The sequence below is a fragment of the Miscanthus floridulus genome, chromosome 4 (genome assembly GCF_019320115.1).
Source record: "Miscanthus floridulus cultivar M001 chromosome 4, ASM1932011v1, whole genome shotgun sequence".
Taxonomy (NCBI): Eukaryota; Viridiplantae; Streptophyta; class Magnoliopsida; order Poales; family Poaceae; genus Miscanthus; species Miscanthus floridulus.
The window spans coordinates 92,268,194-92,337,807 of NC_089583.1; the positions used below are offsets into that span (position 1 = coordinate 92,268,194).

Here is a 69,614-nt window from a genome sequence, read left to right on the forward strand (position 1 = left end):
GGCCCGCACCACCCGACTGCACATGGGGAGTCCCCGCTCGTGCCCCCTCCACTTTTCATGTGCATACACGTGGCCAGCAGCTGCAGCAAGTGACTACAACAAGTGGCTACGCCAGCATCTAGAAGAAGGGGAGGAGGCGGCGGATGCCCAGCCGATGCCGAGAGGAGGAGGGACACCGAGGTGAAGGTGAGGCAGCAGAAAAATGAAAATAGAGATGCAACACCCGATCTACTTTTAAAAACATCAGAAGCAACACTTGCAACAAACGTTTGAAAAGCAGATGAAACACATGAAACATGCATCTAAAACACTAGCTGCAACACTAGATCTATCTACTTTTGAAATATCTAGATAAAACACTTGCAACATACGTACGAAACAGCTGAAACACTCAAAACATGTGTATGAAACACTTGCAAAAACACCTAAAATACTTCATATGTGTGAAAACATATGCAACATCTAGACGAAACACTTGCAAACATACGTCTCGAAAATGAGATGAAACATGTAGAACATATACTTAAAACATATGTGTATAGCCACTGCAACATGTGCAACATTCCGATCTACTTTTGCAACATCAAGATGAATCACTTGCAACATCTAGATGAAACATGTGAAACATTTGAAACATACTCTTGCAACATGGGCTTTACTTGGACGAATGGAGGCACGCCAACGCGGAGGTCGACAGCGGCGCATGGACCTCGTTGTGCGGCAGCAGCCTGGGCAACTCGCTGGCGGGCACAACGTCACACGAATCTCGTCCTCCTCGCCTGCTTGCTAGAGCATCCGTCGTGGAGGCTCAGCGACTAGGTGGAGGCGGGCGCAGCTTGCCAGCTCGGTGGAGGCGGTCGGGACGAGCAGGCCAGCCGAGGCGAGGAGGCAGCGCGGTGGAGGCGGGCGAGGCAGACGACACAGCGGGGCACGACGGCGCGTGAGGCAGAGTGGGGTTGGCGGATGGGCACGACGACGCAGGAAGGAAACGACGCAACGAGCATAGGGGCACGCGGTCGGGACAAGCAGGTAGGGTCGTTTGGCGAGCAGCGCGTGCGAAAATAAGCGGTGGAGGCCCCTTTCGGTCCGGACGATCATTATTGTTGATGATTTGGTATCAGCCAACAAAAGATTGTCCGTAACGAGGTGGCTCACCATGAGAGCCCAAACTTCAGCACGGAACCACAGATGTTTAATTAGTTTGTTCACTGTGACTTTTTGGCAGCCTAAAATAGCAGTGGTACAGTGCTAGCAGAGAAACTACAGCCGGTGATGCTGCAAATAAGCCGCAATACTGGTAGCCGAACAAGCTGATTCATAGAAAATATATTGCACCTACTCCCTTCGTCCCCAAAAGACTCAAGTCGAGTACAGGATTAAATAAATACACTAACAAAATACATTCCATAGTATATCTAATAAATCTTGTTTCGCGTTATAGATATTTATATATTTTTTCTATAAATTTGGTTAAAGCTAAAGAAAAATGACTTAGTAGTTTGGTACCCACGCATGAGCATAAAACACAGGCGATGCCAACTCACGAATTGTAAACAGCGACAAGAAAAGATTCCCACTTAATAAAAAAGTGAAACTTGAACAAGAATATGAAAGTGTCAGTCAAACATTTGGGTAAATCACACAGGACATGTTAGCTTAAAAGAACTAAAATTTTTACAGATAGGAGCACCATTGTGAGTTGGCGACACATCCTTCATGTGCCTTCTCTAGGCTACATACGCCTTCAAAGAGGCTGGCAAAATTCCAACTACTATGTCTATTAGCCACTCGACTTTGACAGAAGCAATTGCCACCAAACTGTCAATTTCTTCCTCGCATTGTTCATAGACAATGAAGACAATGAACATGGATGCCAGTACTGCATACAGGAGAGAAGCAGCAGATGATCAATTTAGTTTACAACACTAAATGATCAGTTGATCATAATTTTAAGTGGCAAAAGAAAGTCCCTTACCAAGACCCATCAAAATTCTGAACTGAAAGCTCAGCATTAGTTTGATGCTGTACAAAAATGCAAATACCTGTAAAATAGTGAAAAAACTATGGATCAATCATTTGTAACTTGATTCTTATATGGTCATGACTTCATTTTAGCTACATTTTCTCTGTCATGTCAATATTTATTATTGATTTGCAGTGAATTTCAACTTAAAGCCTATCTTTTGGTTGAGGAAACTTGAGTAGTCATTTTTGCATCATTTTAAACACTGTTAATCGAGCAGCATTATCTTAACATGGTAAGTTAGTTCACCGACTGAGATGGAATGATTGATCCCTTATGACAATCACCAAACCGAGAGTAACCTACAAACATCAACGCAACATGACAAAAAAATTGATGTATTGATGTATTTAAGATACAGAAGGACAGTAACCTCATATAAATTATTTCTACTTCATGATCAACTAAAGCCAAAAGGCCCAAAAGTACACCAAGCTAACCAAAGACTTCAATCATTTAACATGAGTGCAGAAACATTTTGAATAGTAAAAGTGTGTGTACATTAAATTTTATGAAAACAACTATACCTAATACTATAACTTCAGGGGGAAAAAATGGTTCATGAATATGCTAGAGATAGACCAATCACTGAAGTAGATTAAATCCAAACGGTATATGTGGGCTTAAGGAGCCCAAATTAAGAAGGCAGCACCTAATGGAAAACGACCTCATATTGGGTATTTTTAATGAACAAAGCCTCCAGGAGACACAAAGCTGAACACCAACCTTCAAAAGTAAACTCCAGTCTTCACCTTCTGCTAGAACCCTTAGTTTATGAATGCTCCCATTCCATGCAGAAGCCAGACACATAAGCGAATTCCTCAATGCTAAGTGTGATACTTCAAAATGCTCAGATGTAACCTTCTCAACTGTAAAACCAAACCTGCAATAGGGGTTCAACTTCAGTATTCAAACATAGTATAATACAAAATTATTTTGCAAGAACTGGGGAATATTAATTTCAGATTATTGTACTCAAAAGATAGCTGAACAACCAAAACACGTACACTTCTGAAGGCAGCAAACCATGGATAAAGAGACCAAGGGAGAGCACTAGAAGAAATTTGGCAGCCGATGAAACAAAAGTTCTGTCTGAAAGCAGGAACCAGTAGAAAACCAGAAACAATACTGTGACAAATGAAAAGGTTCTCTTTTCATCCCTCCAAAGAAGAATATCAGCAGCTGCAGTGGAAATGGAAGATGTCAACAGTGAAAAACAAATATTTATCATAACTGAGTGATAGTAAGTAAACAACAATGAAAAGTGTTCTACACAACTATATCAGAAAAGTTCGGTATCCAAGGCTCTAGTTCATTCAATTTGGTGGAAAGCAGAAAACACAAGAGAGAGATTTTCTTAAAAAAGGACTATATCACCTGTTCCACTTCTTAGCAGCTTATCTGCCTTTGATGATCCGCAGGAGTCTTGTTTTCTTGACAACCCCAAATTATCTGATAGTTCTGTAAATGACCCAACAGTTCTCATAATTCCATCCTGATACACGTTAAACATTAAAATTTAATAGTTATCAACATCTGCATTGCAAGATTAAGAAAGCCCTTGAAGGGGACTCATGTGCCTTTACAAGGAACATATCAAAACATGGGCAGTACCAAACAAATGATCCAAGGGAACATATGTGATTGCAATATAGCATGGTAACAAAACAAGCTCACCTCCAATGATACAATCGGGTGGTATCCAAGTAATCTTCTGGCTCTTGAAGTGTTAAAGGTTCTAGTGCATGACAAGAAGTATATTGTATCTGGATGGAGAAGAGGGGTGGAAAGCATTTGAAAACCAAGCCTGTGATGAATCATTTTGGAAAGCAAGGCTGCAGACAGTAACATCTTGGCAGGAAGATTAATCCTGGGCCTAAATGGATGAGAAACCACAGCACATGTTAACTTCACAAGTTGCCTTCAAAGAGTAGGGAGGGGCAAAGAGGGAGGGAGAAATACCTCTGACAACCCATGGCTTCCATCATGCAATTCATAAACTCCCATGTTTCCATAGGTTCATCATTGGTAACAAAAAATGTCTGTAAAAGTTCAGTGTGCAGAATTAACCATAAAAGTAATATGGCTAAACATAGCCCTTTTATCTCTAAAAATGTACCTTCCCAGCTACAGAAGCTGCACTCGAAGACAAGGCTTGGTCAGCACAAATATTGGCATGGGCCACATTTTCCACATAGGCAAAGTCAGACATGTTACTGACATTGCCTATTACAAACTGAAAAGAACTACATAAGAAAACTAGTATTTCATAGTTTGAAGAAGCATGGGGAAAATTTCCAGGTCATGTTTTATAATAGCAAAATCACAGGGACAAAGTGAATTTCATATTGGAATACCTTGCCCAAGGGAGACCTTGCATATCCAGCAACAAACCTCACCAAGCTGGAATCGCCCGGACCGAAGAGATTGCTCGGCCGCAGCACGCACGTCCTCATCCCGTCGACCCCGTCCGCACCCAGTACCATCATCTCCACCTGCGCCCTCAGCTCGCTCAACGCATTCCCGAACTGCGCCGACAGCCAAAACCCAAGAGGCCCGTCAGCCCAATGGCACCTCCAAGCCCAGGGATCCCAAAGCCGAGCAGATCACGGAGTAACCAAACCTTGTCAGGGTAGGGCGCGGAGTCCTCGTCGGCATTGATCACATCGCGGGCAACGGCAGAGACCACGTCGGCCGAGCCGGTGTACACCACCCTCTCCACGCCGGCGGTGCGACAGGCCGTGAGGAGTCGCCTCGTGCCCTCGACGGCGAGGCGGTGCAGGGAGAGGAAGGACCCGTCGCTCCCGGAGGTGGTCGCTGTGGTGGCGTCCACATGGAAGACAGCCGCGGCGCCGGCGAGCGCGGAGACGAGGCGCTCGGGGTCCGCCGAGAGGTCGACGTCGTGGTGGTAGACGAAGTGGGAGGCGGGCGGGCCGGGCGGCGGGGACGGCGAGGTGGGGGAGGAGGGGTCGAGGATGGCGACGGCGGACCAGCGGCCGGAGGCAGCGAGCGCCGCGGCCAGGTAGCGGCCGAGGAGGGTGGAGCGGCCGAACGTGACGGCGCAGGCGGGCTTGGGCTTGGGCGGGCCGGGCACGGCGGTCGCCATCGGTGGTGGGGTGGGAGTGCGGAGGTGGGGGACAAGAAGAAATGGGGAGAGCACGAGGGGTTTTCGTTTCACAATCTTTTGTTTTACTTTTTTTTTTCCAAAAAAATCAAGACCAGGTAAGCACTGCATGCATATGTGCTGGAACATTGAGCTCCCCGTCGACATTTGTGTACATAGTTCGATCTTACTTTTGCGTGTAAATAGTTTCGATCTTTGGCTCTAAGAGATTGGAGCTTGATGATAATATGAATTTTTTGAAGCAAGATAATACGAATCTTCACGAGCTTAGGATGCAGGTTTAGGATCGAATCTCTGTTCCATGAGCTTTGAAATGGTTCCCTATGTATACATCAGTTTAAATTATGACTAGAATAAACTATGGCATGCATTGATGCATATGCATTCGAGCTTAATCGTGTCGAACTCGAACAACTCATGGAATCCCAAGCTGACCAGCTTTCAACACTGTTTGATACAGGGACTAAAGTCTAAGAGGTGTCACATCGGGTGTTATATGTATGCCATATCGAGTGTTTGATACTAATTATAAAACTAATTACAGAAGCCATAACTAATTCACGAGACGAATCTATTAGGCCTAACTAATCCATTATTAGCACAGGTTTACTGTAGCACCACATTGTCAAATCATTGACCAATTAGATTTCATAGATTCGTTTCACAAATTAGTCTTAATCTGTATAATTAATTTTGTAATTAGTCTATTTTTAACACTCTACATTATATTAATGTCTAAATATTTGATGTGACAGACTAAACTTTAGGAGACAACCAAACACCTCCGACTTTGACAACCCAAAGAACAGCTGGCCTGACCGCTTGTTATTAGCGAAAATAAAAAGACAAGCTGAAAAGTACCGTTCGCTGATTAACAATATGTTCGCTTGGTCGTATTTGGCTTATAAGCCATGGCTTATCAGCCAACGAACAATATTTTTCTCACATCAAACCAACCAACAACACTTTCAGCCATGGCTTATAAGCTAAACCAGCCAAAACGAACATAACGTTATTTACTGATTTATTGTAAGAGAAAAACACTGTTCTTTAGTCGAAAAAATACGACTACAAAGATAAGCTAACAGGGCCTGATTAAACTTTCCACCTGTTCGGGGTATAACATGTCAAGCTCGCTGATTTAACTTTCGGCCTGTTCTGGGGGATCAACATGTCAATTGCACAATTTGGTTAGCGGTAAACTTCCGTAGTACCACGAGCTCAGAGTACAGCGTGACGGAATCATGGCACACCATGCTAATGCCTCTTTCGGTCGGTGACGCATCACATCGACCATGATTGATGATTGAACGGCAATCTTCCAAAATGTGACGTAGCCCTTGTTTAGTTCGCGAAAACTTTTCCCAAAAAATGCTACAGTATCCATCACATCGAATTTTACGATACGTGCATGGAGCATTAAATGTAGACAAAAACAAAAACTAATTGCACAGTTTGGTTAAAAATTACGAGACGAACGTTTTGAGCCTAATTAGTCCATGATTGAACACTAATTGTCAAATAAAAACAAAAGTGCTACAGTAGCCCAAATTCTCAAATTTCGCGAACTAAACAAGGGCGTAAAATCCAAGCCTCGCATTCATGCCATCAAGCGAAGGACCCCAATAAGCACCTTTCATATCAGTACCCTACAAGTACATTTCCAAGCATTGCACTGTTGATACCATATTCATACGGCTAAGAAACATGGATCCATGCAAATTGCAATGCAATGCATTCAAGTATTGAATAAGAACTGACGATTGACTATGAAACGGCTAAGTGGCGGGTTTTTTACAGAGAGTAGATGATAGCAGAACACATTTACTTGTAGTAGTCAAAAGAATCACTGATTGCTATAGACAAGCACTGCCCAAGCTACATACACTCGACATAATTTTGCCGAAGCATTTCAAAATCTAGCTCAAACATATATACCTTCCTTTCCTCCTATGTTTCTTGTGACTTAGAGGTTCTCTGTCTGAACTTTAACAAGATATAGGTCATATGTCACGAGAATTTCCTTTTGTTAGTCAGAAGTTATCTTTTGCTTGACGGACAACTTCGAGCACCCGATCTTCATCGAAATGATCTGGAATGGACAGTGTTCTCTTAATTTCTGGGTTGGAGGTCCGCAAAAAAGGATTGCATTCCTTCTCCCTTCCAATTGTTGTTGGCACCTGCAAACATGAAATTTGGATTAAGGATTTAAGGTCAGCGTAGAAGGTGGAAACGTTCTCGACTTAAGTATTGCAGAGAGATCATGAAATAAATTATGATTTTTATGAAATGTTCAAAAGAAAGAATGGAATCAAGGACTTTTAAAGTAAACAAAGCTAGAAATGCATAATTTCATGCTTAAGAAGCACTAGCTCGTCACAAAGACTGAGATAATATTACCGTGGGTATATCCTTATTACGCAACTCAGCTGCATTTGCAGCATATTCCTGCAATGTTTTATTTCCTGGTTCTACACTCAAGGCAAACTTTGAATTACTCTGCACAGAGGAACATCAGGCATTAAATAACAGATCGATGCAGGAAACTGGAAACGAAATGAAAAATTACTCACCAAGGTATATTCATGCCCACAGTATACTTTTGTATCATCTGGTAGAGCTGTAATTTTCTGGAGTGAGGAATACATCTGCAATGAGGCAGGCTGAAATGGTCATGTAATCTCAAAGATACATGGAACAATATTTTCCATACTTTCTACGAAAAAGGAGAAGTCACTGAGCCATAGATGATAAATAGAACTACTAAGAGTTAACAACCTTCTAGATTTCTATTAAATGATTAAAGTCCATCATATGAATAATTAGATTTAATCACAATTATCCCCATGTTCAAACAAATGAAAGTACAAATACTGACATAATGTAGAACAAACTCAGTCATTCAAGTTCATAGATCATTTTTAACCTTTTATATACCTATCTTGCTTACTCATGCTTACACGTTCTAATAGTTGCAGTGGAGAAATAATTTAAGTTCAATTAACAAATTCAGAAACTCCAACAAAAATGTTTGTTGTTCAAAATTAAGAGACTTCTTTGGTGAAATAAAAGCACTACAAAGGAGTAGCTTGTCACGGGAGTCCAGTAGCACCTTCACACAACATACATGTATATGAACATATTTGCAAGCAAGTAAAAAAACCTGCTGTGGAGTCCCTTCAAAAAGCTTTCCGCATGATAGATTGAACAAGGTGTCACCTGTAAATATAGCTCCAGAACCAGCAAAATAATAGCACACATGACCTGATAGAAATAAATGTAAAGTCAACGAAAAGCCTTTGTGTGCACTGAAGGAGTTAATCATTCAACTTTGAGTGCAAGAACGGATATAAGACGAGCCATAAGAAAGTTTCAATCAAACACCTGATGTATGCCCAGGAGTCTCCAGTACAAGAACTTGATGGCCAGCAAACATCCATGTGTCACCCTCCTTAAGAGTGATGTCAATACCAGGTATTCTGTCCTTATCCTTCTCAGAACCAATTACCTAAAATGTATATGATCATCAGAAGACTAAATCAGACACACCAATCTTCATCTATATACAATTATCATTAAGTGTTTCAGGTGGCAGGAGCAATCCAGTGTATAAACAATGAAAACTAAAGGAAAAAGATTTGCATCAAACAGTTCCTTCATATCACCTAGAAAATCATCAAAACTTAGATTTGATACTGTAGGCAGAAGTCATGCCCAAACTTGAGGCATAGCCTAGTATATGCTCTGTTTTGAACTTCAGTTATATAATTCAATCTCGAAAACTATAAATATTGTTGAATTTAACAGATACTTTATTGATAAGAATAATATATGCTATAAAAAAACACTCATAATAAGTCCATCCTTGGGTATAGCCCTATTGGTTTCACTTTAGCTCATAACAATACACATTTTGATTGTGTCACTGTCACATACTGTATCAGAGTCACTGAACGATACAGGAAAAGAAACAACAAAGAGAAAAGCCCAAAGCTATACCTTTGCACCATATTTTGCTTTCAATTCCAAGTTTCCACCAGTATGATCATAGTGATGATGGGTGTTCAGTATATAAGTCAAGTTCTGGTTTCTCTTTTCCAATGCATTTATAATAGGCATAGCCTCAGAAGGATCCACAACTCCAACTGTTCCAGTATCAACATCATGCAGGATATATGCATAGTTATCTCGAAGGCATGGTACCTACAAATAAACCAGGACGGTTGCTGATGAATATTAAGGGCACTCAGTAATGTGATTGAATGATAAGAAATATCTACAGACAGGAGGATAGTTATGTAAAGAGCAACAAGTTTGTGGTAACAGCTGATTATGAGAAGTCATTCAAAAGATGTCCTATTTATTGTTTTGGCTATTCATAACAGTGTCTGCTATTTCTTTATGATATCCACTATGACGATCCAGGCCAGGAGCCATGCTGTTCCATCAAAAGAAGTGTAGTCATTTGTGTGGAGGAAACTGTGAAAAATTAATGTGCAAATTCTGTGGGCCGCCGGCCGCTAATGTATGCCTGAGCTTGACAGTGTCAGTCTTAGAGATAGAGTCTAAGGGGTCTGGTCCACAACATCATAGTTAGGTATACAACAGAGGAACAACATAATGCCAAGTATGAGTAAAGCAGTAAGTGAGAGTGGATCAAGAATGAGACTTTTCATGGGCACCAGCTCTTTCCTACTAAAAATGGCCTTATGAGTTATGACCTTGTATTTTCTTTCTACAAAGCAATGGCATCACAACTGATTTAAATTAAAATAAAATCCGCAGAACTAACTGTCTTTACTGATGGCTTCTCTCCTAAAGAGCACCACCATGTCAATACAGAAACAGGGTGCTTACATCGATAAGCATTAAGCAAATATCAATAAGCATCGAGTTGGCTAGCTAGAAGTCACACAGGCACTATTTCAGACCACTTACAAGCTCAATTTGCAGCGACGAAGAGACGCTGGTCATGTTGCAGAGGAACCGCCCTGCGCCAAAAACCCGACCCACTCCATACAGTGTCCTGAGTGGCATGACCAACAGGGTGCCGATTCCATACAGCAGCGGCTTCCCGGGCCATTGCTTCCGCACGCTTGGCAGCAAGGACGGCTGCCCCCTCATCTGCAAAACAACAGAAGCAGACCAAAATTTGTTACGACCAAGAATTCACAGAGAACTACTCACGCAACGGTGACAACCACCAAACCCATCTCCATGCCGCGCAAATCAATACAAAAACTAACTAACTAGCTCGAGTAGATGGAACAACTACAGAGCCGATAAACAGCCGGGCATCTCCGCAATAGCGCGGGAAGCCAGGGGCTGTCGTGCGAAACGACCCGTTCCGTTGGAACCGAGGCAGTTGCAGGCCACGGCGATGCGCCGTGATGGAAATCCCCAACCCCAGATCCAAACCCCCCGCCGAGACCCGAGAACCACGAAAAGGGAAGAGTTGATGTGCAGGGGAGAGAGAGAGGGGGCGACCGTGGGGGCGGCGGCGGAGGAGCAGCGCGGGACGGAGGACGCCACGATCGAGCACGCCTTCGACAGCATCCTCATCCCCGCTCCCTCCCTTTCGCTGCTCGCAGCGCTGCCGCCTTCCGAGGAGACGAGACGATGCGCTGCGTGGCGTGGGGAGCGAGGAGAGAGAAGAGGGGGAGGGGACGGCACGGCGAGTAGAGTAGTGGGAAAGGAAGGAGGCAGAGGAGGTTGGCGCGGACCCACACGGACACACGGGGCCCTCGAGGGCGTCTCCCAGATCGGGGGCAGTCCGTCGGGCGATCGACGGCGCAGATCGCCGCCAAGCGTGGTGCGTGGCGTGGGACCGACGTCATGCGCTCGTGATCGTTCCAAGTGGCCGGAGCCGCGTGTTCCCATTTCTCGATGGTGTGCGGTGCGGCACGGCCGGCCCGGCGCGTACAACGCTTTAACGCCGCCTGGCACTTGCAACCAAACCCAGCATTTCCACGCGAATTTGTGACGATTCTCTTGAATTTCAATCTGATACCGCGCACACAAATCTGTTGGCGCTTGTTCGTAAAAGAAATAGCTCTCTCACGGTCTCACCGTGACACCCCATCAAGATACGCCGCTCATATCACTTACAAAGAATAGAAACATTAAATTATAATGAGTTTAGAACAATACGAAAACCAGTGTCAAATCTAGAACAAAAGCTAGATAGTTTCTATATGTTCATTAGTTAGGTGACAACTAAGCAAAACAATAATGCGACATTGGAATTACAGCCGGTGATGCTGCAAATAAGCCGCAATACTGGTAGCCGAACAAGCTGATTCATAGAAAATATAGAAAATATATTGCACCTACTCCCTTCGTCCCCAAAAGATTCAAGTCGAGTACTGGATTAAATAAATACACTAACAAAATACATTCCATAGTATATCTAATAAATCTTGTTTCGCGTTATAGATATTTATATATTTTTTCTATAAATTTGGTTAAAGCTAATGAAAAATGACTTAGTAGTTTGGTACCCACGCATGAGCATAAAACACAGGCTATGCCAACTCACGAATTGTAAACAGCGACAAGAAAAGATTCCCACTTAATAAAAAAGTGAAACTTGAACAAGAATATGAAAGTGTCAGTCAAACATTTGGGTAAATCACACAGGACATATTAGCTTAAAAGAACTAAAATTTTTACAGATAGGAGCACCATTGTGAGTTGGCGACACATCCTTCAGGTGCCTTCTCTAGGCTATATATGCCTTCAAAGAGGCTGGCAAAATTCCAACTACTCTGTCTATTAGCCACTCGACTTTGACAGAAGCAATTGCCACCAAACTGTCAATTTCTTCCTCGCATTGTTCATAGACAATGAAGACAATGAACATGGATGCCAGTACTGCATACAGGAGAGAAGCAGCAGATGATCAATTTAGTTTACAACACTAAATGATCAGTTGATCATAATTTTAAGTGGCAAAAGAAAGTCCCTTACCAAGACCCATCAGAATTCTGAACTGAAAGCTCAGCATTAGTTTGATGCTGTACAGAAATGCAAATACCTGTAAAATAGTGAAAAAACTATGGATCAATCATTTGTAACTTGATTCTTATATGGTCATGACTTCATTTCAGCTACATTTTCCCTGTCATGTCAATATTTATTATTGATTTGCAGTGAATTTCAACTTAAAGCCTATCTTTTGGTTGAGGAAACTTGAGTAGTCATTTTTGCATCATTTTAAACACTGTTAATCGAGCAGCATTATCTTAACATGGTAAGTTAGTTTCACCGACTGAGATGGAATGATTGATCCCTTATGACAATCACCAAACCGAGAGTAACCTACAAACATCAACGCAACATGACAAAAAAATTGATGTATTGATGTATTTAAGATACAGAAGGACAGTAACCTCATATAAATTATTTCTACTTCATGATCAACTAAAGCCAAAAGGCCCAAAAGTATACCAAGCTAACCAAAGACTTCAATCATTAACATGAGTGCAGAAAACATTTTGAATAGTAAAAGTGTGTGTACAGTAAATTTTATGAAAACAACTATACCTAATACTATAACTTCAGGGGGAAAAAATGGTTCATGAATATGCTAGAGATAGACCAATCACTGAAGTAGATTAAATCCAAACGGTATATGTGGGCTTAAGGAGCCCAAATTAAGAAGGCAGCACCTAATGGAAAACGACCTCATATTGGGTATTTTTAATGAACAAAGCCTCCAGGAGACACAAAGCTGAACACCAACCTTCAAAAGTAAACTCCAGTCTTCACCTTCTGCTAGAACCCTTAGTTTATGAATGCTCCCATTCCATGCAGAAGCCAGACACATAAGCGAATTCCTCAATGCTAAGTGTGATACTTCAAAATGCTCAGATGTAACCTTCTCAACTGTAAAACCAAACCTGCAATAGGGGTTCAACTTCAGTATTCAAACATAGTATAATACAAAATTATTTTGCAAGAACTGGGGAATATTAATTTCAGATTATTGTACTCAAAAGATAGCTGAACACCAAAACACGTACACTTCTGAAGGCAGCAAACCATGGATAAAGAGACCAAGGGAGAGCACTAGAAGAAATTTGGCAGCCGATGAAACAAAAGTTCTGTCTGAAAGCAGGAACCAGTAGAAAACCAGAAACAATACTGTGACAAATGAAAAGGTTCTCTTTTCATCCCTCCAAAGAAGAATATCAGCAGCTGCAGTGGAAATGGAAGATGTCAACAGTGAAAAACAAATATTTATCATAACTGAGTGATAGTAAGTAAACAACAATGAAAAGTGTTCTACACAACTATATCAGAAAAGTTCGGTATCCAAGGCTCTAGTTCATTCAATTTGGTGGAAAGCAGAAAACACAGAGAGAGATTTTCTTAAAAAAGGACTATATCACCTGTTCCACTTCCTAGCAGCTTATCTGCCTTTGATGATCCGCAGGAGTCCTTGTTTTCTTGACAACCCCAAATTATCTGATAGTTCTGTAAATGACCCAACAGTTCTCATAATTCCATCCTGATACACGTTAAACATTAAAATTTATTAGTTATCAACATCTGCATTGCAAGATTAAGAAAGCCCTTGAAGGGGCCTCATGTGCCTTTACAAGGAACATATCAAAACATGGGCAGTACCAAACAAATGATCCAAGGGAACATATGTGATTGCAATATAGCATGGTAACAAAACAAGCTCACCTCCAATGATACAATCGGGTGGTATCCAAGTAATCTTCTGGCTCTTGAAGTGTTAAAGGTTCTAGTGCATGACAAGAAGTATATTGTATCTGGATGGAGAAGAGGGGTGGAAAGCATTTGAAAACCAAGCCTGTGATGAATCATTTTGGAAAGCAAGGCTGCAGACAGTAACATCTTGGCAGGAAGATTAATCCTGGGCCTAAATGGATGAGAAACCACAGCACATGTTAACTTCACAAGTTGCCTTCAAAGAGTAGGGAGGGGCAAAGAGGGAGGGAGAAATACCTCTGACAACCCATGGCTTCCATCATGCAATTCATAAACTCCCATGTTTCCATAGGTTCATCATTGGTAACAAAAAATGTCTGTAAAAGTTCAGTGTGCAGAATTAACCATAAAAGTAATATGGCTAAACATAGCCCTTTTATCTCTAAAAATGTACCTTCCCAGCTACAGAAGCTGCACTTCGAAGACAAGGCTTGGTCAGCACAAATATTGGCATGGGCCACATTTTCCACATAGGCAAAGTCAGACATGTTACTGACATTGCCTATTACAAACTGAAAAGAACTACATAAGAAAACTAGTATTTCATAGTTTGAAGAAGCATGGGGAAAATTTCCAGGTCATGTTTTATAATAGCAAAATCACAGGGACAAAGTGAATTTCATATTGGAATACCTTGCCCAAGGGAGACCTTGCATATCCAGCAACAAACCTCACCAAGCTGGAATCGCCCGGACCGAAGAGATTGCTCGGCCGCAGCACGCACGTCCTCATCCCGTCGACCCCGTCCGCACCCAGTACCATCATCTCCACCTGCGCCCTCAGCTCGCTCAACGCATTCCCGAACTGCGCCGACAGCCAAAACCCAAGAGGCCCGTCAGCCCAATGGCACCTCCAAGCCCAGGGATCCCAAAGCCGAGCAGATCACGGAGTAACCAAACCTTGTCAGGGTAGGGCGCGGAGTCCTCGTCGGCATTGATCACATCGCGGGCAACGGCAGAGACCACGTCGGCCGAGCCGGTGTACACCACCCTCTCCACGCCGGCGGTGCGACAGGCCGTGAGGAGTCGCCTCGTGCCCTCGACGGCGAGGCGGTGCAGGGAGAGGAAGGACCCGTCGCTCCCGGAGGTGGTCGCTGTGGTGGCGTCCACATGGAAGACAGCCGCGGCGCCGGCGAGCGCGGAGACGAGGCGCTCGGGGTCCGCCGAGAGGTCGACGTCGTGGTGGTAGACGAAGTGGGAGGCGGGCGGGCCGGGCGGCGGGGACGGCGAGGTGGGGGAGGAGGGGTCGAGGATGGCGACGGCGGACCAGCGGCCGGAGGCAGCGAGCGCCGCGGCCAGGTAGCGGCCGAGGAGGGTGGAGCGGCCGAACGTGACGGCGCAGGCGGGCTTGGGCTTGGGCGGGCCGGGCACGGCGGTCGCCATCGGTGGTGGGGTGGGAGTGCGGAGGTGGGGGACAAGAAGAAATGGGGAGAGCACGAGGGGTTTTCGTTTCACAATCTTTTGTTTTACTTTTTTTTCCAAAAAAATCAAGACCAGGTAAGCACTGCATGCATATGTGCTGGAACATTGAGCTCCCCGTCGACATTTGTGTACATAGTTCGATCTTACTTTTGCGTGTAAATAGTTTCGATCTTTGGCTCTAAGAGATTGGAGCTTGATGATAATATGAATTTTTTGAAGCAAGATAATACGAATCTTCACGAGCTTAGGATGCAGGTTTAGGATCGAATCTCTGTTCCATGAGCTTTGAAATGGATTCCCTATGTATACATCAGTTTAAATTATGACTAGAATAAACTATGGCATGCATTGATGCATATGCATTCGAGCTTAATCGTGTCGAACTCGAACAACTCATGGAATCCCAAGCTGACCAGCTTTCAACACTGTTTGATACAGGGACTAAAGTCTAAGAGGTGTCACATCGGGTGTTATATGTATGCCATATCGAGTGTTTGATACTAATTATAAAACTAATTACAGAAGCCATAACTAATTCACGAGACGAATCTATTAGGCCTAACTAATCCATTATTAGCACAGGTTTACTGTAGCACCACATTGTCAAATCATTGACCAATTAGATTTCATAGATTCGTTTCACAAATTAGTCTTAATCTGTATAATTAATTTTGTAATTAGTCTATTTTTAACACTCTACATTATATTAATGTCTAAATATTTGATGTGACAGACTAAACTTTAGGAGACAACCAAACACCTCCGACTTTGACAACCCAAAGAACAGCTGGCCTGACCGCTTGTTATTAGCGAAAATAAAAAGACAAGCTGAAAAGTACCGTTCGCTGATTAACAATATGTTCGCTTGGTCGTATTTGGCTTATAAGCCATGGCTTATCAGCCAACGAACAATATTTTTCTCACATCAAACCAACCAACAACACTTTCAGCCATGGCTTATAAGCTAAACCAGCCAAAACGAACATAACGTTATTTACTGATTTATTGTAAGAGAAAAACACTGTTCTTTAGTCGAAAAAATACGACTACAAAGATAAGCTAACAGGGCCTGATTAAACTTTCCACCTGTTCGGGGTATAACATGTCAAGCTCGCTGATTTAACTTTCGGCCTGTTCTGGGGGATCAACATGTCAATTGCACAATTTGGTTAGCGGTAAACTTCCGTAGTACCACGAGCTCAGAGTACAGCGTGACGGAATCATGGCACACCATGCTAATGCCTCTTTCGGTCGGTGACGCATCACATCGACCATGATTGATGATTGAACGGCAATCTTCCAAAATGTGACGTAGCCCTTGTTTAGTTCGCGAAAACTTTTCCCAAAAAATGCTACAGTATCCATCACATCGAATTTTACGATACGTGCATGGAGCATTAAATGTAGACAAAAACAAAAACTAATTGCACAGTTTGGTTAAAAATTACGAGACGAACGTTTTGAGCCTAATTAGTCCATGATTGAACACTAATTGTCAAATAAAAACAAAAGTGCTACAGTAGCCCAAATTCTCAAATTTCGCGAACTAAACAAGGGCGTAAAATCCAAGCCTCGCATTCATGCCATCAAGCGAAGGACCCCAATAAGCACCTTTCATATCAGTACCCTACAAGTACATTTCCAAGCATTGCACTGTTGATACCATATTCATACGGCTAAGAAACATGGATCCATGCAAATTGCAATGCAATGCATTCAAGTATTGAATAAGAACTGACGATTGACTATGAAACGGCTAAGTGGCGGGTTTTTTACAGAGAGTAGATGATAGCAGAACACATTTACTTGTAGTAGTCAAAAGAATCACTGATTGCTATAGACAAGCACTGCCCAAGCTACATACACTCGACATAATTTTGCCGAAGCATTTCAAAATCTAGCTCAAACATATATACCTTCCTTTCCTCCTATGTTTCTTGTGACTTAGAGGTTCTCTGTCTGAACTTTAACAAGATATAGGTCATATGTCACGAGAATTTCCTTTTGTTAGTCAGAAGTTATCTTTTGCTTGACGGACAACTTCGAGCACCCGATCTTCATCGAAATGATCTGGAATGGACAGTGTTCTCTTAATTTCTGGGTTGGAGGTCCGCAAAAAAGGATTGCATTCCTTCTCCCTTCCAATTGTTGTTGGCACCTGCAAACATGAAATTTGGATTAAGGATTTAAGGTCAGCGTAGAAGGTGGAAACGTTCTCGACTTAAGTATTGCAGAGAGATCATGAAATAAATTATGATTTTTATGAAATGTTCAAAAGAAAGAATGGAATCAAGGACTTTTAAAGTAAACAAAGCTAGAAATGCATAATTTCATGCTTAAGAAGCACTAGCTCGTCACAAAGACTGAGATAATATTACCGTGGGTATATCCTTATTACGCAACTCAGCTGCATTTGCAGCATATTCCTGCAATGTTTTATTTCCTGGTTCTACACTCAAGGCAAACTTTGAATTACTCTGCACAGAGGAACATCAGGCATTAAATAACAGATCGATGCAGGAAACTGGAAACGAAATGAAAAATTACTCACCAAGGTATATTCATGCCCACAGTATACTTTTGTATCATCTGGTAGAGCTGTAATTTTCTGGAGTGAGGAATACATCTGCAATGAGGCAGGCTGAAATGGTCATGTAATCTCAAAGATACATGGAACAATATTTTCCATACTTTCTACGAAAAAGGAGAAGTCACTGAGCCATAGATGATAAATAGAACTACTAAGAGTTAACAACCTTCTAGATTTCTATTAAATGATTAAAGTCCATCATATGAATAATTAGATTTAATCACAATTATCCCCATGTTCAAACAAATGAAAGTACAAATACTGACATAATGTAGAACAAACTCAGTCATTCAAGTTCATAGATCATTTTTAACCTTTTATATACCTATCTTGCTTACTCATGCTTACACGTTCTAATAGTTGCAGTGGAGAAATAATTTAAGTTCAATTAACAAATTCAGAAACTCCAACAAAAATGTTTGTTGTTCAAAATTAAGAGACTTCTTTGGTGAAATAAAAGCACTACAAAGGAGTAGCTTGTCACGGGAGTCCAGTAGCACCTTCACACAACATACATGTATATGAACATATTTGCAAGCAAGTAAAAAAACCTGCTGTGGAGTCCCTTCAAAAAGCTTTCCGCATGATAGATTGAACAAGGTGTCACCTGTAAATATAGCTCCAGAACCAGCAAAATAATAGCACACATGACCTGATAGAAATAAATGTAAAGTCAACGAAAAGCCTTTGTGTGCACTGAAGGAGTTAATCATTCAACTTTGAGTGCAAGAACGGATATAAGACGAGCCATAAGAAAGTTTCAATCAAACACCTGATGTATGCCCAGGAGTCTCCAGTACAAGAACTTGATGGCCAGCAAACATCCATGTGTCACCCTCCTTAAGAGTGATGTCAATACCAGGTATTCTGTCCTTATCCTTCTCAGAACCAATTACCTAAAATGTATATGATCATCAGAAGACTAAATCAGACACACCAATCTTCATCTATATACAATTATCATTAAGTGTTTCAGGTGGCAGGAGCAATCCAGTGTATAAACAATGAAAACTAAAGGAAAAAGATTTGCATCAAACAGTTCCTTCATATCACCTAGAAAATCATCAAAACTTAGATTTGATACTGTAGGCAGAAGTCATGCCCAAACTTGAGGCATAGCCTAGTATATGCTCTGTTTTGAACTTCAGTTATATAATTCAATCTCGAAAACTATAAATATTGTTGAATTTAACAGATACTTTATTGATAAGAATAATATATGCTATAAAAAAACACTCATAATAAGTCCATCCTTGGGTATAGCCCTATTGGTTTCACTTTAGCTCATAACAATACACATTTTGATTGTGTCACTGTCACATACTGTATCAGAGTCACTGAACGATACAGGAAAAGAAACAACAAAGAGAAAAGCCCAAAGCTATACCTTTGCACCATATTTTGCTTTCAATTCCAAGTTTCCACCAGTATGATCATAGTGATGATGGGTGTTCAGTATATAAGTCAAGTTCTGGTTTCTCTTTTCCAATGCATTTATAATAGGCATAGCCTCAGAAGGATCCACAACTCCAACTGTTCCAGTATCAACATCATGCAGGATATATGCATAGTTATCTCGAAGGCATGGTACCTACAAATAAACCAGGACGGTTGCTGATGAATATTAAGGGCACTCAGTAATGTGATTGAATGATAAGAAATATCTACAGACAGGAGGATAGTTATGTAAAGAGCAACAAGTTTGTGGTAACAGCTGATTATGAGAAGTCATTCAAAAGATGTCCTATTTATTGTTTTGGCTATTCATAACAGTGTCTGCTATTTCTTTATGATATCCACTATGACGATCCAGGCCAGGAGCCATGCTGTTCCATCAAAAGAAGTGTAGTCATTTGTGTGGAGGAAACTGTGAAAAATTAATGTGCAAATTCTGTGGGCCGCCGGCCGCTAATGTATGCCTGAGCTTGACAGTGTCAGTCTTAGAGATAGAGTCTAAGGGGTCTGGTCCACAACATCATAGTTAGGTATACAACAGAGGAACAACATAATGCCAAGTATGAGTAAAGCAGTAAGTGAGAGTGGATCAAGAATGAGACTTTTCATGGGCACCAGCTCTTTCCTACTAAAAATGGCCTTATGAGTTATGACCTTGTATTTTCTTTCTACAAAGCAATGGCATCACAACTGATTTAAATTAAAATAAAATCCGCAGAACTAACTGTCTTTACTGATGGCTTCTCTCCTAAAGAGCACCACCATGTCAATACAGAAACAGGGTGCTTACATCGATAAGCATTAAGCAAATATCAATAAGCATCGAGTTGGCTAGCTAGAAGTCACACAGGCACTATTTCAGACCACTTACAAGCTCAATTTGCAGCGACGAAGAGACGCTGGTCATGTTGCAGAGGAACCGCCCTGCGCCAAAAACCCGACCCACTCCATACAGTGTCCTGAGTGGCATGACCAACAGGGTGCCGATTCCATACAGCAGCGGCTTCCCGGGCCATTGCTTCCGCACGCTTGGCAGCAAGGACGGCTGCCCCCTCATCTGCAAAACAACAGAAGCAGACCAAAATTTGTTACGACCAAGAATTCACAGAGAACTACTCACGCAACGGTGACAACCACCAAACCCATCTCCATGCCGCGCAAATCAATACAAAAACTAACTAACTAGCTCGAGTAGATGGAACAACTACAGAGCCGATAAACAGCCGGGCATCTCCGCAATAGCGCGGGAAGCCAGGGGCTGTCGTGCGAAACGACCCGTTCCGTTGGAACCGAGGCAGTTGCAGGCCACGGCGATGCGCCGTGATGGAAATCCCCAACCCCAGATCCAAACCCCCCGCCGAGACCCGAGAACCACGAAAAGGGAAGAGTTGATGTGCAGGGGAGAGAGAGAGGGGGCGACCGTGGGGGCGGCGGCGGAGGAGCAGCGCGGGACGGAGGACGCCACGATCGAGCACGCCTTCGACAGCATCCTCATCCCCGCTCCCTCCCTTTCGCTGCTCGCAGCGCTGCCGCCTTCCGAGGAGACGAGACGATGCGCTGCGTGGCGTGGGGAGCGAGGAGAGAGAAGAGGGGGAGGGGACGGCACGGCGAGTAGAGTAGTGGGAAAGGAAGGAGGCAGAGGAGGTTGGCGCGGACCCACACGGACACACGGGGCCCTCGAGGGCGTCTCCCAGATCGGGGGCAGTCCGTCGGGCGATCGACGGCGCAGATCGCCGCCAAGCGTGGTGCGTGGCGTGGGACCGACGTCATGCGCTCGTGATCGTTCCAAGTGGCCGGAGCCGCGTGTTCCCATTTCTCGATGGTGTGCGGTGCGGCACGGCCGGCCCGGCGCGTACAACGCTTTAACGCCGCCTGGCACTTGCAACCAAACCCAGCATTTCCACGCGAATTTGTGACGATTCTCTTGAATTTCAATCTGATACCGCGCACACAAATCTGTTGGCGCTTGTTCGTAAAAGAAATAGCTCTCTCACGGTCTCACCGTGACACCCCATCAAGATACGCCGCTCATATCACTTACAAAGAATAGAAACATTAAATTATAATGAGTTTAGAACAATACGAAAACCAGTGTCAAATCTAGAACAAAAGCTAGATAGTTTCTATATGTTCATTAGTTAGGTGACAACTAAGCAAAACAATAATGCGACATTGGAATTAAAGAAGAGCAGTTGTTTTTAGGCCAGTTTTAGGGAAAGTTTCATCTGCATTTAATAGGTTATCATGAAAGCATTTTTTATCACATGAGAATGTTTTCAAGAAAAGAAAGAAGAAGTGAGTTTAATGGGGGATGAAATTCTCATTGGCTCGGTTTTCAACTATAGATGAGTTATGAATTTAAATATCTATGAAACAAAAAAATAATAAAACTATGCATCGAGAGTGATTGTTTCATCTATGTTTCATTGCATTCTATGTTTTTTTAAAACAATGCTATGTAACTCTCTATGAGATAAGAGCATCTCCAAGAGTTTCCAATAAAGCCTCCTAATCTAGGACTCTTGGCAAAAATAGGAAAAGCTATCTCCAACAGTTTCCAATACCACCTCCCAATCTTTCCGTGCTTCAAAAAATAGACCGATCGCCGCGATCTATCCGCGGGTCTCCTAGGCGCGTATGTGTCGGCCAATCTAAAGATGAAAGGACGTGGAAAAGAATAAAAAGTAGGAAAGAGTTCCAAATGCAAATGTAAAGAGAGAAAGAATATATAAAGTGGTTAGGAAAATATAGACATATTATAGCATTTCTGATGTAAAATTATCTTCTATATTTTAAAACTGTTAGAGATGGTCTAATTTATTCCTCCTAATATTTTTTGGCAAGCCGGAAAACTCCATGGTTTGAGAAAAAAATTTATTGTGAACTCTTGGAAATGCTCTAAGAAATCATGCCTACGCAGAAACCAAAATATAGATAGAAAGATGTCAGAGATGATGAAGAGAGAAGACATGTAATTAGATAAAAAAATTATTTAAAAAACTATCTATTAGAAATATAGTTTCTTCCTACAGTGTCTACGTGGCTCGGTAAATATAAAAGCCAACTCATAGTTTATGCGATGGGACTGGCCTCGTTGAATATTTCTTGTCCTCAATTATTAACGGGACGCAAAGTTTATTAAAAGCATATTCCGTGCAAGTGGTTGACACTTTGACTAATGACTACACAGAACAGGCACGTGATAGCACAAACAGATTTTCCTCGGTTACTCCGAAGTCAAAGAGGTATATTACGTTTCTGAAAATCTGTTTGAACAGCACGTGATAGCACAAACAGTCCATATTCTTTGTTCAAAGAATCACTTTCCAATCTCGAAAAGTCAGAAAACCATCCAATGGAGCAATGCTCCATAATTCAGAGTCACCCAGTCGACGTCAGTGATAAATACAAGTCAATTTTTCACCACCTTTCTTTTTTTTTTCTGTGACCACGATAAGAAACTAAGAGAAGCTGAAAGGCTCAAAGCCCAACAAAGAAACATCAGAAACGAAGCCTACATTAGCTAACCCAGCCCATTTTTGGCCCAATCAAATTCCACACTGTTAACGGCCCAATTAGAACCTCCCATCCACTCGTCACCCCTTTTTCCCGTTCGTCGTGCGCGGCCGCCCCGCCGACCCCGCCACCTCCGAGCATAGCGGCGGCAGAGTCGACATTGGTGAGTAGATACTCGTAGATCTTCTTTCTTAGCCGCTCTATCGTCTCCTCAGGTACGCCGCAGCCGCCGTTCGCGGGGACAGGGGCGGTGCTCGCGGCGGTCGCCTCACCGTCCGCGTCTGCCGGCGGCAGCGACGGAGTCTCGCTTCGCTTCCCGATCTCGCCGAGCCAGTCGTTGACGCGCTTTAGCTGCGGGAGCATCCTGGCCGCGCGCTCGCGGTCCCACGGCGCCGACGCCGCCACGTCGGCGTCCAGGAACCGCTCCACGAAGCCGAGGAACCAGCCCCTTGACTCCTCTCCGAGCCGCTTCGCCAGCTCGCCCCTCTCCTCGGCGCCTCCTCCCCTCTCCCACTCCGGCGGCGCGGGCGTCGTCGTCAGCGCCGCTGCGGCCGCCGCAGTGCCCGTCCTCGCCTTCCCCTTCACGGGGGACAGCCGACACTTGGGGGACGGCGATGATTTCGTTGCCGTGGCCGCGGCCGCCGCCGGCTTCGCGGACTCGTCGACGACCACCACGGCCAGCGGCGAGGAGACGGTGGCGGGGGCCGGTTTGAGGTTGTAGATGCCGAAGGCGGACAGGTCCGTAGCGAGAGCGGCGCTCATCCAGGACGTAGCTCGTCGTCGGCGTTCGGCTGTGATGGCAGCCGCCTCCTCGTCGGTAGCGGATCCCACCGTTCCAGCGTTGCTGGCTGCCGAGCAATCTGGCGAGGCTGCAGATGTGGCAGACTTGGTGAGGGTGTCGGTGATCACCGTGGCGCGCGAAAGCGCGGCGTGGAGGGTGAGGAACTGCTCTACGGCTGGCTGCGGGTTCGGCTCCTCCGCCGTGGTGCTCACCTCCGCGTACGAGCTGCTCAGGCAGATACGGTCAGTAAATAAGAATCAACGCTGGTAACAAAAAAAAAAACTAAAAATGCATCGTGCTGCAGCTCTTGCCGTGAACTCTCCAACACACCAAAAAAATGTCGTAACACACTAACCAACTTTTCACACTTTGAACTACTTCAGCACTAATTTTCAGCGAACTGGTGCTTTCCTCTCGCACCAAATCAGCATAAGCTAAATTTCAGCAAAACAAACAGGACCTTGAAATCTGGACAGTGAATTCGACACTAGCAATCATTGGATTAACTGAAGAGCTAGCGATGTAAAACAGGTACTTTCAGTAGAAGACAACAGCATGCAGCTACAAGTACAACAGGAGAAACTTCCTGTATGTCTAGCACAGCACTATACAGTACAATAGCATGGTTCGTTGACAGTTCAGAAACATGTTGATCCATGTGCTGGACCATCTGGATGCTAACAGGCAAAACAAACACACAGTACAAGCCAAGGCATCAACTGTATGCAAACCAGTATATTCACAATTCACAATACAAGATTTCTTTTCCCTGTTCTCTGGGTTGTACCTTCTGCAAGCTTGTACTTTCTAGCATGTCCAAATGGGCAATTCACAGATGTTTACAGATAGTTTTGAACTTCAGATCTTTGGTAAAGTCTAGGTTAACCCATGCGAGTTAATCTTGATGTGTAAAAACATTTTTTATTTGAAAAAAAAAACATGTGTAAAAACATTCATAGCTAACGTTCTGCCCTCAGATCAGAAAAAGGAAGATGGATAGCAGGGACCACTCCAGCATGGGTCTCGAGCTCCAAAAGGGAGGAACCGAGCTGGTTGATAACATTATTGCAACATGCTAGACAGCTCGAACTGAGACTACAGTTGGACCATGAGATGAGACCTACGGGTTATTCATGATCTTGCCCCAGTGAGGTGCAATCAGAAACCAACCACGTGACAATGAACAGCAGGCTTTGCTAAAAGCACAGCTGATACCACCTGTCCTGGTTCCCGATCACCATGTCCTGTATCTAGCATGTTCGTCGGCACGGGAACAGGCAATCAAGGCTGTCTACGGCCAGATGCATATGATCTTTGAAGGCTTCATAAGGCTTGTCCTTGGAGCATAGTTGATTCATTTCTACTAAAGGATTTCAAGAATATTGGAACAGCAGAAGAGCAATGCTGGAGCACAGAAGTGTAAAATGTGAAAATTTGGCAGAAGATTGATTCATGATGATTTTTGCTAATTTGAATTAACTGGAAGCAGAGTATGCTGATACCAGTAGGTGCCACATCTTCTGCATAACTGGATAGAAGCTAGCAAAATATGGCAGGTTTCCAAATCAAACCACAAGATTCTCTTGTACCATATTTTAATAGACAGACCATCAAGCATGTGATGCCATCTAAGTGTCAAACATACGTTTATAGTTATCTATAAGCTAGGGATGCTTTGCCCGATTTAAGTACAGAATAAAGTTGCAGTTTGAAAAGAATATAAGCATCAGGAGATACAAGATAGGGATAAAAGAATGGATTGAATAGCAAAACAACTCGGTCAGAGTCATAGGGAATATATCAAACGGACAAATGGTATGTCTTATGTCATAGTCTAGTGCCTAGAATTAGTTAGAAAACATACAGAACTTGTCATAATCATAGGGCTTGTATCCAGAAGAATAAGTACCTCAAACATCTGAGCAAGCTCTCTGCAGCGGAAGCTTCTTGCATGGCTTCAACAGCAGCTATTTGTGCTGATTCCCTGTACTTCAGAAGCTCCTGTCACATTCACGACAGGGTATGCCAATTTAAAGTTTGCAATACTCAGAAATGTTTGATCTTTCAAACTATTGTGGAAGCAAAAGTTTAAAATCATATCAATTGTGTCAATGAATTTTAGCATACCTTTCCTAGTTTGGCAAGTGATGGAGGGAGTGATGTCCATGAAGTGCTAATATCTGTTAGTGTTTTGCTGTTGGGAGGAATCTTCACTAGATTTGTAACATTTGAGTTTCCTAAAACCCCAGAAGTTCTCTTTACAGTAGGAATATGCTTCTTAACTGCTTTGTCAGCGTCATCTGAGGGAGCACTTGCGGTGCTCTTCCTAGCAGCTTTCTGACTATCATCTTTATGTGGCACCTTCTCATCCACCAGTGATTTTCGTCTAGGAGTCTGCATATTAAGAGTGTACTTAACTTTGAGTAAAAATAAATGGTCGGTGCAAATGGGAAGAACGCCATCACATTTCCTTGCCAGTTGCCACACATGATGTCATTGACGAGAAAGTAATAAACAGATATTATGAGATACAGTCTCTAGTATCCATTATCACTGGGAATTCTAAAAGTTGAACAAGCCTGAAGAAAGTGGCTGAACCCAGTGGTCACTAGTCACATAAACTAAATGCATTTTCTATACACTGATAGAGAGAGTCAGCATATTACATACCATTGGGATCTTGTTATCAGACTTCCTGTCAGGTTTGGATGTCTTTGATTCTGAATTGCCTTTTCCTTTAATATCCGTGTTTCCTTCCCAGCTTCTTCTCAAGGCCTTTGGCCCTGATCCAATACTCAACACAGAGCTACTGATTGAATTGCCAGCAGAGGACTTTCTCCCAGCACTAGTAGCCTTCAAAACAGAAGCAGCCTTTTCTAACAAGGAAAGCCTAGAAGATGAAGCTTTCTCTGCTCCTTTTACTTTGTTCCTCTGTTTCAGATCATTAGAGAATCTGTGGAATGATGCAGGTAGAGAATAGACACTGGTTGGTGATGAAGGTGTCGACCTAGTAATAGCTGGCTTCACCTTTGATTTAACTGCTTCCTTCTTATCACCAATCCCATTCAAAGCTTGTCTTGACAGTGAAGAGTTTGATTTGGTGAGCATCGGCTTCTTATTTTCCGCCCCAGTAGGCTTGTGCGAAGCATTTATTTTCTCCAATTTGCTCGTTTCCTTTTCTAGTGACAAGATGCTGGCATCCTTCATTCCATTTGGTGGCGGCACCTTCTTGCTGCCATGGAAATTGGAGGAGCTGGTCACCACAAGATCCTCAGGGGTGCCAACACAAGCATGGCGACCAGGAACTGGACGGACTCCTCTAAGGATGGGAACAGGAGTGGCTGCCTCTAGACGGTCCACATGGATGAACTGGCCCAGCTGAATCTTGTCGCTCAAGATGAGATCATGCTGTTCCTCTGGAAGGGAAACATAGGTCGCATGGGATGAATCCGACACCTTGAGGTAGAACCCTTGGTTGGTGAAAAGATCGCTCCCGGCGAGCGCTGGGACAATGCTGACAACCTGAAGGAGCGAGGACCGATGCTCGCCGGCGACTTTTACATCCGTGTTCATATGCTGAAGGAGCTTCACGAGGACACCGGGCACCAATGAAGCCATTGTCGTGAATCCTTAAGCACATTACTCTGCATTGTCCAACCAAAACAATGCGATTATCATCATCATCCTCATGTAAAAGCACGGGACAAATTGGAACCAAAAAGTAGAAATCCGGCAGGCAACCTGGCAGTTCCTAACGAAAGTGAGACCAACACCCCTGAATGCAATTAAGGTTGCAACTTTTTCGTGAATGTAATGTGCAGAAGAAACCTGGCTCACAAGGCACTGCGGCTCGCATTTACTCATACGATACCAAGAATCGCCGCACGGTGATTCAAGTACGGAAGGGAACCTTAAGAATCGCACGGAGACAAGCGATAATTCCAGAAAGGACACAAATGAAGAAAATCAAGCAAACCTATTGAAGAGTTGTATCACTAAATTGACAGAAACCACAGAACCCTCCTGAATGGCACAAGTGATTATGCAAGAAGTGCCGCTCCAAAAACAAGTAATGGAGGGAGTACGCCTGGGGAATATATGTCTTCGCTTATAAGGAAATGAATTGAACTCGGTCCAAACCGAAACATGCTCAACAGACACCACAAGAGGTAGTGCTCCACATACTAGTAGCAGAAGTCATCAAGGGCATCAATGTGGGCGGCGGTGGTCCTGTCGTCCCCGAACCCAACTTTTTCCCTCGACAAAGAAAATCTTGAAAAGAGAGGAAGAACACCACCAAGGCACCAACCAGATCTTGCGCACAAAAAGTAGTACCACCGGTTGCCCTATCAATTCGTGCAACCTTAAACAACCGCTGAATTCGACGCGAAGCAATTAGCGGAGGATATAACAGCGAGGAGCAGACACCTCGCAATCAACCGTCCGCCTCAGCCTCGGCGCACCGACCCCAGGGCTGTCCTGAACAAGTGTTCCTTCTCCCTGGTCGGAGGAAGCGGCAAGCAATGGCATGTATTTGGGGGGAAAGAGTCGCTTGGGTGCAAACGCGACGGCAAAACCGCAAAAGCAAAGCGCTCGAAGAGGAAGGGGAAGGCGAAAAATCTTGAACAGGGGAGTAGGAGGAGGATGAGGAGGAATCGGGGGAACGCGAACCTCTCGGCGGAAATCCGGGCGCCTCGTGGTGGTTTCTTCTCCTCCGGCTTTGCTGTGGGCGCACGGAGGGAGGAAAGGCTGGCTTGGATTGGAGCAAAGCTGGCTTCCACCGGCTCACCGCTCGTGGGGTACGCAGCTCCGCCCTGCTGCGTCGCGGGGTACGCAGGTCCGGTCAGAGGAGTGGGGTGGGGGAGGAGCGCGGCCGCGCGCGTCAGTCGTCACATCCAGGAAAAACAAGTCAAGGATCCCTCTCCCGCTCCCGCGCGGCTCCGGTCTCCACTCGTTGCCTTTGGCTTGGCGGTGGCTGCCTCCAGCCCTGGACCGCTGCGTTGGCCGCGCTTGCTCCAGCCGAGAGGAGCAGAGAGAGAGAGAGCGAGCTACTAGAGACGAATCTCTCTACACCAGTACACCTCTTTCTCTGCCGCTGCTGCTTGGCTGTGGGATGTGGGAGTGGAGAGGCCGGGCGGGCAGCGGCGAGGGGTGGGGGTGCCCAGCCCAGGCGGCAGTAGTAACCGTAGCGAGCAGCTGACACAGGCAAGCCAGGCACAGCCAGCGGACGCGTCCACTGTGCTGCCTGCGTGCAGCAGCACAGGCCTCAGGCACAGCAAGGCAGTCACCCGTCGTGGCCGGCCTTGCGTGGGTGGTGCCGTGGGGTAACTGTTGCGGTGAGCCGTTGCTTTCCTCGGGCCAAGGCCAAGGGGGGCAGACAAGCTTGGCCGTTTGGGCATTGGGAGAGCAGGTTCCTCTATTTTTTTCTCACAATAATTCAGCTAGAACAATATTTTCAATCAGTTTCAGTCTAAATTAAGCCAGACGAACAAGCCTTTGTTTCGAAAAAGAGACGAGCAGAAAAGAGAGCAGCCCCCATCCCTTCCTCTGATTTTGCACAAATCTCCCGCGATTGAATTCGACACCAAGCTTGATTTGGCAACGAGTTCTCCACGCCTCGGATCCGAATTCCCGTGTTATTACTTACGTACGTAATTAATAGTCGCAACATGGTAGGGATCCGTAATGTACAGTGTACCGTTCATCTTGTGCTTGTGCACGAGGGGATCCGAATCCGAACAGTGGCCGGGGCAGTAGCAATGCCCGGTCCTGCTGCCGCCACCGATTGAATTGAATTGATTAGCGACGACGACGACGGCGACGAAGCCGGCGAGTGATTGGCACCCCGTAACCACCCCGCGTAATGCCGCGCCGGCCGGTCGATTAGCCTCTTCGGTTGGCTGATCATATCGTTGCTGGTTTATGAAGAAGTACTGCTGGCTGGTTTATGTGAGAGAAAAATATTATTTCGGTTAGAAATTTACGATCATTTACGACGCTACTGCTAATCGACGCGGAACAGTCGTACCGTCGTGGCCTACTCCACCTGCCCTGTTTTTTCTTCTTCAACCAACCGCCGCCTTGCTGCAACCATGGTGGAGTCATGTGGTCGAGGGACGATAAGATGCCCACGGGTAGCCAGGTGGAAGCAGTACATTGTAGGTGTACGTCCATCTGCTTAGGGCATGTTTGGATAAGTTTTGGATTCTTAAAATTTAGTTTTTGCCTTTAGATTCTAAAATCTGGATTGTGAGCAAAAATTGGTAGGGTGTTTTGATCCCCTAGTTTTTAATAATATTGTTCATTTATTGCTCTATAAATCGTAAACACTGGATATCAATAGCTTCATAGTTTTTAAGGATCTGATAAAAACTAGGAGTGTTTAGCCACCCAGTTTCTAAAATCCAAATTCTTTAAACTGGGGAGATAAAAAAAGGACCTTAGTGACGCAATTCATTTGAATATACTACTCCTACGTGTGTGTTTTTTCTGACAGTGCCGGCCGGCACATTCACTTCCTGATTCATAATTCCGTATCATTTTCTAGATGGTTATTACATTTGCTCTCTAGTACTAGTTGCCATCTTTGGAACACATGTGGTGGACCAAGCGAAAGGGTCGGTCAGCGACTAGAGCGAGTGAAGCTGCTTTGCTGTAGTTGTTGGTAAGGACACGCACGCCTTTCTCGGGTCGGTGGTGGTGGCCGCCGCCCGCCGACCGTGCTCGGCTGATGCTGATTTGTTCCCTGGCGGAAATAACACACGAATAAGTTGAAAGACGAGAGGCAGCATGCGGACGGACGGAGGGCCGGCGTGCCGGGTCTCGTCGGGGGAAGACGGGGGCGGCCGTGCATTGCAATGCACCTGGTGGACCTGGGGGCACGGCACGGGCACCGGCGCACACCACACACAGCAGCTGCGCCTGCGTCCACGCTCCACGGTCCACATACATGCGCGCGGGCGTGATCCATGGACCGCGTGGGGCTCGTGCGCTAGCGCCGGCGAAAGCGCCACGCCATCTGACCGGCCCCGCCGCCCCGGGCCCGGAAACACGCGCGCCGCGGCAGAGCCTGAGGTGGGAGTGGGACCGAGACGAGGTGGTTGCGTGACGTGTGCGTCCAACTGTGATGAAGCGCCGCGCGAGCAAGTCTGAACCCGTCAGTGTCAGCAGCTAGTAGAGAATCATGTGACGTTGGATGACCTTGTGGCCAAATGCCAAGGAGATGATGCTACTGCTACGCACGCCTGATGGTACAAAGAACAAGACAAGATTCGAGCCCCCCGTTACGGTTATCGAGCGAGTTCGTTTGGCGTGCATCTCTGGCGCCGGCAAATCTCTGATCGCGAGTCTGAATCTGAAGTCTGAAGTCTGAACGAACAAGAACAACGTGGTGAGGAGCTCGCGCTGGTAACCGCGCACGAGCAGACAACGGCTAGACGACGACGACGGCGCTGCGTGCAGGAGCAGGAGGAGGCTGCTGGGGTGCTGGCTGCTGCCGCCCTCTGGTCGAGGCGTCGAGCGCAGGCCATCTTTAGTTCCCACCAAATCCGAACTTTCACACTATACTATGCAAAAAGAAGATTTCCCGTCACATCAAACTTGTAGTATATGCATGTAGTACTAAATGTTGACGAAATCAAAAACTAATTACACAGTTTGGTTGTACTTTCGAGACGAACGTTTTGAGCCTAATTAGTCAATGATCGGACAATTATTACCAAATACAAACAAAACGCTACAATGCGCTACAGTACCAGAAAAATTTTGGCGGCGCCGATTCCAAGCGTAACTAAACATGGCCGCAGTCTTGTTTACGCGAGGTGGCAGGGCGACAGTGGGACGTCGAGCCGTCGACGCGGAATGGGCCGCCAACGGCCTTTTAAAGCACTGTTCACTTGGACTTAGGTCTGATTTAGTTCCTAAAAATTTTCATCCTAAACTATCACATCAAATCTTGCGGTACATGGGTTTTCTCTCTATCTGCCGCAGAAACTAGCCCCACTGGGCCGGGGAATGCCCCCCCCCCCCCCCGCTGCCCATGCTGCCGGACGGCCGTATGGCCGTGTGCCAATGCAACAGGGGTAGGGTGGGGGTGGGGGGGGGTAGGGGGGGGGGGCGTAGTGTAAGGTATCTGACTCCGCTCGCTTGCACTTTAGGGTAGCGTTTGGTTGAGAGACAATGTGGGGTGGGATGGTCCTGCCTCTGTTTTGTGGGACGGGACGAGTCTATTTTTTGTTTGGTTGAGGGAAAATAGGATTGACCTATTTTTTGTTTGGTTGAGAGACAATAAAAGTGGGATGAGCTGCTGACATATGGGGCCCACTTATCAGTTTTTTTTCTTTTTCTTTCTTCTCCCTTATCTCCATCGTCCCCAACCGCACAGAGACAGAGGTCCCGCCCTGCGCGCAGCACTCCGCGCCGCCGCCGCCTAGCTCCTGCCTCCTAGCGCTCGGCCCGCCCGCGCGCAGCACTTCGCGCCGCCGCCGCCGCCCGCGTCCGAGCCTCGCGTCGCCGCCTGTGCGCGGAGCCTCGCGCCGCTGACGCCGCTCGCGCGAAACCCTCGCACCGCTGACGCCGCTCGCGCAAAACCCTCGCGCCGCCGCCCTCCGGCGACCGGATCCCTCGCGCGGTGGCCGCGACTGGAGCCTCGCCGCCCTCTTCTTCAGCACCGGTGGCCGCTCCCATGGAAACCCTCGACCTCTTCTTCAGCATCGGCGGGGCCGTAACTCGCCCGCGCGGCCGCGGGGCCAGGAGCTCACCCGCGCAGCAGGCGGCGGCGCCTGAGGCTAGCCGTGGTCGGACCTTGCCCCCCCTCTGCTCACCTTCTCCTCTCTTCTTCCACGCCGGCCAGCGAGCGCCTCGTCCCACTTGGGACGGCCCCCGTCCGAGAAATCTGAGGGGACAGAGTGAACCCGAATCTCATGCGAATATTCCCGAGTGGGACGTCCTCGCTCCCGAGAAACTCCCAACCAAACATCAGTCGTCCCAGGACCGTCCCGTTCCATCCCACCTCGTCCCTCCATCCAAACACACGGTAGGCAAAGAAGGAAATTCCTGCATGAAATGCAACCTGCGACTAAAATATGCTACTGCCTATCGCCTGCTCAACTAGAGCTGAACGAATCGTTTGTGCCGACATTAAAATCATTCGGTTTTCATAGTGCTGCTAAGTTGAGCCTTTCACCAAAACAAAAAGTGCTACTAACTAGACTTTTTCCAGTAAAGTTGAAGAAATTTCTCGAAAATGAAAGGATCAAGGTTGCTGTAGCCTGTAGTGATTGTACTGCACCTAGGCCATGTTTAGATTGTAAAAAATTTCAACCCGATAAATAGTAGCACTTTCGTCTTATTTGGTAAATATTGTCCAATCGTGGACCAACTAAGCTCAAAAGATTCATCTCGTGATTTCGAACTAAACTGTATAATTAGTTATTTTTTTATCTACATTTAATGCTCCATGTAAGCGGCTAAAAATTAATGTGATGAAAAGAGAGTGAAAAAACTTGAAATTTAGAGGTGATCTAAACAAGGCCCCAGGCTCGCAATTCTCATGGTACTCTTCCATGTTCACAACAGATTTTAATGTGGAGCGTGAGTTTTCGTCGGCCCATCATTCCTCATTTCACCAGAAATTTATTGGGTCCCAAAGTCGTGCTGCTACAGCTTTCGACGGTGACGTTGGTCATGGTCTGGTCTCTCGAGTTATGGCGTACGGAGGAGTACTAGCCGCCAGTGAGCGGTGGGGGCAAAAACACACACGGTACGTTGCCGTGCAGTGCTCGCTGGCCGCTGGGCAAACCGCGAAGAGAGCAAGCAAACTTTGAAGCAAAAATCGCTCGTTTCCAATCCTCCTACTCGTGCCTGAACAGTGTCTGAAGTCTGAACAGGGACAGCCGACTGAACAATGCATGTTTGCATTCAGTGACCTGGCCCAGCGCTAAGATCTGATGATGATGCCTGAACCTGACCAACGGATGGCCAAGTGCCCGGACCACCAGCCCGGTGGCCTCGACTCCGGGCACATGGAGTGCTGTGTGCTGTGCTGCCTGCCGGCGTCGGCGCAGGCGACAGGGAGCAGCGCCCGCGCCCGGCGCCTCCGGACGGAAAGGCTTTCAAATCTTCAATGCCGCCGCGGCCCAGAATGGGCCCGGGGCCAGCGGATCCAGACTGATACATGTTTCATGTTTCCCTGCGCTGCGCTATGTAGCTCGCGTGTAGTGCGAAACTGCGAATGTGAACAATCTGTTACACGGTGCAACGGAGAACTATTGGATAGCATATTCGAATGAAAAGACTATTAATTATTCAAGGAAGAAGCAAATTGATCGTACTTCAGTTGGTTGGGTTTCTTATGGTGAAATCTGCTCACCCGGTTTAAGTCTTTGACTTAGAACAGGTGCTCGCATTTTTTTTAATTTATTTAGAATTTATCAACACTATACTTTAAGTGGTAGACGACGTCCCGTCAACGGTCATTGCAATGCACGGCCGCCCCGTCTCGACCCGGCACGCCGGCCCTCCGTCCGTCCGCATGCTGCCTCTCGTCTTTGTCTCCGCGGTGACCGTGGCATCGCGCTGCTCGACTGCTGCTGCTCGGCGGTCGGCACCTGTCACCGGACGTCCGATGCAGCCCTTGCGGTCGGCGGGCGGCAGCCACCACCACCGCCACGCACCACATGCGCGCGCGGAATTTACGTGCGGGTCCGGCATGCCACCGGGTTGCGTACGTGTATTTATAGGGATAAGTATGTGTGTACGTGGTGAGCGTCTACGTTGTACCGTGTAATTCTCAAAAAAAAATACAGGAAGAAATAATTTGGATAAATGGCAATCGCCATCATCTTTAATTCGTAAAGTGCCTAAATACATTTCCATTCGTACTGCTTTTGCCATTCTTGCGTACTTGTGGTGAGCTTTTTTTTCCCCTCCAAGTACCGGTACTATTCATTTTTATCTACAAAGGATTCTTGACTAGAAATAATTTGGAAAAGTGGAAGTCGTCATCCTCTTTAATCTATTTGGACCCACTCTACCACCATAGAAAAATCCCTAGTCATACTCAGTTGTCCCTGCAATCAAATATACTGTTCCAAGGACCTCATATTCTATGAGCCTCAGTTATTGCTATGGAAAATTTGTTCCTCCAGTAGTTTCGATTTAACCATTCCATTCTCCTTCAAAAGATTTTTTCATATAGCACCTCTGATCAAAGAGAAAAAATATACATTTCAAAACATTTCAACGGATTTCTTAGTTCACACCTGGTCGCTGATGCGGCATCTCAGCGGTTCTACTGGTAAGCGGCAATAGCTTGACTGTCTCGCTCATTGAGAGAGATGTCAACAAGATCAAGATGAACAACATGGAGACGCAACAATTCATAGGGAGAGCGTGCAAGCAATCTCGTTGGACAGCTCATAGCTCTGCCGCCATTTCTCGACATGATCAGCTTTGCAGGTTTAGCATATGCTTGGTTTGGGGTCATTTTGACTTTTTGAGACAGGATAGCTTCATTATGATTTTAGGATGAGTTGGTCATGTTCTGTGTTTAGTTGAGATTTGAGAGGGATATGTCCATCTTATTTTTTTTTTCTCTTTAGTTGGGGTGATCGGAGTAAGGAAATGCATACAAATTTTCAGGCCGTTAGACATTGGTAGCCATGGGCCCACTTGTCATCCTCCCTATAGGCATATATATAAATTTGAACTGCAAGCATCCTCTCATATATCATCAGAAACTTGCAAATTCCTCTCATATATCTTCAGAAACTTGCAAATTGATCGAAGTATCACCCAACTAGATAGAAATGTGACATTTGAAATCTGGTGCTCGTTACTTAACAAATTCTTATGAAATGTTGCAAAGTTGTTTTTAGGACATCCTTTATTTGTACAACATAGGCCCAGTGACTACAGAATGTACACTGCACAAGTTCTGATGGTTCCGGGGCAAATATTTCCCTTTTGTTTCTTTCTTTATCTTCGAACAACACACGGTGACCTGTCCGCAGTCAGCACTATATATTACTTGTTTTTACAACTATATACATCAGCCAAACTGCCAGAATGGATAGAGAAATTACACGAAAAGAAGTTTACACGCTACACGGTCCACCCATTCTTTTGGAAGTTAGCTTAACATGTTAGATGTGGTTCATGTGGACTAGTTACAGGTCCACCTGCCCTTCTGTGTATAACATCAGAATTCATTGTCATGTGATGGCGGTTGTCACTCTAAATCAGGAGGCACAACCTGAAATAATTATTGATCACCAGGCACTGCATCCGGTGCCATGTTGTCTTGTTGGGCGAGATTACTGTTCTCTTGGTCAGGAGACCTAACTTTGAGCATATACCCCTGTGCAAAGTCTAACATTTCCTTGACTTCTTTCTTCAACTGCACGATTTCACAACAAAATGAAGTGAACTCTGAGAATCAAGGGTTTTATGTACTTTCTAGAAGTTATGGCATGCGGAAATTAAAGAAGCAGAGTATTCTGTAAACTCATATTTTGCACTCTCCTGAAATACTTCTGTTGCTGCAACACTATGTATGCTCATGTGTACTACTCCTACAACTTGCAAACCAGCAAAAGCTACATAGAATATTTCGAGGATAAACATGCTTGCTCATGTTGTCCTAGCTGACAATCTCATCAACGAAGCTGTACATGAATTTTAAGTGAATAGCTGAGAATCTCATGCACTGGAGCTATGATAAGAAGGTAGATCATTCTTTTTACACCTGTATCTGTACGTGATCATGCCTAGTTAGAATGTACTAGAACTCCACAAATTAGCACAAGCTATATGAATTGTATGTGTTAAAGTTTGAAGACAATTGGATTAAATTCACAACAAAATATCATACATACAAAAGCTCAGTAAATACAAATGCATACCTCATCCACAGCACCACTCTTTATCTTAGACTGCATTATGCACCATTTCTTGAAATGTGCACCTGAAAATACAGCATGGCGATTGTATTCATAAAATCATTAAATTTCATTGCACCTTAAGTAGAGAAAAGCTGTCACAGAAAAGAAATAGGACAGCACATGAGCTAGACAAAGGGGTCAGAAGAAATCACCGACCAGCACTTATGTTGAGACTGCACGAGCTAGAACTGATAGTTTTCACAGACCACCTACAATGCACCTGAAAGGTAACATAGCAGAATCACTACACTATTGGAAGATAACTGTTATTGTAGGATTTGTAGCACTGAAAAATGCTCTCAGATCTACAAAAATGAAAGAGAGGGCAGGAAACTGTAACCAATATTTTCCATAAGTACCTCAAAGAAGGAACCAAATGGAACATCATGTACTTGCTGTACTGTCTCAAATACCTACAAATAATGGCGAGAGATCAATATTACTTATGACATCAAGCAAACTACCAAGAACTATTATCTACCATAATGGAACATTCTGTTGTACAGGTAGAAACATACCAGATCCATTTTGTCAGCTGAAAGAACTATATGCTGCCACTCTGTCATCGCTGAATAAGGAGGGCACATTGGACTATGGCATATTGATTTACAATTAAGTTCCCTCACCTGGCCATCATACTCATCTGCGACGTGCCATTGGCCCAGCTGCAGAAAAGCAACATTTTAGCGCAGAATATGAAGTAAAAGAAAACCAAAGCCATTCAGCTTGCTGATCACATAAACTGGTAAGAGGTGTAAGGTTTTTTTTTATGAAGTAAGAGGTGGAAGGTTAACCCACAATAAAAATATGCCTGGAGGATGATCAGTACATATGCTTCCTTTGGATAAATCCATTTGGAGTGCATATGGGATAGGCCAGCCTAATGGAGAGAAATTTAATTTTGAAATTCAATAGGAGGGTGGCTACCAACAGGATGGCGACATATATATATATATATATATATATATTTACAACAGGATGGTGACATATTGTAGGTTCAGTGGAGCCATACATGCCACCTTGACAACAGACTAAAATATCTTAACTCAAAGTTTGTAAATAAACTATCTTCATAAGATGAGACCACCCAAAGCTTGATATCCACTAGGAAGTAGGAACCCAAATTACTGATCCCGCGAATGCTACCTGAATTATTCATAAATCATAGAAGACAACCTTTTTAGAATACATAACACATAGACAACGGCAGAATGGGGCTGGGGTTATAAAGCTGATAGATCTATAGTAATTGGCAGCTCCACATTGTGTCCTAGCAGCTCTAAAATCACTAGTATTGAAAGATGTCCTAAACATGAAATTTAGAAATTTTCAATAACAAAACCTGAAAATTTCAATGACAAAATCACCAGTACTAAAGTACAAAATTATTAAAAGAGGCGCAGGATGGACATCTTTTGCTCAGTTGGATATTAATTTTTTTTTTAAAAGTATGACCACCTACTCTATTTGACATATTATGATAATGTACCGATTTCTATCAAACAACTTTGTGGAAATTCTCTAATACAAAAGAATACAAGGATTGAGAATAAGTTGGTCGTATAGAATGTACTATATGTGCAAAAGGCTGGCAATGTGCTGGATACTTACATTTATATCTTTATCCTTCCGATCTGTTCGATACTCTGTTATGTAATTCGAATCATCACTTAAAAGAATACTAAAGAACTGCTCTGCAGTACATGGAAAAGTTCCCTGAAATCATGAACAGTTAAGGATCAGTTACCAATTACAAAGCTAGACCATTAAAGAAAATCGTGAGGCTAAAATAATGTTCTTTATTACATTGAATACAGGGACCAAAACTTCTTCTTTAACAAAAGGTTGTAACTGCCCTGTTAATGCAGCACAATCTTCTGGGACATTTATCTCCTGCTTGCTAGTTTTTCTTGAACTACTGTGTGCACGTAATGCAGACTGAGCACGTTCCTGGAATCCAAATGTTAAAAAGGCTATCAAATCTGAGGAATGTTTGTGGAATGTGGAGATAAAACTTATATCACAAACGGCAAAATCAACAAAGACACCTTCAAAACTAGTGCGCGACAGTAAGGCTGCAGATATGCAGACGCACTCTAAGGCTATAATTTAAAAGTAAGGATCTAGTGTATCACACACATATTGCTGTACCTGTTTCTCAGCCTCTATCATCATTTTGAAGTTCTTCACAGCTCGCTGCAATGCTCTAAATGTATGGTTTCTGTTCCAAAACGATGCAAATTTGTACCTGACTCTTCCTACAAAAAAAAAGGGAAACATGATATGTAGCAACCACGACACTGTCTTATCTAATTGCTGTTAGCAGTCCTTTTTGCAGTCTACATAAACTGTATGGTATGGTTTTTATGCTATAGAGATCATGCAGGACTTGTAGGGCCAGGAAATGGGGTTTATCAGCTTATTAAGAATTGCATAATCAGAAAGGATTTTGATCACTATGGGGGTGTTAACATCTGAGTTCACAGACATAGGTGCATCTTTGATAAGTCAACCCACCCCCACAAGAATAGATAAAAGAATGCTTGTAGAGGATAAGTCTGCTAAAAGAGAGATCACCCATTAAATTCCTGTGGCTCCTTCCCAACCCGATTCAGAGTAATAATTCTGTTTCACGATTGTTTTCACTTTTCAGACATCCATTTGGTCCTGTAGGCCCTGTACTTTTTTGCTCTTCTTTTTGATAATGTAGACCTTTGGTACTTATTACTTGTATCAATGCTTTGTGTATAGTGGATCAGGAAAAAAAAAGGACATGCAGGGGTCCATTGATTTAAGAACCACTCATATATTATGAAGATTTTACCATCTGGACATCCTAATGGAGGAACACCAAATCCTCCAGCGCCCATTCGAAGAAATATTGTAATAGCTGGATTAATAACTGCATGCTGACTTCTCCTTATCTGCAGTGTTTGTAACCAAAGAAACAGATGGCACATTAAATGTGTGCATTACGAAAATTATCGGACATAGTAGAACAGGAGCGGAATATGAATTACCTCGTCAATATCTCTCAAAGGAATCACAACCTTTATATAGGGAAGAAAAGATGTTTTAGTCACACAAATGAAATTAAGAAAATAAATTTATGTACAAACAAGTTATTATATATGAATATGCTTTACAGGAGAAAAAAAAAGCAGCATCCATAAGCTTCATCAAACAAAATCAGGAAGAGAACTGGTGCATGGAAAGTAATTTGCCAGAAAACTGGAAGCCACGGTAATAGTAACACAAAAAATAGAAATGATGGAAATATTCCTAAGATGCAAGCAATAGTTTCTCAAACGATAGCTAACACATACGGTAAACAACCATTTCATTCATGAATGATGGAAATATTAGAATAGCGCGAGGCATTTAGGCAGTATGTACAATTTTCAATGGGCTATTTGAAAACATAGCCAATTTAGTTTTGGTTTCTGTAGAATCTCAATCAAGAGGACTAGGTCAAATAATTTTTAACTACAACACCATTGAATAACAAAGAGTAAAGGGATATCACTTGGAACGTGTATTGCTCCCCACAAACTGACATGTTAGTGTTTCCCAATTATTATGCTATGCTGTTGACTGAGAGCTAACACAAGTTTCTGATTTAATTTGAAAAAACGGTGGGCCCCAGTAATGTTGCGGCTCTTCAACAGAAACTACAAACAGTTATCAGAATCTGCCATAATCTCATGATCATCAAAGTGTCTGTTAGATGGAATGTGCAGTTCAGATCAGCATGATGTTAAAAACTTGACTACTTTATCATAAAGACATGAACAAGTAAGCTCCAAACAAAGGATCTATGGTAAACATATTTAATCAAAGGATAACAATTGAGAATTTGATGTGAGCTAACCTTGATTTGCTTTGAAAAAGACGTTTGAATGAAAGCAAATATGCCATGAAGAGACATACATGCGTCCATGATACAGAAATGACCTCTCAAGTGCACATGAATAACTGTGGTCAACAACCTGAAAGGAATAAGAAGGAAACAACAACTCTTGCAAGTTGGAACCATTGGTATTAGATACATGCATGAATGAGTGAAGTTGTAGCAGTTACCCACCTCATCTGGAGGTAGTTCAAAAATTGTCTGCAAAGGACCTGGCTTTTGATGAACTACAGTAGGACCTTGCTTATCCAAGGAAATCCTTCTACGAGCGCCAGCCTCAGCTGAGCTATTTAGAGCCCTAAAGCAGAGAAGTGATACATCAGAAACATTGAAGCCTCACCTTGATTTTAGCGGGAGACTTAAAATTTGAATTTGGGCCACATAAGGTACAAAGTGAGGGACATCATATTTTACATGATGAACCGGATATAAATTGCTACTATAGTTTCACTTCTGATGTTCACAAAGTCAAAGCAAAATAATGAAGCAAGTAGCTAAAACATACATGCCAAAACTGTTCAAACCTGCTAATTGGACAAACAGAATAAAACATTCATGCTTTTCGGTGAAAAAAAAAATATGACAGGAACAAAGGAAAGCTAAGGATTTAATGATTAAATTAAATAAATAGAGTGAGATTTTAACCTGGAGGAACTTTCATGAACCTTGATTACTTTAATATGAAGACACACCTGACAATACAAAAAAAAGTACAACACGGTGACAAAAAAAAAATTAACCTCAGAAACCAACTGGTTTTGCAGAAATCACTCACCTGGCCTGATGTGCTGTCAAGTGTATGCCAAACTGGTCCACTCGGTACCTCAGACTCAACAGGAACAGTAACAGAACCAAGGATTGTGCTTTTCCATACAATGTCCCAGTCATATATCGTGACATTTATCTATGGAAGTGTAGAGAATGAAAACATGGGAACAAGGGAAATGCATAAAAAACCTAGGCATACAGCTTTTTATGGGAACAGAATAATTGGCCGAAGGCACAAATGCATCAAGACAATGGAAAAACATCCAGGGTTTGCACTACATGAACTCATGAATTCGCAACAATTTTGTCAGGATTAGAAGCAAAATGGAAAGTTGCAAAACCCATGACAGATATATGACAATATTGTTGTAGATGTAGTGCGACAGTGCAGCTGCAATTCTTTTAACATAAGAATGGTACATTAGTGATTTGACTATGTAAACTATACAGAACTATGATTACTTATTAGTCATATTTTCCTACACCAGTGATGGACTGATGGACAAACATAGCATCTTTTAAAAGATACCAAACTAACTAAGAGAGAGAACTGAGAATAACCTTTACAGGAAGACTATCAACAGAAAAATTGAATTCCTCTCCCCACATTGGGTTTCTTGAGCCAGGAACCATGGAGCTGTAAGGTGTTAAAAAAATAGATTAGACTAGTTGAGCATTAGCTGTGTGACATATATCTATAATCTATATGTTTATCAAAGAGGTTAATATTATGTTATATTAAAGGATGGTTATTTGAAGTTGTTTCCCCTGTCCACCTTCCACCATTGCTTTTCCCATGGAACACTTTCAGGATAGCATGTGTATCCGTCATTTACACGTTACCCTACTGCAATCATCACCATTTCCATAACATTCAAACAATCCTGGGGGCAGTTGCCTCTTGTTTCCTCTCCTTTACAGCCTATGCTTGGAACTGCTAGATCCAAAACTGTATTGTCCTATCTCTAATGATGAATCCTAAACGGCCAAATTGCCAGGGAATAAAATCTCTCTCTAATTACCCATGAGCTCATACAATAAGTTTCATTCATAAAAAGTTTTCCCTTGAACCTACCTTATTTAACATGTATGCACTCTCAAGTACTACATCCATTCAAATTATAAGACGTTTTGTTTTTTTCTAGATACATAGCTTTTGCTATGCACTTAGATATACACTATGTCTAAATACATATTAAAAGCAATGTATCAAGAAAAGCCAAAACGTCTTATAATTTGGAACGGTGGGAGTTACAGAGGATCTGACTTCAGTGCAATAAAAAAAACACACCAAGCAATTAATAGTTTTCGCCCAAAACAAGACCAACTTGCTCTCTGGGTGTATGTCCCCTCAAAGGGAAGATAGAACATGGCTTCTAAACAAATTACAGTGTCCAAGAATTCTCAGATTGATGAATAAGCTAGAAATGGAACTCCTTCAAAAGCTATATAGTTAATAAAACAACTGAGATCATCAAAATAACAGGTTCAAAGTATTGAATCAATATGATCACCTGAAACGCTTCTCTGCGCCACAAGTGATCAATGCATACGGGTCAGATGTCCCATTTAAGTTCGCCGCCATCAAATTTTTTGCAGCCAACAATTCGAGCTGAACAGACACATCCAATCCAAGTCATAAACCATCCAGAACAACTGCCGGCAGCACGACACAGAAAAGAATGGAGGCCAAAAGCTGATCACTGGTCACCTTCACTACATACGCAGAGGGGCCGCTCGCACCCCCCTTGGACTGCCCCAATCCAATCCAAGCGCATCATCAAACGGAACATCAAGGCATCAGTATCCGTGATCACCAGCACCAAATGACCCAAATTCTCCGAAACGCAAACAGACGCAGCCGTTACCTTGTCGGTGCTGTCTAGCCCCCGCACGAGGAGCTCGTCGGCGTCGCCCGCCGCTGTCGCCTGCCAGGGGCGCGGGTTGAGGAGCTCGTAGGCAGCGTAGAGCGCGACGAGGATCATCGCGGCGGCGCACGTGACCTCGATCTCCCAGCAGGTCGGGAGGAGGAAGCCGAGCGCCGCCACCGCCGGGGCCGACCCCGCGGCCTGCGGCGCCATGCCGCCTGCGCCCGCGCCCACGAGGACAGTGCGTGCCGCGCCCTAGGGTTTCGGGAGCGGTATGGGTGCGCACGCGAGGGCCATGGGGGCGGGGGCGGGGGCGAGGGGCGACCGGGCGACGAAGGAATGGTAGGAGGTCTGGAGGTGGTGGTTATGCAGGGGGACGACGAGGCGGAGTCGCGGAGAAGGTGGGAGCGGTCGGGTCGGGCTCGCGGGGGGGCCACCCTGTAGAGGCCGTGTCCAGTCTCCGGTGGGATCGGACGGCTGGAGGCGGATCGTGATGCGGTGCGGTTTGCCATCTGCGGAGGCCGGACCGCCGGAGATAACGGACTTCGACGCTGGTCCGATGGGCCCACGACAACGCCTGCGTGGCTACGCCGGTTGACCTGGGGAGTGGGAACTGACCCCGGGCCGATGTTACAGCGACCGTTGACGGGCCTGTCAAAGTCGAAGCCGGTTTCGGCCTGGTTTAGGGGGTGTTTGTTTCCTGGACTAAATTTCAGTCCATGTCATATCGGATGTTTGGATGCTATTTAGGAGAACTAAATATGAGTTAATTATAAAATTAATTACACAGATAGAGACTAATTTATTAGACGAATTTATTAAGCCTAATTAATCCGCTATTAGCACATATTTACTGTAGCACAACATTGTCAAATCATGGACTAATTAGGCTTAAAAAATTCGTCTCGCAAATTAGCCACAATCTGTGCAATTAGTTATTTTTTTCGTCTATATTTAATACTTCATGCATGTGTCCAAACATCCGATAGGGACAGGGACTAAAATTTTCCTGTAGGAACCAAACACCCCTTTGCGAATTTTTTTGGAAAATAGTACTATAGCACTTTCATTGTTATTTGACAATTAGTGTCTAATCATAGTCTAATTATGCTTAAAAGATTCGTCTCATAAATTTCGTCTAAACTGTGTAATTAGTTTTATTTTTTATTTATATTTAATGCTTCATGCATGCGTCCAAAGATTCGATGTGACGAGGAATCTTAAAAAATTTTATAAAATTTTGGGAACTAAACAGCCACGAGGTGAGCACCTGCAGGTTCCCGGTAGCTTCCATTCGGAGCATTTTGTCTTTTTATTTAAAAAAATGATTTTGGTTGTCTAAACTTTTATTTCATCGTGATAACATAATCACATAACATTTGAGATTGTTATAAAAAAAATCTAAATTTTAAATTTTAAAATATAAGAACTTTTTTAAAATGGTACTTTAAATAATTTCAGATAAAAGACTTGCCAACTGCAAGTTCTAAATCTTATTGAGCCATATATTTTTTTATGTAAAGTTCATCTTAATCTGACCTATGCAATTATGAATTTGTTTGAACAACTATTAAAGTTTGAGGTAGAATAATTCAATTTTAGTTAACTTCTCCATCTCCTACACTCTTGGGAACTATTCCCTCCTTCCAAATTGTTAGGCGCCTTGGCTTTTTAAAATGTATTATTTTTACTATATATCTAGATATAATATATATCTAAGTGCATAACAAAAAATTATGTATCTAAAAAGTCAAACATCTTATAACTTAAAATGGAGGGAGTATTAGTTTGAATCTCAAGTTTGGTGACAAATATACATCTATAGATGTACTAATAAATGCGTGTCATTTCATTTTATTTTTAAACTCCTAAGTATGTTTTCTAGGGAAATTTCACATTTCTACTAATAAGAAGGTGGTTTGGACTAAATATTTTCTATTCATTGTAGCCTAACAAATAAGTCATAGATTGTTTCCCAAAACCATGTAAGTAAATGAAGTAATTATTACTTTGCTGGTTTCAAAAGTACACTAAGAATCACTCAACAACCGTACAACACGTGTTTTTGTCCGAAAAACAAATGCAGAATTATGCTTTAGCTCAAAGTTGTACTTAAAATTAGATGTCATACTAGTTTTGTTCTAAGTTAATTATTTTTATGCTTAACCATAATATATTAAAAATATATGTTAACAATATATGATATATGTTTTTAGATTCACTATAAAATTATTTTGATAATATATAATTTACATGTCGAGACTTGAGAATAAGGTTGAATAGAACGGAACAATCCATTGTTGCAGGGATGAGATCATTCATATTAGTTATTTGGTTGTGAGGATAAGATGAGCCAATTTTTTGTTTGGTTAGATGAGATAAGATTAATTAATTATTTAGCTTCAATAGTAATATTATTGTTATCAACACTAATCTTAATATGGCAATTACTAATTTATAATTTTGTTTGAATATTTTTTTGCGAAATTACTTTTCTAATTTTTCATAAAGTCAAATTGATATTTTAAACTACCGTGAAAGTCTGATTTACCTTTCTCATTGCTGGCGTGACGTCGTATAGGACGACTAACGTGCCACACACACATCAATCAAAACCGCTCAGTCAGCTGAGTTTTTTCTAAGAATCTAGTATCAAAATTTGATTTAAGCAGTAGTTGAGGGAGTTTTTTTTCTTTCTTTCTTTTTCTTTTCTCCTCTTGAGCATCAGGATCCCCTCCTAGGGCATCCATCCAACCGCGCGCGGGGCGCCCCGGTCTCTGATCTTTCCTTGACCCCGCTGAGCGCCTAGCGCCGCCGACCGTGTCGCTCGCTTCTTGTTTTGCTACGGCCGCGAGCGCCGCTGGGGGAGACCCGGATTGGTGAGGATGGCCTCCGCCAGGATACATGGGGAGAAACGCAAACGCGTCAGCAATGTACAATCCCACAAAAACGAGGAGGAAGAGGATTTCGAGGAAGCGACACTCGCAGGAAGGTGCTTCCTTACTCTTGTTGAATCTCGTTTGCTTCGTTTTTCATGGATCTGTTGTAGTATGTAGACCTACCCAACAATTACCATCTTCAGCACTTGATTGTGGTGCATATCAACATTCAACAGTCAGAACTCTATCTGGCTGTTTCGTGCGCCCATCTTCAGCACTTGATTGTGGTGCATATCAACATTCAACAGTCAGAACTCTATCTGGCTGTTTCGTGCGCCCATCTTCAGTACTAGTATATTCCTCGAAGGCACGTGCAATACCATATATCGATCTCTAGTTTTTGCAAGTTAGCATCTACCGGCTTAATTCTTTAAATCTAGTTTGTTTTCTATATTTAATGTATGGGTCTTTGAAGTAAACCCAGATCATAGCACTTCATTTTGTTTCGTTAGTTGTTATTCCAGTGCTCCTTGTGACCCCTGCAGAAAACAGTTCACTATTTGATAGATATAAGATAAGCAATACCAACAAGGCCCATATAGTCTGAAGCAAATTGAGGATGCAGATACTAAAAAAATCCAGTGAACAGAAATTTGATACTACTAGGTGACCACAAACAGAAAACTACATGATGTATGTATAAGTAGTACCAAAACCCTCTGATTGTTTTGCTTCACTTTGTGCTTTGGACTATCCACATGGTAATTACACGATGCATAAGTAGCCGCCTTGATTGCGACAAAATCTAACACATATGTCGGCGTTTGTTCTTGCTGACAACAGAGGTGGAAGTATGGAACCTTGGCATGATTCGGTTTAGTATCATGGCCTACCAAAGGTCCTCAGAGCAAGACATCTGCTACATCTGCGGAGATGACGCTGACAATCACATGGAGCACTTCTGCCCTTTCAACTACATCTTTGGGCGGTATTTCGGTGATACCTGCAGAGGCGAAGAATGCCCTCTCGGAGAACACAGAATAACCTCCAGGGATCATCGCAAGTTCCTGCGGCGTTTCATACGCGTGAGCAACCTGCCGCGGGCTTCAGGGTGTGGGAGCTTGAGAACCTCTTCAGCACGTTCGGGCGGCTGCTGATGTGAGATGTTCCCAGGTTCAGGAATGACATTTGTGGCTGCACGACTGAAGTCCGCATGGGCTTCGGCGTTGTTGTTTTCAAGAGGCGTGAGGATGGGGAGAGGGCTATCCACGAGCTCAATGGCGCTGAGGCGGGTGGCAGGAAGCTGCGAGTTGATAGGGTTTACCCTTCTTGTGTGTAGCTGAAGCTGAAGATTAAACATTCAAAATTTCCATGCTCACGAGTAGTACACTTAATATTCAAACTTCTCTGTCCTCCGGGTGAGATTTTTGCAGGTAACAGTTAGTGAAGTTAATAAGTTGTCTTAAGACTTAAGAGTCCATTATGTTAAGGGACTGCCCTGGTGTTTGTCCTGTGAATAACATGTCTAGTCATAACGCTGATGGGATCAGGTGTCTGAGTTTGTTCTTCCGATATTAGAGTTATTTCCTTGCTATTCCTTGTTTTTAGTTTCGAAATCAGAGCCTGTGGATCTCCCACTACAGGACGCGGCCAAATGGTGGGAGGAGGCAAGTGGTGTCCAAACAGGACTGCAAGCGGTTCAATGGAATCCTCATTTACATTCTGTGGAACCTGTGGATCTTCGAAAACACCCATATGACCACGCAGCAGGTGGCCTCGTTAGCAAAAAGAGGATATAATGCAAAGACGTAGGGTGATGATATTTGATGGGTGAATCATTTTAGCAACATGATTTAATCTCACGTCGCAAAACAAACTCAACAAAAGGAAAATAAAAATAACTCTAGCCGGTCGGATTGGGACATCGACACGAGCCACACTCAACAACTGCCAGTTGGATTGGGACATCAACACAGGCACACCAACTCCAATCAGTTCCCCACGCCGCACCCCCACAAACCAAGAGTAGAGCCGACAAGTAGCCCTCACCGCAAGCGCCATCGTTACCGACGATGTCCCACGCCAACCAGTCGCTGCCATGCAGAATTAGCCGCCGCAGTCCGCTGCAAGCCGTGTAGCTACCACGACTCCCCCACCATGCCATCATCGTCTTCAGGTCACGCACACACGATCGTCGATCTCCCAACCACGGCCATGCGTTGGCAGAAGTCAGAAGAGAAGCCCACCGCACCACACCGAAGAGGCCACCGCCATGCAGGACCCCTCGCCGAAGTACCGCTGCTGCACCTTACACACCAGACGATCGAAACCCCGCACCGGATCCTAGGTCTCCAAGGCAACTCTAGCGTGGGGGCCTCGCCACATCCACCGCCGCACACCACTCCTCGGACACACCACCTTAAAGCGCACGGGGGCCTCGCCACTTCCGCCGCTGGACTCTTCGAGGATCCGGGCTTGCTTCGCCATCGGGGTGACTTGGTACCACCGAGCCGCTCCATTAACTTCACCTTCGTCTAGCCGCCACCAGAATCTCAGCTGCACCACGTGCACAGACACAAAGCTTCCAGAGACACAGCTCACCACCTTGGCCTTCACCTCACCCGATCGGATTGGGACATCGACACGAGGCTCAACGAAAAGACCTCCGCTCGGTCGGGTTGGGTCATCGACACGAGCCTCCACTTTGCTGACATCACCGCGCCGCGCTGCCCACTCGCCGCCACCGTATGAACACCTCCACGGCCCCCTTGCTGCCTTCCTCGCGCCGCGCCGAGCCAGAGCCTCTTGGCCTTCAAGAAGCAGCCAGGTTCCTCCAGCCACGCCACCATGGCGCCCCTGGTGCCCCTGGTTGGCTGCTGCCAGCCACACCACCATGGCGTCACTGGCATGCATCCAAGCAAGCCGCTGTCGGTCACGCCACCACGGCACAGCCAACGCACCTCTGCAGTCGGCCGGAGAGGGAAAACACCATGACAACGCCTCCAAGGAGGAAAGACGATGCCTGAAGGCGTCGCCGTCGTCTTGCCAGCAGATCCGACATGGCTTTCGCCGGTGCTTGCCCACATCCAGCACAAACAAAGTAGGGAGCCTTGAAGTCACGCCACCCCTGCCCTCCACCGCTGCCCGCACCGGCGAGTTCCGGCCGGATCCGCATGGACGGCAGCAACTGCAGTTGCGGAATGGCCGGATCCGGAGGAAGGGGAGCTGGAGCAGCCTCGCCGCCACGCCCGTGCAGGCGCACGGGCCCCTGCCGCAGCCGCAGCCACAGCCGCGCCCGCATCGACGCCATGGCCTTCGTCGCCGCCGTAGCCGCGCCGGAGGCGGCGGCGGCAGCGACGCCACCACCCCGCCATAGTCACCCGCGCAGGCCAACGATGGCGCGCTCCGGCGGCGGCGAGGGGGAGGCCCGGCGGTGAGGGGCGAGGGGCTCCGCCCGAGCCGCCCAGGCACTGACTCGCCAAATCCGCCCCCTGCCTCGCCGGATCCGGGCGACGAGGCCGCGGATCTACGCTCCGGCGGCCAAGAGGAAGCCACCGTCACCGCCATTCGCCGGCAGCCATCGCCCCATGGCTGCCATCCTCAGAGAAAGAGAGAGGAGGAGGAGGAGAAAGGCCCGGCTGCCGCCATCCTAGCAGCTGCACGGGCATCCGGCAGCCTGCTCCGGCGGCGGCGAGGGCGAGAGGCCGGGGGGGGGGGGGGGGGGGGGTCCCTGCGGCTGGGGATGGGAGGCGAGCGACTCGGGGGCCTTAACAATATTGGAGGGAGTAGACGCCATTTGTACATGAAACTCTAAACTCTTTCTCTTAATTGAGTGGCAGAGCTTCTGCCTTTTATTTCAAAAATCAGAGTCCGTGGCAAGAACCGGAATGCACACAACAACTAAGTTGGAACAAAATGCATACAAGCAAAATAGTTGTCTTTTTATTCTCAACTGTACACATAAAGTGAGTGGTACTTATACCATCCGTTCCAAATTAACGGCTTATAATTTAGATTTAGCAAGTTACATTTGTCGAGCCATAATGAGGCTACTGTTCTGGCCTTTCACTTATCGACTGGCTTACCTTTCTCCCTCAGCTTGGCCACAGCTTCCTTCATGGCCTCCTTCCTCTTCCTGCTGGCAAGCACTTTAGCCTGCACACCGCTAACATTCGGGTCTTTCTTCTCTTCTGCCGGCCCTGGTGGTGGAGGCCGCCTCTTGGAAGCAGCACCAGCGATGTCAGGGCCCAGCATGGTGCCAGCAGCAGCAGCGACCAAGCCGCATAGAAGTGCCCTAGAACAGCAATACATTTATCAAACTCACAGCGAGCTAGGAGCACATCCTGGAGTGGAGATAAGAGGAACTGAACATGTGATGAGATACCTCCTATTGTCGAATTTGGCCCCAAATGCAAAATTGTTGTTGCTGCGCTCCGGAGCAGGAGGTTTTGGAAAAATCTTCAGAATGGTGGTTGTGCTTTGTGATGCTGAGAGTGAGAGGGGAGGCATGGGAGGCGCCATTGCCGCCCTGGTGCTTGGTACCTTCAGAAACAGAAACGAGTACGTGTGCTGTAGCCATTAGCATGGATGGCTTCCTGCAGGTAAGAACAAGAGAAGTGATAGATACGGCCCCACAAAAGGTGTTATGTCACCTTACCATTGGTTGCAAAAGCTTCAGGCAAGATAAGGCACGAGGAACATATACATATTCTTTCAGTATATGCCAACCCTGCCAAGGAGCGATGCTTTTCTCAGTTTTATTTAGTTCATCCCACTGATACTTCGCTTGTTTGAGGTTAAGAAGGCTTCATTTTAGCTCAGACCCCCAATTGCTTCAGTGATGCATAGTCCCTTAATAAGCAGGTTTGGATAACTCCTGGGAATATATGACAAGCGAATGCAGTCTACAGGCTACAGGGTAAATATGAAAAAAGAGTGTGCTAATTTAACCGCTTTGAGGTTACTTTGTCACAGTTGTCACTACTAAAATACTGTAACTGTAGCATTTCGACCGTTCATTTTTCCCTACAAAAGTTAGCAGATACTTAAAACTGTACAATCACTATAAAGTGGAGTACGTATGTCTCAAGAGGTCATGTGTTCTTTTTTTCTTAGAAAAAGCCTTACGATCAAAATTGCCGCAACACGTAATCAGTGACAAGGAAATTGAAACGGAGGTCAGAGTGACACTCAGACTACGAGTACACGTTAGAGAAAATTCTTGACACTGGAAAAAATAAGTCGTTTCTTTCTTGGTCCTGAATTTTTTTTCGTTTCCTATTTGACACTCACTTCAACTTTCATCCCTAATATGACACTACCGTCCGTTCCGTTAGCTTCTTCCATTAGAGACCCTGGGACACGCTGTCAGATATTTTGATTGGGGTCAAAATTACCCTCCGTCGAATCTCTCCCGTGCGTGTGCATCTCCCGTCCTCTCTCCCGTGCGTGAGTGTCCCAGGCTCGAACCCTAGACCAATCCGGTGGCGGGCTGATTCCTGGCGGTGGCCGGCCGTCGGCGGCAAGATGGAAGGAGATCCGGCGGGGGAGGATGTGGATCCGGCCGGTGGCTCCCTCGGGCGGGGCGGGGCGGCGGCGACGAGCCCCCCCCCCGGCGGTGAGCCCCCTCGGGCTGGTTGCAGAGGCGGCGGCGAGCCCCCCTGGGCGGGGCACGAAGGCTACGGCCGCGAGCCCCGTCGGCTGGCGCGCGCTCCCCACAACCAGCTCGACCGGCGGTATCGGATCTCGACCGTCGTCGCCTCGCGAGATGAGCCACGACGACTCCGACAGCTCCTCCGCCGGCGTGGGCGCGGGCGCGGGCGTGGACACGCTGTCGCTGGACCTACTCGCGCACGCGCTGGCGGGTGTGCGCGACCCGCGTGACCGCAAGTCCTACCGCCTCGCCAGTCGCGCCTTCGCGCAAGCCAAGGCTTGTCCCACTGCGTTGCCGCTGAGGACAGGGAGATGGCCGCCCTCGCCGCTGCCGCGGGGCTTAGGGAGCTCGTCATGGACAAGTGCCTCGGCGTCACCGACGTCGGGCTCGCCAAGGTTGCCGTCGGGTGGCCCGGGCTAGAGAAGCTCAGCGTCAAGTGGTGCCGTGAGATCTCCGACATTGGCATCGAGCTGCTCAGCCAAGAAGTGCCCCGAGCTTCGCAACGTTGACATCTCCTACCTCAAGGTAGCATCCCTGAAATTTGTATCAGTCTCTTTGGTCAGTAGTACGATTGGTCTGAAGCCTCCGATGGATTCAATTGAAAATGATTGTGACTTGACCTGTCGAGAATTCAGAAGTGTTCAATCATCTGTGGACTGACTAGAATGGGGGACAAATGTGGCAATGCTAGTAGGATGTTGTTTCCTTAAAAACATTAAGATTCTTCTTAGAGTTTAATAGTCTATGAGATTGTTCCCTTGCCAACATAGATGCTATTTCGCGTGCAGCGAATCAAGTGAGCTCCAATTTCTTGTCTCTTGTTTTGCAGGTGAGCAATGAATCCCTTAGATCACTCTCCACTCTCGAGAAGTTGGAGGACATAACAATGGTCTACTGCTTGTTTACAGACGATGATGGCCTACAAATGCTAAGCGCAGGCAACTCGCTGAAGGTAACCACCTTGCTGGCATGTAAGTAGAGTTCCTTTGCTCTTTTTACGCTTTTGAGTACTCATGATGCAAATGAATGCCATTTGCCGGTGGTTGTTCACCTTCTGCTTTACACACTTGCAGGAGCACTACGAGGAACAACACCAGCAACAACAACGAATGCAGTAACCCCATGAACGATAGCAGCAGCAGCAATAACAGCAATAGCCGCAAGAGAGAGGCAGAAGACAACGAAGAAATTTTGCCCCTAGAGAAACAGATCAAGGCACAATTAGCTGCAAACTGATTATAGGAGAATTAACCCCTTTTTTCCCCCTTTATTTATTCTTTGTTTTACTTAGCTTTTGGCAAACTAATTTGTAACACAAGAGAATTAACCTCCTTGCTCATATGAACTTGCTATATCATGTGTCATTATCATAGCTGTGTAAATGTTGAAAAAAATGTATAAACGTCTTACAAATCATGCTGCTGTATCATGTTGAAAAAAGGAGAAAAAAACGACATCCCAGCGTCTGCACACCGGCCACCAGCAAAAAGAGAAAAAAAAACAGCTGCCAGCCTGCATGCGACGTGTCTAGCAAAATTGAGAAAAAAAAAGGAGAGCAGCCAGTGGCCAGATACGCTGCATGCATGTGTCCAGGGCCCAGCGTCTGCATACGCCTAGGGGCAAAAATGTATTTTTAATAGCCACTTAACATTGTTAGCTAATGAATTTGACTATAGTGTTATATTAGAGATAAAAATTGAAGTGAGTATCAAATAGAAAACAAAAAATTTTAGAACTAAGAAAGAAACGGAACGACTCATTTTTCGATTGTGAAATAAGAAATTTTCTCTACGCATTACGGAGGCGACGAGGCCACGCAAGCGCCTCGCCGTACGAGCGGGGATTAATCGGCGTTTTGTTGCCCTGCACCTACACGTGCGGCCCGTGCGACTCACCGGTCTGGGTAATGCTTTTTTTTTTCGAGGAACGCGGCCCATATATAAGACCGAATCTAAGGGTCTTGCGGCCCAACAATTTTTCTCTTCGCCCAGCCCATGCGTGCTCGCTTTCGTCCTAATTCCGTGAATACAGAACTCTTCTTCCATTAGAACTCGAAGCAACGGGCCCTCGGCCCTCGGGTTAGGGATCCCATCCCTGCGACCGCTGCTCATCCCGAGCTCCGCCGGCGCCCGCCGACCTCCTCGCTTACGTCAGTGTGCGCCGCTGGGGGTGGGAAGGTGGTGATGGCCCCCGTCGGGAGACAGAGGGAGAGAGGCATTAAGAGATCGAGTGCCACAAAAGACAGGCTAAACTAAGATGGTGAAGAAGCGGCTTCTGCTGCAACGTGCCGTTCTTCTTTCAACGAGTCGTTTGCTTAATCTTCCCTTGATCCATGTGCCTGCCCAAATTTCCAGTGTTCAGCAATCGATTTTGGTTGATTGCGTACCAATTTTCAATTCTCAATTTAGCTCTTTTATATATATGCTGATGTCCATGATCTAAGGTAAGAATTCCTGCGACCTTGCACGGTTAACCAAGATGCCTCTTTTTCAGGAGGCAGAAATTCGAGGCTGGAAGTGTCTTACCTGTACAGGTTTAAGTTTATGAGGTTCTTAAATCTCTGGGAGAAGACCATTCTTCGGCAAAAGAAGAGTAAAAAGGAGAACCAGCAAAAGGCGAACTTGATTAAAAATAGGATAAAGTACATTTTTCAGCCTCCAACTCGCATTGAAGTTTGATTTTCAACCTTCAACTATGAAACCGGGTAACTGTCAAAACCGGATAAATTTGGTCATCGACAGGTTTTAAAAACGGTTTTCTATTTTCTAATAATAATAAAAATCTGGTTCGATCTCTAGAAGTTCATAATTAATTTATTTTAAATAGTTCATGTTTTTTTCTAAAAATGTTATATATATGTTGATGTTATATTTAAAATTGTTCAGGACCTTACTTGTTTTAAATAAATAACAAGCGTGACAACGAGCAATAAAGCAATAGGAACATAAATAAACCAATTTCAAATACCTATATATAGACCATAAACAAGTAGAGAACATTTTTAGAAAAAAAGTACTAGTTTCATATTTTTCTGATTTAAAATAAATGCCGACGGTGATAGCAATGCCACTGTATACATTAATACAGGGCTTAGCGCTCGTGGCCCGCCTCTCGAGTTGTTTTTGGCCAAAAGCAAGACGGTGCGCACGGAGACGAAGGCAGCGAACTGTCATGTAAAAGAACGGAAAGCGAATAATTTAATTCCGAACGAAATTAAATTGTGTGAAATTTAATTCCATGCTAAATTAAAAACAGTTTTAAATATAACATCAACATATATATAACATCTTTAGAAGAAAACATAAACTACTTTCATATTTTTATAATTTAAAATAAAATAATTATGAAACTTCTAGAGATCAAACCGGATTTTTATTATTGTTAGAAAATAGAAAACCTCTTTTGAATCCAGCCGATGATCAAATTTGTCCGGTTTTGACAGTTGGAGGACGTTTGTTACCCTGGTTTCATAGTTAAAGGTTGAAAATTGAACTTCAATGTGAGTTGGAGGTTGAAAAATGTACTTTACCCTTAAAAATATGGGTCCGATGGAGGGGTAGTGACACTTAATTTATGCTTTGTTATCTTCATGCCTTCTTTATAATGAATTTCATAAAACATTACCACCATAGTTCATAGAACAGTGCAAGTAGCCAAAAAACATGTTCACTGCAACTATTACCATAAGGTAAAATGCTTTTTCTGGGGTGAAGTTTACTATTTAAAGTATATGAAGTTTACTATCTGAAATACTATAATATATGTGGAATGGTATTTACATACTTCAAGCACATGCATTGTGTTTTCAGGGTGAAATTTACTATCTGAAATAAATATATGTGGGTATTTACATACTTCAAGCACATGCATTGTGTTTTTGTGTTGGGCTGTTGGGTCGTAGTATAATTATTGATGACAGCGCAGATTATTCAAACAATGAGCTTAAACTGATTTCATGGATAAAAGCAACAAAGGTAGCTTGTTGCTGGCTTACTGGCTAATGCCATTCAGAAGCAGGATGAAATAGCCATGGTTTAAGCTGAAGCTTGCTTCAGTGCCAATGCAAAAGCATCTCAGCCATGGCCCATGGCATTCAAATTTAATATTAAGTTTAGTCTGAGTGTCTGACTAAGTATGAGATAGATCATAGAATCAACATGGTGTTTTTATTTGTGCTCTGGTATACTGCTGGAGAGATAGAGTTCTTGAGTTTCTGCTGTTAATAAATTCTTTACAAAGGATGTACAGCGCTTCAGCTGAAGTAAGTAGTACCTCCATTCTCTAGCTGCTTGCACTCAGCACTCTCATTCTTCCGGCACAATACATGCTGACCCCCTCGAGGCATGCTATATGGCCATCTTGTGCATGGTGGCTACTCCAGTTTGAACTGATGTTCAGACTGGGATATGGGGGGTGGATGGTTTATCAGTTCAGTGGAGATTCACTTTATATGTACTCCTGAGTCTATATATACATCATAAAGCTGGAGTAAAGAAAAGGGCTACTGTACCAACATGCAAATTATTATCTCTCCACAGCACATGCATGCATATTTCTATGCAAAGAATTTCTTTAAGCGCTAATGAGTGTTTGCCTGATTCCACAAAGGTTTAATCATTGATGATATAAATGTGCCCATGCTTATTATTAGGGATGAAAATGGATCGGATACGAACGGATATCATTGATATTACATTTGTTTTCATATTTCTGTCCGGATTCGGATTCGAATGCGGATAGTGTCAACCATGCCGGATAGGATACGATTTGATATCGACATCATAAATATGCGACTTGAGTATTCGGATACGGATACGGATACGGTATCGGATGTTGAATATCCGGACTCGGATACGAACAAATCTGAACCCCTTTAAACGGATTCAGTCTCGAATACGGTTGGAAAATATCCGTACCGTTTTCACCCCTACTTATTATGGACCCTTGCTGTAAGAGTCAGTTAGCCATTTTACCTCTTAGTACTGAATTGTATGACTTAACTCCCAGTTATTTGGTCATATGTGGTAACCAGTCAGAGCCCCCTGAACCTGTACATGGCCTCACTACTAGTGCACCCATTTCAACACTATTTTAGATATGCTATACCTGAAGAATAGTCTAAGGAAGAGAGGGCTAGGAGCCAAGGATACATGGTAGGAAGATTCATGGGAATGTATGTATTGACTTGCTTGTATCTTATTATGATCTTGTTTAATGCTCCTTAATGTCACAAATTCTTTGTAATATTGACTTCCAATGAATGGTACCATTGTACCAAGATGCAACTTTGACTACTTATATTAACACAATAACTTAAGTGTAACATTGTGGAAGTATCATATCTCATGCTATACTCATGTGGCAAATCTGAATCTCAAGATGATTTTATTGGGCTGTGATCAACAATTTTAACCAGGAGTTTCCCTCAGAGCCTGGATTCATCAATAGTTAGCTTGATTATAGTTTTTTTTTTGCCTTATTCAGGCCTGGTGCAGTGGTGAGAGCTGTCTCGATGAGTCACCAGGTCGCGGGTTCGAAGCAGTCTCTCCGCAGATTTTGCGGGGGGAAGGCTTGCCTCTGTTTTTCTCTTCCCTAGATCCCACTCATGTGGGAGCCTCCGGCACTGGGTCTGCCCTTTCTTTCTTTCTTTCTTTGTCCCAATATACAATATGATATGCATCAGTGCATGTATCTTGTGTCATCACAAATTTCTATTGGCTCTGCTTTTATGGAAATGATTCTATGCACAGGTTCCACCACATGTTTTTGGAGGGATCCAGATGCAAAATTTTGCATCATCTGTGGAGACGACTAGGAAGTGCATTTGGAGCTGAAGTGCCCGTACAACTATCTTTCCCCGATCACATATGTTCCCTGCAGAGCACGACTTGCTCTTTATTACACAACCACACTTCGTTACAAGTGCCCAAGGCATACAGAGGAAGAAATGAGAACCTCCCACGCACGACGAAAGGAACTCAAGGCGCCTCAAGTTCATGCGGTACCTTGTGCGTGTGAACAACTTGCCGCAGCGCTACCACACTGAGCAATTTGCCGCACTGTTCAGCAGGTTTGGCCAGCTGCGGATGTGGCGTATAGCGACGCGCAGCTCTGGGCCTGCAAGGGATACGGTTGTGTCGTCTTCCAGCACCGTGAGCATGCTGAGGAGGCCATTGAGACACTCAACTGCTGTGAAGTCGGTGAGCGTAAGCTGCGAGTCGATTGGGCTTACCGTTTTCCCCGTTCGTTTCTTATGAGCCGTACTTTTTCAGCGAACAAACAGTGTTTTTCTCTCACAACAAATCAGCCAACGGCACTTTTCAGCCTGGCTTATCAGCCAAGCGAACCGGGCCTAAATTACTGTTGAGCCAGGATTATTCCGTGGTTTGAACTGGTGTTGGTTTTGATAAGCAAAGAAGTGTTGGACTAATGATGTCAGCGTTGAGGGATTGGTTTCTGACCTTGCCAGCTTATAGATGCGCACGCCGACGCTTTTTGAACAGGACTTTTATAAAAATTTCCAAGGAAGCCAATTTCTATATTTTGCGGATATTACATGGTGTTTGGAATGGAGGAATAAAGTTTTCCGTTCCTCTCTATATGCTCTTGGAAAAATTTTCACATGTGAATGGAGGAATGAGCGAAAATTTTCCCACGTGTGAATGGAATAATGAGTATGTACTCCCCTCCGTACTGAAATATAAGAGATCTAAATTTGTCCTAAGTTAAATGGTATTAAGTTTGATCTAATGTATAAAGAACAATATTCATGGATTTGCATTGTTGGGCGCATTATGAAATATATTTCATAGTTTACATCTTTGATATGGTATAGATGTTAAATCTCTATATAAATTCAGTCAAACTTAATATTATTTGACTTATTAGAACATAAATTGGATCCCTTGTACTCCAAGACGAAGAGTGTATTTTATAATTTACATCTTTGATATGGTAGATGTGTGTATCCAAGATGCTTAGATTTTTATTTTGCCTCTAGCTTTCTGAAAGGAAAAGGAAATGTTGCTTAGATTTTTATTTTGCCTCTAGCTTTGTGAAAGGAAAAGGAAATGTTTAGTGCTATTGTTAGTGTAAGCAATAGGGTTTGTAGCTAACTCCAAAGTTCCTATGCTACTTATATCGTCAAGCCCACCATAATGCAGAGTGCTCTTCCTGGCTTTGCTCAGAAGCTGGCCAATCCATCAACTTGATGTTAAGAACATGTTCCTTCATGGTACTTTCTAAGATAGTCTACTACTCTCAGCTTGTGCACTACCTCAGTCGCTCATCCTATGGTCTCAAATAGGCTTGGCGTGCTTGGTACACACTACTAGAAATATCCACTTCTATGACGATCAACTTTCATCACTGAAGGAGCCAAATTTGTCATAATTTTAGTTTTATAACGAATTTATGATGGAAAACGGTTTGTCATAGAAGTCACATCATTCTTGCAATTCTGTGACGATTCTAGAAAATCATCATAGAATTGGATTGATCTATGACGAAAACTGATCGTCATAGAACTGCTTTGGCATGCGTGGCAGAGGGCAGCCACGCTGGCGGGTACTTCCATTAGAGATGCTTTCCACGTGTACATGCTATAGCTAGTTTCATTGGAGATGGTTCAGGTACGTGTTACCTTCTTATTGCACAACGTGGCCATCTCTGGTTCTTGCACGTTTCAAGTTCTTACTGGACCACGTGTCAAGGCCTTGTTCCACATGTCAGTTTTCTATTGGCACACGAGTCGTGTTGCGATTGGGTCACGTGTCACTTCTTCGTTGGACCAAGTGTCGTATTTTTATTGGTCCACATGGCATGACCACAATACCCCACATGTCTTTCTTTTACTCGACCACGTGTCTCGATGCTGTACGTCTATGTGTCAGTATTTTATTGGGCCACGTGTCGCGCCCTGAGCTACCCACATTTCTTTTTCTAATTCGACCACGTGGTAGGATGGATTTGTACCACGTATTTTGTTTGTATTGGCTCACGTGCCGTGTCGTGGCTATTACATGTGTCATTCACTGGTTCGTCCACGTGTCAATTTCTTATTTAACAACGTGTCTGTGCCAAATCTACCACGTGCACACCAATCATTATATTAGAGAAAATGATTTTAGATCTACACTACTGCACAAAATAACTACATGCATAATTATATTGAACCTGAATCAAATAACAATAGTTGAACTTAGCAGTAAACCACTGACAGAGTTCACATATCAAGCCACCAAAAATTCACATCAAAACAGCAAACAAACCACATGTTCATTACATCAACAAGACTGAGAGTTACCAGCGCTTAAGAGCATGATATGCTCACGGAGCTTATTGTACTCCTCATGTTGCTGTTTCTTGAACTTCTCAAACTCCATATCAGTGTTTTCTACCTCCCTCTTCAGTTGATCCACTTGTTTAGCAAGGACAACTGAACTTTCCTGATGAGCAGCAAGCCGTTCTTGAAGTCTGGAGCAGCTTGTTCTGATACCAGCATTTTTCAAAGAAAAGGTGTTATAGTTGGCCTGGGAGAGGACATTGGAAACAACATCAACAACATGTTCTTCTCGTATAGTTTTTATAGCTTCCTGCAAAAACCAAGAGTAAACATTAGGGAGAGGACTTTGTTCGCCATGTGCATGCTGACTTTTGGACCTAGTTGGAATTACAAGATGCTGCAACTCTGCTAGACTAGTTGGCTTCACTCTCTTCGATTGCCATCCCCTAGGACCCATATTGGTGCTGCCTTTTACCCTGCTGGCAGGGACTTCTCTATGGCTTGTTTAACCCATAGCCTAAAATTGGAGAAACAAACTTAAGCAGCAAGTATGTAAAAATTGCATTGCTATCGACATAGCAAAGAATTGAATTGCACTGCTATCTAGACCAGCCCCCTCCCATCGCAACATGACAAGATAAAATAAGCACCTCAATTGCAAGGGGTACTCGCTCTTCTAAATCTGTATCTGTATCACCATATCCCTGAACACGCTCCCTTGCTTCAAGGAGATATTCTAGATGTCAACGTGTAGATCACAAAGGCATTTATTGAGTTAACCTTGTACCGAATGTCAACAAAACAGAGTAGGAGCGTGCAAATTAGGTGCCTAAACTGCAGCTTATACATAAGCCATTACTTGAATAAAGCACATGTGAACTACAACTTATACAAAAGCTATTATACTCGAATAAAGCACATGTGAACTACAATCAACTAAGAAACATGTAACCCTATCACTATATATCTACATGTTCCAAGTTCAATCACTAGAGTACATCACGCATCATAAAAGGAATTTGGGTACCTCTTCCTATTCTTGGCTACGCTGCATTGTCGGCACCGCCCTCTTGTCATCGTGGTCGTGGAAGTGGTGCGGCCGGTGTCGATGAAGGGGTAGCAGATCTGGTGTGGCAGTTGTCAATGATGACACTGGGGCTCGGTCATGACAGGTGTTGATGTAGGGGGTCCGGATCAGTAGGGTTGAAAACGGTCGGGAACGGTCGGGAAAACACCATAACCATTCCCGCTCCTGCATTATATGACCGGGAACGGTGGCGGGAACGGGAAAGCCGGACGGGAAAACGAATTCGATATTATAGGATATCGGGAACGGAATACTTCGATCGGGAATGTGTCGATTACGATCGGGAATCGATAACACAAAAATAGGAACATCGATATACATGTAACCACTTAAAACAGTTAGCTTGACACAATAATTGCAACCATGCATATACGGATGAAAGCAACACAGAATGACAGCAACATATGTTACATATCCACACCACAGCTTGAGGCAAGGCAACCACACACAGTACATCACAGTTCACAGCCTCACAGGCAATGAGGCAACAGTCACATAGCACACAAGTCATAATAGTACATCACAGTTCACAGGCAATGAGGCAAGGCAACCATAGACAGGCAATGGTCCAACACTCGACTCACTCACAGACAAGAGACAATGAGACAACAGACAACCTACTGGTCCAACACTCAACTCACAAGTATAAGTCCAAATTAAAAATAAAACATGCCCAGCTACCAAGTGCCAACAGCCAAACACACAAATCATAAGCAGACAACACTACATGTCAAAGAAGCCCAGATCATCTCCATGTGGTCCATCTCCTTCGTCATCGCTGTCCGCGACATCGTCGTCCTAAAAAAAATAGGAGGCATTAGTGTTGAAAAGAAATTTTTCTGATAAGAACTCTAGAGTAAACACTAGTAGTCTAGTACACTACAAGATACTACACTACAAGATACGACAATTGTCAAACTTTTATCATGTTAGCATGAGGTTAACTGGAAATGAGGTGCACATTCGATTTGCCTATAACTAATTACAACTAATATGCAAAATCATAGACAAGGGTGAAGCTCTGTCTCTCTGTTATTTTGAATCAAGATATATGTAGGAAGCATATGTAGCACATGCATGACACATAAAGTTCTTAAGTTTAATAGAATCTTTATTTTTAAGATGCTTTAATTTTAAGGGTGTTAATTCACTTCTAGGTAAGTTTTTTTGGTTTCATACTTATTTGATTTCTAAGTTGTGCTTATTTAGATTTCCCAAAAACTCCTAACAGTCTATCAAGTAATGTATAAATACTAGAATTATTATCCTTTCCCCTAGATTAGAACTCTAGATAACTCAATTGACAATATACATAGCCACAGCCACAATGTTCAGCTTTGAAACAAGGGCCTCAGCCACAGCCACAATGTATAAATACTAGAAATATTAGAACTCTAGTACACTACACAGCCACAGCCACGTACAACTGCAACATATATATAACAAACAATGTAGCAAAATGACTAGATAACTCAATTGATAATACCTCAATGTTCAGCTTTGAAACAAGGGCCTCAATAACTTCAAGATCACCAACAATAGAACCAATCTTATCTGAAATTTAAAGTAAGCCAAGACTCATATATCAGCAAACATGATTATGATAAAATATTGTACAACTAAAACTAAGATGCTTTTCTAACCTCTTCTTTCTGCAGCAACCTAATCTTTCATGCATATCAAAGCTTCAACCATTTCAGGGTCAAGGCGGCTACAGAAAGGATCAACAACACGTCCACCAGCGCTAAAAGCAGACTCAGAAGCCACAGTTGAGACTTGTACAGCTAGCAAATCATGAGCTATTTTTGAAAGAATAGGATACTCATCAGTTTGGTTCTTCCACCATGCCAAGATATCAAACTGGCCACTGAGCCTTAGAGGCGGATCTGCCATGTACTTGTCCAGCTCATTCATATCATCAGCACCATGCCCACTAGACTCATACAAGAAGTTCTCTAGTTCATCATCTCCACTGTCCACTAACATGTCATCTGTATATATACCCTTAGCATCATTTGATCCACTTTTAGGCCTTGAAGATGAAGGAGCAGCAGCAGCATAGAACTGGTACAATTTCTTCATGACATCAACAAGTTCATCAACATGAACTTGAGATGAGATGCCATGGAATTTTCTCATGTAGAACTCGATAAGCCTTTTCTTATATCTAGGATCTAGAAAGCAGGCAACATCAAGTGCAGTGGATGATTTCTTCCAATATTTTTCAAACTTCCTACTCATAGAAGTAGCCATTGCACTAATAGTGATATCTTGACAAACAGACCATTCATCTAGTAAAATCTTTATCTCACAAAACCCTCTATAGAACAGATTTGCGGTTGGATATAAAGTACCAGACAATAGTTCAGTGAGATCAAAGAATTTCTTCAAGCATTGGAACAATTTAAATGCCATGGCCCATTCACTAGGAGAAGGAGTGATTTTTTCATACCTACGGCGATCTGATGATTTAAGCCTCATGAATGCATTCTTGTAGTACAAAGCATCTCGAAGCATCAAATACGTGGAATTCCATCTGGTTGACACATCAAGTGAAAGACCCTTGTTTGTATCTAGCCCACACTCAGTTGCACGCTTCATGAGCTCCTCCTATTGCAATGGGGATCCCTTGACAGCAAGAACTAGTTGTCTAATATTGTCAATTGTGGGTGTGATTACACTCAAACCATCCCTAGCAACAAGGTTCAGTATGTGACAAGCACACCTCACATGGAAGAATAGTCCATCACATATCAAAGCCGTTGAACTAGCATTGGCCCTTAGATCAGAGATGATGTCTTTGGCTGCTACTTCATTTGCTGATGCATTATCCAAGGTCAGAGCAAACATTCTCTTGTCAATATACCACTTAACCATAAGTTTAGTAAATGTCTCAGAGAGCTTTGTACCAGTATGACGGCCCTGTACATGCACAAAGTTCACAATCCTTTTCTGGATACACCAATTGTCATCTATCCAATGTACAGTTATACACATGTATGACTTGTTCTGATTTGAAGTCCACATGTCCATGGTGGCACTAAACCGACAAGAGACAGATTTGAACATGCTATACAACCTCTCCTTTTTAGCTAAGAACATGTTGATAATTTCTTTCCTAATGGTAACATGAGATCTGATTGGAAAGGTAGGACGCAGGGATTTGATGAAATCAACAAAATACTCATGCTCATATATATTAAATGGGTACTCATGCATGACTATTGCTAAGTAAAACTTTCTCAAGCTAGCCTCTTCATCATACCTATATGGTACCATAGCAGTCATGTCTTTCCCCCCATCTTTTTCCACTTTGAGCTGCTGCTGGCCCTTCACTATACTATGTGCCACCCTCAGATGGGTCCAAAATCCAGTTGTTCCGTAGTTGCTCTCACATCTGCCCTTGTGATTGCATTTGGGCCAATCGCAATAAGCCCACATCTGAACATATGTCTTGCCATTATCCTCAATGACCACTCTCTTCTTGGTAAAGTACTGCCATACATTGGATGTGCACCTCTTGTGCCTCTTTCCACAAGGTACATCTCCCTCTTGCACAGGCTCATCGCCGTCAACGCTGATTGCACTTGCAGTACTTGTTCTAGCAGCAACAAAACCTCTATCACTTGCACTAGTAGCACCTATGTCACTTGCAATAGCAGCACCTAGATCACTCACACCAGCAGCACGTATGTCACTTGCAATGGCAGCACCACTACCGCTAGCACCTTCTAGGCCAACACCACCTGAACCACTGCCACCAGCACCACCTGAACCTGAACCACTGCCACCAGCAGCAGCACTGCCACCTTGACTTGGACTAGATGTAGGAGTTGCACTTGTAGATGATACAGACAGACACATACCAAGATCTTTACCACAATTACCAGGGCTTTCACTTGACCTCTTAGATCCTGCCAAGACAAGAATAGAACACAACAATATGAATCTAAGACACTAGTATGAAACAAAATGACCAAAGTAATTGGACCTTACTCAGTTACTTTTACTCATGCATCTGTTAGTTTGGGAATGACCAAAGTCGCAATTGCTACTGTCATTTTGATTCCAATTGCAACCAAGCAACCAATGACCAAAGTCGCCGAGGTGAGCTTTTGGAATAAAAAACAGCAGTCGTAGTCCGTAATAAGGGGGTTCAAATTGCCCGCTAGAAAGGTAAGCTTAGGGAAAGAATCAAACACAAACATGAGAGTCAACTAAAACTCGATGCCCAAAAGATGAGGGCTATATTCAAAATGTTCATCAGGTTCACAACCTTCCGTAGCAAGAGGGGCAGGAATAAGCGAAGGCCTTTGCAATTGGAATCAAAATGACAGTAGCATCTATTGGTTGCAATTGCAATATGAATCTAAAACATTCATTTGGGAATCAAAATGACAGTAGCAATTGGACCTTACTCAATTACTTTTACTCATGCATCTGTTAGTTTGATAGTTTCATCTAACACACAAGCAATAAAACACAAGGGGACAATATTCATCTATTAGTTTCATCCCTAACAACAAGCAATCCCATGTAGTGATTCACACATCTAACATCTTTGCCAATAAATGAAACATACACTAATTCACACATCTTTACCTATCGTTGGAAAAGGTGCGAGGGTGCTGCTGTTCACCAGTGGGGGTGGCTCCAGGAAGAGGCGGCGCTTGGAGGCGGATGAGGTAGATGCAGAACTTGAAGCTTGCTCACTTGGTGGTGGCTTCATCTTGGCATCCGGCCTACCTCCTTAGCCCCCCAAGTCACGGATCTGTTGTCGCCTCATCAGACGGCAGTGGCCACCGGCCAGGCAAGGCACTAGGAGGGACCAAGGGAGGCCAAGATGCTAGGCATTAGGAGCCCAGGAGAGGAGAGGCGCTTGAGAGTTCAGAGACTGAGAGTCTAAGAGAGAGAGCTAGAGAGGAGGGAATGCGGCGCGGGCGAGTTGCGGCGGGCGGTGGCGTGCGGTGTGCGGGCAAGTTCAGAGAGACTACCGAAGCTAAAGAGCGAAGATTGGGGATTTGGGGTTGGCCCCGCGGTTGCTTAGGGTTTGCGGTGAGTAGAAAGACCCTTGTGGCCTTGCGGGCGGACGTGGCCGCGCGGCGTGGGGTTTGGAGTTTGGACGGGCCGACGCCGGTGGGGTGTGTTGGGCCATTTGCATGGGAGGCCTTGAAAATAGGAATTTCCCGTGGTAGTTTCCTAAACAAATACGAGAACTGCTAATTTGGTCGGGAAATCACTCTAACCGATTTTGACCCTGGTGAAAGGTCCTTGTTTGGTTTTGGTAATTGAGTGACAACTTAGGTGGACTAATTGTGTTTATGTGAGATACACAGGTGATTAGTCCACATGTACATGTGTGTGAGCAACATATGCCATGGAGGTGAAAATGGCTTGGAGATGTTGCAAAGCTCACACATGTGATGATGAAGGAGCTTATTGCACATGAGACATGACATTGAGTCATGTGATTAAGGTGGAGAAGATCAAGACAAGACTTGGCTTGATGGACCGGTTGCAAGCGTGAAGGGCAAGTCGAAGGCTTTGGAGTGATGGACCGCGTGGCGGTGAAGCTTGAGCAAGACTTGGCGCTGATGGACGATGGCAACAGTGAAGAGCAAGTAGAGTCAAGATCGATGAACCAATATGATCATGTGATGATATGAAGTGGATCATATCATTGTTGATCGTGTTGGTGCATGTGTTGCATCAACATTGGAGGAGATGGAATGGAATGCACAAGGCAAAGGTATAACCTAGGGCATTTCATTTCACCGGTCATAGGTGTGTAGAGAAGTTTATGACCGGGTTTAGGATAGATGGCCGTACTATCAAGAGGGGCAAACTTGTTTGCATATCGGTCATCTAGTGCCACTCGAGTGATCTAACTTTGCATTGTCGCTAGGATCGAGTGGCGTGGCAAGTTGAGTGGCTAACATCCTTTGGGAAATGATTGTGAAAATGCTAACACACATACACATGGTGGTGTACACTTGGTGGTGTTGGCACATTTACAAAGGAGGTGGTGTTTGCAGGGGTGAGATGGGTTTGGGTCCCTCTCTCCCTCCCGCCGAGCTTGCGAGGTGGGATTCGGCGCTTTCAGGAAAATGGAATGTCTATTTTCTATTGCGCCGGATGCAAATTCTTGGTGGTTAGCACATTGGTGCAAGGGTGAAGAAGTTAGAAGTGAAAACGAGTTGGTCGCGAAGATGCCGGCGTCGGTCAACTGACCGGACGCTGGATCTAAATGCACCGGACGCTGGCAGGCTGCGTCCGGTCGCGCTGATGTACGGTGACGTAGTAGCTGGAGAGTGACCGGACGCTGGCTGCGTCCGATCGCGTTCGACCGGACGCGTCCGGTCATGCTCGGGAGCTTACTGGAAACGACCGGACGCTGGGGGTTCAGCGTCCGGTCAGTAGAAGCTAGAGCGTCCGGTCAAGTCAAGTGATCGTTGGAACCGGGACACGTGGTCGTCTGTGGGCGACCGAACGCTGAGGTCCAGCGTCCGGTCGGCCCGACCGTTGCCCAGTGAAGGGGTAACGGCTAGTTTAGCCCCTGGGGCTATAAATAGAAGTGGCCCTCAGCCATGGCTGGTGCGGAGCACCTCAAGGGACTTAGTGTCCATGCTTGTGAGTGCTTGGGAGCCCTCCATCACACATATACTTGATAGTGATCATTCGATTGTGTGAGTGAGCGATTCTAGTGCGATTGCATCGAGTGGCACTAGGTGATCGAGTTGCAAGCCGGTGGTTCTTGTTACTCTTGGAGGTTGCCACCTCCTAGATGGCTTGGTGGTGGTCTCCGTCGAAGCGTGCAAGAAGCTTGTGCGGCGCTCCGGAGAAGTGCTTGTGAGGGGCATTGTGCTCGCCCCGCGGGAGCCGCGAAGAGCAACTCTAGTAAAGCGTGTCATTGAGCTACCCTCACTCAAGGGGTAGGTTCTTGCAGCGCCCGACGTGCGGGCTTAGCGGGTGATGCTAATTAGCCGCCGAACCACCAAGTGAGCGGTCGACACAACGGGGACTAGCGTGTTGGCAAACACGTGAACCTCGGGAGAAAAATCATCGTGTCAACCTTGTTCTTCCTGTTGGTTTGCATCCCCATTACACAAGCTTGCCATTACTTTTATACATATTAAGCTTGTGTAGTTGCTCTTGTAATTAGATAGCTTGTGTAGCTTGCTAATTACCTTCTTGCTTGTGTAGCATAGAAGTAGCTCCCTTGCGTGGCTAATTTGGTTTTAGTAACCTTGTTAGTCACATTGCTTAGTTTGTGTAGCTAAGTATTTGCGCTCTCTAATTAGGCATTGGTTGCCTTGTTATTGAGCATTGCTAGTGAGCTTAGTTAGCTTTGTGCTTTAGCTTACTAGCAAGTGTAGGAGCTCCCTTATTGCTTAAAGTACTAGTGGCATAGGTTTGTGTAACCTTGCTCCTAGAATTGTTTAGGAGAGCTCTAGCTAGCCCGGCACCTTTGTTGCATAATTGTTATCTTTGCAAGGTGCTAGTGAACATATATAGTGGGGTGTAGTCTTGGCTAGACCGTTAGTTTAAATTCCGCATTTGTATCGGTTAGCCGACGCGATTAAGTTTTAGAAAAGACTATTCACCCCCCCTCTAGTCGCCATCTCGACCCTTCAAGTGGTATCGGAGCCTGGTCTCTCTTTTGTGGTCTTCACCGACCCGAGAGGATGGCGAACTTTGGGCTAGAGGTTGTTTGTGACACACACATTTTTGATGGCACAAACTATGCACGGTGGAAACGTCATATGCTTGATCATTTCCGTGAATTGGGTCCCAAGGCATGGTGGATCATTGTTGTTGGTTTTTCTCATGATGCTTTGGATAAGGACAACCTAACCCAAGCACAAGAGGATTGCTTACAACTTGATCATCGTGCTCTTTATTATCTAATACGTGCTTTACATGATGATATTTTTAGACGTGTGTGGGACTTGGAAAGTGCTCATGAAATGTGGCTAGCACTCCAAGCCTTTTACGGTGACTCCTCCACATGGGATGATGGCAAATTCAAGAAGGAGGATGAGCCCAAGAAGGAGGCGCATGAGTGTGTTGAGCATAACCACAATTTGGTGATTGTGGAAGATTGCTCCACCTCATTGCCAAGTGAGGATGATGATGATCAATCCACTACAAGTTCACTTGACAATGTTGATGATGATGCCACAAGTGTTGCAAGTGATGTTGCTACCCCACGCACACTTGATGGTGATGATGGTTCATGCTCAAGCCATGATGAAGATGCTACTACAAGCTCTCCAACTACATCACCACATTGCTTCATGTCACAAGGTGACACTAAGGTATCAAATGATGATGTGGTTGATCATGTTGATTCATATGATGAGCTTGTTAGTAGACTTGCTAGCATGACCATGTCTTTAGAAAATGAGAAAGCTAAAACATTGAAATTAGAAAATGAAAACTCATTTCTAAAGAACTCTTGTGAAGAACATAAGAAATTAAATAATGCTTATAAATCTTCACTTGATGAGCTTAAATTGAATCATGAGACACTACTTGCATCTCATGATGAATTATTAGAAAAACAAGCTTC

The 69,614-nt window shown here is 44.4% G+C and overlaps 6 protein-coding genes and 3 pseudogenes across 7 annotated transcripts; 2 read left to right on the forward strand and 7 right to left on the reverse strand.

Moving 5' to 3' along the window:
* Positions 1-1,551: 1,551 nt before the first annotated feature.
* LOC136552119 (3beta-hydroxysteroid-dehydrogenase/decarboxylase-like) lies at positions 1,552-5,558 on the reverse strand. Its single transcript, XM_066543664.1, has 10 exons — positions 4,647-5,558; positions 4,381-4,551; positions 4,143-4,259; positions 3,986-4,065; positions 3,701-3,899; positions 3,401-3,518; positions 3,031-3,205; positions 2,750-2,906; positions 1,976-2,042; positions 1,552-1,879 (listed from the first exon to the last, which is right to left on the reverse strand). Exons 1-10 carry the CDS (start codon positions 5,292-5,294, stop codon positions 1,728-1,730), a joined length of 1,884 nt encoding a protein of 627 aa, XP_066399761.1. The 5' UTR covers positions 5,295-5,558; the 3' UTR covers positions 1,552-1,727.
* A 1,259-nt stretch (positions 5,559-6,817) lies between these two features.
* Positions 6,818-10,824, reverse strand: LOC136552120 (probable hydroxyacylglutathione hydrolase 2, chloroplastic). The gene is made up of 8 exons (XM_066543666.1): positions 10,635-10,824; positions 10,086-10,271; positions 9,147-9,350; positions 8,532-8,655; positions 8,311-8,411; positions 7,721-7,795; positions 7,548-7,646; positions 6,818-7,327 (listed from the first exon to the last, which is right to left on the reverse strand). Exons 1-8 carry the CDS (start codon positions 10,707-10,709, stop codon positions 7,181-7,183), a joined length of 1,011 nt encoding a protein of 336 aa, XP_066399763.1. The 5' UTR covers positions 10,710-10,824; the 3' UTR covers positions 6,818-7,180.
* Positions 10,825-11,711: 887 nt separating this feature from the next.
* On the reverse strand, positions 11,712-15,358 carry LOC136552121 (3beta-hydroxysteroid-dehydrogenase/decarboxylase-like; annotated as a pseudogene).
* A 1,600-nt stretch (positions 15,359-16,958) lies between these two features.
* Positions 16,959-20,965, reverse strand: LOC136552122 (probable hydroxyacylglutathione hydrolase 2, chloroplastic). The gene is made up of 8 exons (XM_066543667.1): positions 20,776-20,965; positions 20,227-20,412; positions 19,288-19,491; positions 18,673-18,796; positions 18,452-18,552; positions 17,862-17,936; positions 17,689-17,787; positions 16,959-17,468 (listed from the first exon to the last, which is right to left on the reverse strand). Exons 1-8 carry the CDS (start codon positions 20,848-20,850, stop codon positions 17,322-17,324), a joined length of 1,011 nt encoding a protein of 336 aa, XP_066399764.1. The 5' UTR covers positions 20,851-20,965; the 3' UTR covers positions 16,959-17,321.
* A 1,792-nt stretch (positions 20,966-22,757) lies between these two features.
* LOC136550021 (chitinase-like protein PB1E7.04c) lies at positions 22,758-28,905 on the reverse strand. Of its 2 annotated transcripts, none has more exons than XM_066541456.1 (5): positions 28,324-28,905; positions 26,323-27,296; positions 25,780-26,046; positions 25,562-25,653; positions 22,758-23,877 (listed from the first exon to the last, which is right to left on the reverse strand). In XM_066541456.1, exons 2-5 carry the CDS (start codon positions 27,268-27,270, stop codon positions 22,875-22,877), a joined length of 2,310 nt encoding a protein of 769 aa, XP_066397553.1. In that variant the 5' UTR covers positions 27,271-27,296; positions 28,324-28,905; the 3' UTR covers positions 22,758-22,874. The 2 variants fall into 2 exon arrangements, with proteins under 2 accessions (XP_066397553.1, XP_066397554.1); XM_066541457.1 differs by lacking the exon at positions 28,324-28,905 and adding an exon at positions 27,394-28,303.
* A 6,562-nt stretch (positions 28,906-35,467) lies between these two features.
* On the reverse strand, positions 35,468-43,552 carry LOC136550022 (BAG-associated GRAM protein 1-like). The gene is made up of 18 exons (XM_066541458.1): positions 43,140-43,552; positions 42,983-43,024; positions 42,786-42,883; positions 41,833-41,908; positions 41,279-41,407; positions 41,149-41,195; positions 40,678-40,801; positions 40,474-40,582; positions 39,614-39,651; positions 39,418-39,517; positions 38,745-38,851; positions 38,400-38,543; positions 38,205-38,309; positions 37,112-37,258; positions 36,953-37,006; positions 36,750-36,813; positions 36,555-36,616; positions 35,468-36,049 (listed from the first exon to the last, which is right to left on the reverse strand). Exons 1-18 carry the CDS (start codon positions 43,350-43,352, stop codon positions 35,915-35,917), a joined length of 1,794 nt encoding a protein of 597 aa, XP_066397555.1. The 5' UTR covers positions 43,353-43,552; the 3' UTR covers positions 35,468-35,914.
* A 2,318-nt stretch (positions 43,553-45,870) lies between these two features.
* Positions 45,871-47,592, forward strand: LOC136552123 (uncharacterized; annotated as a pseudogene).
* A 2,346-nt stretch (positions 47,593-49,938) lies between these two features.
* Positions 49,939-50,594, reverse strand: LOC136552124 (uncharacterized). Its single transcript, XM_066543668.1, has 2 exons — positions 50,403-50,594; positions 49,939-50,312 (listed from the first exon to the last, which is right to left on the reverse strand). Exons 1-2 carry the CDS (start codon positions 50,537-50,539, stop codon positions 50,084-50,086), a joined length of 366 nt encoding a protein of 121 aa, XP_066399765.1. The 5' UTR covers positions 50,540-50,594; the 3' UTR covers positions 49,939-50,083.
* A 3,260-nt stretch (positions 50,595-53,854) lies between these two features.
* LOC136548823 (uncharacterized) lies at positions 53,855-59,250 on the forward strand (annotated as a pseudogene).
* The last annotated feature ends 10,364 nt before the right edge of the window (positions 59,251-69,614 follow it).

Bases quoted from the DNA above. Each gene is read 5' to 3' on its own strand.
- LOC136550021 (XM_066541456.1), bottom strand. From the start codon at position 27,270: ATGGCTTCATTGGTGCCCGGTGTCCTCGTGAAGCTCCTTCAGCATATG. The intron at 26,047-26,322 runs GTATGTAATATG...CTTAATATGCAG, and splicing joins CTGATAACAAGATCCCAATG to ACTCCTAGACGAAAATCACT. The intron at 23,878-25,561 runs GTACTTATTCTT...CTGCCTGAGCAG, and splicing joins AGCTTGCTCAGATGTTTGAG to CTCGTACGCGGAGGTGAGCA.
- LOC136552120 (XM_066543666.1), bottom strand. From the start codon at position 10,709: ATGAGGATGCTGTCGAAGGCGTGCTCGATCGTGGCGTCCTCCGTCCCG. The intron at 7,796-8,310 runs GTTTTTTTACTT...GCCTCATTGCAG, and splicing joins TTGAAGGGACTCCACAGCAG to ATGTATTCCTCACTCCAGAA. The intron at 7,647-7,720 runs GTGAGTAATTTT...TCCTCTGTGCAG, and splicing joins GTGGGCATGAATATACCTTG to AGTAATTCAAAGTTTGCCTT.
- LOC136552119 (XM_066543664.1), bottom strand. From the start codon at position 5,294: ATGTCGACGGGGAGCTCAATGTTCCAGCACATATGCATGCAGTGCTTA. The intron at 3,900-3,985 runs GTATTTCTCCCT...TCATCCATTTAG, and splicing joins GAAGCCATGGGTTGTCAGAG to GCCCAGGATTAATCTTCCTG. The intron at 3,206-3,400 runs GTGATATAGTCC...TTTCCACTGCAG, and splicing joins GCTGCTAAGAAGTGGAACAG to CTGCTGATATTCTTCTTTGG.
- LOC136552122 (XM_066543667.1), bottom strand. From the start codon at position 20,850: ATGAGGATGCTGTCGAAGGCGTGCTCGATCGTGGCGTCCTCCGTCCCG. The intron at 20,413-20,775 runs GTCGCCCCCTCT...GTTGTTTTGCAG, and splicing joins CCTCCGCCGCCGCCCCCACG to ATGAGGGGGCAGCCGTCCTT. The intron at 18,553-18,672 runs GTGTTTGATTGA...TATTTCTATCAG, and splicing joins GACTCCTGGGCATACATCAG to GTCATGTGTGCTATTATTTT.
- LOC136550022 (XM_066541458.1), bottom strand. From the start codon at position 43,352: ATGGCGCCGCAGGCCGCGGGGTCGGCCCCGGCGGTGGCGGCGCTCGGC. The intron at 42,884-42,982 runs GTGACCAGTGAT...GTGTCTGTTCAG, and splicing joins CCTCTGCGTATGTAGTGAAG to CTCGAATTGTTGGCTGCAAA. The intron at 36,050-36,554 runs GTATGCATTTGT...GAAATCGTGCAG, and splicing joins AGAGTGGTGCTGTGGATGAG to TTGAAGAAAGAAGTCAAGGA.
- LOC136552124 (XM_066543668.1), bottom strand. From the start codon at position 50,539: ATGGCGCCTCCCATGCCTCCCCTCTCACTCTCAGCATCACAAAGCACA. The intron at 50,313-50,402 runs GTATCTCATCAC...TTGCTGTTCTAG, and splicing joins GCCAAATTCGACAATAGGAG to GGCACTTCTATGCGGCTTGG.